At 44.2% G+C, this 72,089-nt stretch overlaps 2 protein-coding genes across 2 annotated transcripts in view; both read right to left on the bottom strand.

The window, feature by feature from the left end:
- The window catches only part of LOC109764340 (uncharacterized), a 1,823-nt gene extending 1,492 nt beyond the window's left edge, over nt 1-331 (bottom strand). Inside the window, exon 1 of the mRNA XM_020323178.4 lies at nt 1-331. This exon is cut by the window's left edge and continues 156 nt beyond it. Coding sequence (XP_020178767.2) covers nt 1-291 — 291 coding nt within the window. The 5' untranslated portion in view covers nt 292-331.
- A 59,654-nt stretch (nt 332-59,985) lies between these two features.
- On the bottom strand, nt 59,986-63,658 carry LOC109764341 (UDP-glycosyltransferase 82A1). The gene is made up of 2 exons (XM_020323179.4): nt 63,085-63,658; nt 59,986-61,131 (listed from the first exon to the last, which is right to left on the bottom strand). The coding sequence occupies exons 1-2, from the start codon at nt 63,557-63,559 to the stop codon at nt 60,089-60,091; spliced, it is 1,518 nt and encodes a 505-aa protein (XP_020178768.1). The 5' UTR covers nt 63,560-63,658; the 3' UTR covers nt 59,986-60,088.
- Nucleotides 63,659-72,089: the final 8,431 nt, after the last annotated feature.

The following is a 72,089-nucleotide window of genomic DNA, read 5'->3' as shown; positions in this document are numbered from 1 at the left end:
GCTGCACTTGCAGGCTCTCGCCATTGCTGTCGAGCTGAGAGCAGAGCTTCGGCCGGCTGTGCTAGCTGCATGCGTACCGTAGGAAATGGAGTCACGGGGACACGATTGCCTTATCCTCTTGCAACTCCCTGGCGTCCGTGATGTGTGGTGCTGGTGCATGGTGGGTTTACGTACGTGACCGGTGCTGACTGAGCCACGCCCCGCTCTCCGGACCAATAAGCGCCACGCCTGGCCGTGGATGAGCTTGACCCAGCTCGACGACAGGTTTGGGAAGAGGTTCAAAGCCCCCATGATTGCATGATGATATGGTCAATCTGGCGCGCGCGCGCGCTCTCTCTCTCTCTCTCTCTGCATCCACCAGGACATGTCTTTTTTTTGGGGGCCCGTCTCTGCTCCGGCTCCTGACCATTCACTTTTTTTCATGGGTAGGCAAAATGCGTACCTTAACTTTATAGACGAAAAAGAGTTATGTACAAGAAAACTTTATAGACGAAAAAGAGTTATGTACAAGAAATACAGACGACGGAATGCACTACCACACACGGCACGGCATGCACGTCCACCCCTCCACTCCACACGCTAGGCTACTACTCTATACCATGTTGAACTCTTCTCCCTCTCGCCGATGCCCATGGCCTAAGTTCCTGGTGGATGATATCGGCCGTTCCCCACTCGTTGGCGATGTTGCTGTTGCGAAAAACTCTGCCGTTTCTCTGCTTCCATAGGTTCCAGCAGACTGAAATGCAGATTGTGTCGAATCCTCTCCGATGTCTCTTGTCAATGCGCTTTCTAGCGGATACCCACCAATCACCTAGTGTATCCTCTGTGGTTGGAATCAAAGCTTCATCCACGCCCAGCTCTCGGAAGCACAGAAACCACACTTGTCTCGCATATACACACTGTAGTAGTATGTGATCCACTTTGTCCTCTTCTTGGTCACATAGGAAGCATGCCGAGCTATGATCTTGCAGACCATGCCTCTGTCTGCGGTCCGAAGTCCACACTCTGTACTGGAGTGCAAGCCAAATGAAGAGCTTACAGGTCATCATGGCCCAACTGCGCCAGACAGCCGAGGCGCATTGAAATCTGACCCCTCCCTCACACATCATCTTGTACGCCGATTTTGCCGAGTACTTGCCAGTTACATCCCATTGCCAGATCGGGGTGTCCTCCGAACCAGGCGTGAGCTCAATGTCTACCAGCACCTCCCATAACCTGACGAACTGCGAAAGCTCCTCGGTATTCATCTCTCCCACGATATCTTGCGTCCACGCATGGAGATACAAGGCGTCCTTCACTTTCCTCCTATTCACCACCCGCTGCTGCACTTTGCCAACAAGTAGCGGAGCGATCTCCTTCACACAGGATCCACTGATCCAGCGATCTCTCTAGAACAAAGCCGTCGAACCTTCCCCTACTTCCCACTTGACCAGGCTGTCGAATGCCAACCTGACATGTTTGTCGGAACAGTAGTTGAGCCCCTGCCAAGGTCGCGAGCTGTCAGTGCGTTTCAACCACTCCCACCTAAATCTTAGGGCGATTCCATGTTTATATAGATCCACCACCCCTAGACCTCCCATCTGTTTAGGCCGGCAGACCCGGCGCCACGCCACTGCACATTGGCCTCCCTGAATTTCCTCCGAGCCTGCCCAGAAGAAGGCACGGCATTCCTTATCCACTCTGTCCAATGCCCACTTCGGGGCATCCGCCACGGCTCCTGGCCATTCACGAACAAATGCCGTCGAGACAGGAGGGAGGTCCCTAGCGGGATATACGATCCGGATCCCAGCTTCCATGCCTGCAAACACATGGGAAACGCACGCAGCTTCATCGCCGTCGTCGTGGTGTCAGTTGAGTGGGCATCGTCTGCTCGCATCACCATTCCAAAGCTCCGCACTACCAGCCGACTCTGCTTTTGGTATCTTCGAATCGTTGACGCCCTCTCACTCTCGATCGGATTCCATTTCTTCCTTTCTACTTTTCGGCCTTCAGACATGCTGCTAGATCATCACTTTTCTGGTGTGTGCGGCAGACTGCCCGTATCGTGGAAATCCACTAATCTGAAGGACAGGCATTTCCACATGAGAGCGATCTATAAGGGATGGGCTACAGGTCGATCGGCTAAAATGAATTTTGGGTCAGCTGATTGACCCCAAAATCGTTTCAGTCAAGCACATATAAATTGAGATAGAAACTCGTTTCAGAAAAAAAATCATAAAATAAAAAATTTGACTGGAAAGTGGGGAAAGCGGGACCTGCCGTCAGCCTCGCACGCACCACCACGATGAGGGTTAATTCAAACTAATTCAAACTATAGAAACTCACACGTCAAACTGGTTTCATGAGCGCAGCTCTCGCGAAACCACGCCTCTCGCTCGCCATTGCCAGCGCCTTCGCAGATCTCACCGCTCCAGCCTCATGCCATGCCTCCTCGACGGCGAGGACCGCGGGCGTCGACCGCGGCCGCACCCCCTTCCCCCCCTCGGTTGCCCCCTCACGTCTACGAAACCTTCCCCGAGATGGTGAGACTCATCTCACCAGTTCCGCAGGGGGTGCTCATGGCGACCGGGGCTCGAGGTTGGGTGGAGCGGGCGACCAGGATCCGCGACGCCACCACGGCGTGGATCGGGCGCGTGCGGGAGTGGAAGGCGGCGGATCAGGCGGTGGCGGCGGCGACAGACCGGAGCGCGAGATCCGCGGCGGTGAAGTATGCAGAGACATGTCAGAGGAGGGCGGATTTGGAGCAGAGGATTTTGGCGAGGGAGATCTACGACGAGGCCACGACAGAGGAAAGGGCAAGGATGCCCGCCATCCCCCACTCCCCGCGGGCCACGTTCGTGCTGTGGGCGAGGGCGGAGGCGAAATCAGAGGATCCCCAGAGGGCGTTGTGGTGGGAGTGCATCCTGGGGGTGATGCCGTCGGGAGCACCATTGCAACTCTCGTCCTCGACGCCAGCGACCAACTTCAGACGAGATTGAGCACGTCTCCCCCTGTGGAGACGAGGACTCTGGCGGAGGAGGTGCAGATTACTACTGCTGATACTATCCACAATCCCATTTCGGTTCCGAGAGTTGGCGGAGATCAGAGATGGAGGAGATCGGCCTCGCCGCCGCCGATGCCTTCCGGTTCTCCGGCGAGAAGAGCGGTGGTTCGCAGAAGTGTGACTGCCAGGAGGGCCCTCCTGGTCAGCGACTCCCCTGTGCGTGCGAGGCTGACGACAGGTCCCGCTTGCCCCGTCATCGAGCCACCCGTGGGGAAAGTGGTTGCGCCTCTTCAAAAGGCTCCTCCTGTTCGCAATTTGGATCCACAACTTGGGGGGACTGGCCGTGGCGAACCTAGGGTTCGTCCAAACCCTACCAAAATCAATAGATCCAATTTGGTGTAGACAAGGAAAGACAAATTTGCCTCCGGAGACTTTGCTGAAGCTAATTGCTACCCAGTTGGAAAATCTGATCGCCTGCCTACTCCAAAATTCTTCAGCTTCTCCCGCGACTACTGGGCAAGGAAATCGGGTAAGATCCCCTTTGCTTCCATCGTCAAAATGGCTGGTGGAGGGAGATATGCCAGCAGCTGTGGGGGAGGTACGGCTCTGGAAGGGGGCGCAATGGCCGTCCACCTACTCCCACTCCGACGGGGCAGGAGGCTCCTGTGCCGCCGCCACTGGTTCCACAACCTGCTCAAGCCCCACACCCACACATGTCGATTTTTGCAAAGCCGCCGCTGTTCCCTCTTGGTTCTGCCCCAGCTATGTTGCATACAGGTGGACAGATGTATGCTGGCAGTCAGGGGGGTGGAATCCGCGGATGCATCAATGGACGAACCAGACACAATCCCCTTTCCAGTATTTGCCTCCTGCTCAGGTTTTCCTTCAGTCTTTTAATCCTCAGATGCAACAAGCACAATATGGAGGGAGTGGATCATCTACTGGGGGGAGTATCTAGAGCAGTCAGCCGGACTACAGCAAGAACAAGAAAAAAAAGAAATCAAAGAAACAAACATGTTGTTGCCCATACTACTTCTCCAAGCGATGACTCCTCCTCCTTCAATGTTCATCCCAAGTTCATTGGTGCGAGTTGCTATAATTGTGGGCTTCCTGGACATTTTGTGGGTATGTGCCCCACCCCAAAAGTCTGTTTCATCTGCAAGACTCCTGGTCACCACATGGATACTTGCCCTACCTGGTACAAGTCCTATCCTGCTACCATGTATTGGGGAAGTGCCAGTAATGGCCTTGGATTTTTTTTCACATTGAAATTGGTGGCAAGGAAGACTGTGAGTGGCTGAACTTTGGGAATGTTGGTTTAGTTTTAGTTGAAAAGGGAGGGATTTCTGAGAAAGAGCTGGGGCAATGCTTCTCTAATATGTGGAAAACCAATTGGCCCTGGCAGATCAGGAGATATGATGAGAAAAATTCATTGTCAGGTTCCCCCCAAACAAGAAGATCAAGGATTTGGTAGAGTACCCCTCCATCAATTTGAAAAAAGAAGGAGTGACCATCTCCTTTAGTGATTGGAATGGAGAAATGCCAGCCTATGACTCCCTAGAAGAAACCTGGATTGTGATTGAGGGACTGCCTCCCAAGTGGATATATATTTTGGTACATTATCACACAAGTGGCAACTATGTTTGGTGTCCTGGTTAATGTTGACTGGCACACCATCTTTAGAAGCTTCTATGAGAAGGTGAGGATCCAGGTGGCTGTGAGAGACTCAACTAAAATCCCCAAAGACAGGGTGGTGGATATCCACCATGAACTTTACTTGCTGAAGTTTTCTGTGGAGACTGAGTTAGCAAGTGAACATGATTCTGATATTCCTCCAGGCCCTGATGACAACAACCACTCTCAGAAAAAGCATACTGAAGATGAGTTTGATACAAGTGAAGATGACCTGCTGGGAGAGGATATGGACACTGGAAATAGTAACACCAATATCAAGGACAAGCCTCCAGTTGCTAGGTCAACTAGAGCCAAGTCTATCCAGAAGTGCTCCACTCCTGCTCCTAGATTCAATATGGAAGTTTCTGTTTTCTCCAAGATTCTGGGTGCCCCTATGACCAAAAGTTACCTTGAGATAGTGAAGAAGAAGCCCAATGAAAACATAGGTGGCCCCCTCCTGGAACAATTTGATGCTGCTGCTGATATGAGCAAACCTATTTCTCAGAAGAGCCTTAGCACTAAACAGAAATGGGGGCCTGTGGTGGCCTCCAGGGTTAGCACCAGGAACAAGAGAGATGGAAAACCTGCACTTCAAAAAGCTCAGGAACTGAAACATGTTAAAAGTCTGGAAGTGCCTATTATAAGAAAAGGTACTCAAAACTCTTTTGCTTGCCTGGATGATTCTCTCCTTATTAAAACTGTAGATTGCTCAGGTATTAACATGGGTCTTAGTAGTGATAGTATCAGAGATAATATATCCATTATTAAGCAAATTGAGCTAGATAGACTTGATAAATTTAATTCTGAAAATCCTGTTGTCTTCTTGTCTCCTAGTATAGATATTACTGGTGAGGAATTTAATAGTTCGGTTCCCAAGCCTTGGGCTAATACAGAGTCTGAGGAGGTGACACATATGAATGTGGATCCTGAACCAGACTCACCATGGATTGAGGTTAGAAATTCTAAATCATGTAGAGGTAGAAGGAAAATTTATTTTGCTATTAAATGATAGGTATTTTTTGGAATATTAGAGGTCTGAATGGCCCTATTAAAAATGACAAATTGAAAGAGCTCATTAGAGCCGATAGTCCTGATTTTATTTGTATTTCTGAGACCAAGAAAGAAGACTTTACTGTTTTACAACTTGAAGTCTTTGATCCCAGCTCTCATTTCCAATGGAAATGGCTCCCTGCAAATAACACTGCAGGAGGCATTTTGGTTGTGGTTAATGTGGATCTCTTTGACTTTGTTCAATGTGATCTCCACAATTATAGTATTTCTTGCTTGCTCAAGAATAAACAGGACCACTCCATGTGGAGATTAGTTTTTGTTTATGGTTCTGCCTATGAGCAGTTTAAATTGGATTTCATTACTGAACTTCACAACCTGTTGACAGGTTGGAATGGCCCCACCCTAGTTGGTGGTGATTTCAATCTTATTAGAGAGGCTAGTGATAAGAGCACTGGTGCTATTAATGAACACTGGGCTGATCTCTTTAATGATTGGATTAATAAATTTGGCTTGTTAGAGCTTAATATTAATGGGAGGAAATACACTTGGGGCAACAATCAGGACAATATAGTGATGGCTACTATAGATAGAGTCTTCATGTCCACTTATTGGGCCTCTCTTTTCCTAGGTGTCCACCTTAGAGCTCTCCCTAGGCTAGGGAGTGATCACACTCCTTTGGTGGTTAACACCTGTGCTTTCTCCATCCCCAAGGAACAAAATTCAGATTTGAAAAATGGTGCCTTGAGGTTGAAGGGTTTAGAGAGGTTGTTCACAAAGCTTGGACTGCCAAATGCCCTTTCAAAAAGGTTATAGACATTTGGCATTTTAAGATTAGGAATTCCAGAAAAGCCATTAAAGGGTGGATGGCCAACTATGAGGCAGAGCAGAACAGACATAAACAAGCTCTGGTGGCTGAGTATAACTGCCTGGATATTATTTCTGAATCTAACCATCCATCTCCTAACACTAACAGAAGAATCAAAAAATTGCAGGTGAACTGGAGGATATCTGGAAAAAGGAAGAAATCAAGGCCAGGCAGAGATCCAGAGAGAGAGACATATTGGAAGGAGACCTAAATGCTGGCTACTTCAAAGCTATAGCTAACCAGAAGAGGAGGAAAAACAGATCATGGTGCTGGAAGGAGATGAAGATAATGTCTCTGATCCTTAAGGTATTATGAGAATTGCTGTTAGCTATTACAAAAATCTTTTTGGCTTCCAAGATAAAATAAATATCAACCTGAAAGATGACTTTTGGGAAGATGGTGATAGGGTCACTGATGCTCATAATAGTATCTTAGATGCCCCCTTACTGAGCAGGAAATCAAGGAGGCTGTCTTTGGCTCTTATGCTGAAGGAGCTCCTGGGCCAGATGGCTTTCCTTTTTTATTTTACCAGCAATTTTGGGACCTTATTAAAGGTGACATGTTTGCCTTATTTAATGATTGGGAGAAGGGTGATATGGACTTATTTAGATTGAACTCCTTATTAACTTTAGTCCCTAAAGAGGCTGATGCCATTAGAATGGAGAATTTAGACCTCTTGCAATGATTAATTACAGTTTTAAAATATTTGCTAAATGTGCCACTAATAAGTTTGGCCCAATTTGCAATGTTTTAATTTCCTTGAATCAGACAGCCTTCATAAAATGCAGATATATTGCTGAGACTATTATCACAGCACATGAGATTATACACTCGGTGCACTCCAGCAAATAGTCTGGTTTTGTGTTTAAATTGGACTATGAAAAAGCTTATGACATGATCAACTGAGAATTCCTGTTGGACATGATGCATAAGAGGGGTTTCAGTAGTAAATGGATGAAGAAAGTACAATCTCTCTTGCTTAAAGGCTCTGTTGGAGTTAGAATTAACAACAACAGCAGTGATTTCTTTATTGCTGGCAAGGGGGTCAGACAAGGGGACCCTTATTCCCCTCTGCTCTTCAACCTAGTAGCAGATGTCTTTACTAGAATTCTTGTTAAAGCCTCCAGAAATAATATACTGGAAGGTCTGTTTCCTAGTGCTAATCCAGTTGTCATCATTAGTATGCAGTATGTTGATGACACGCTTCTTTTCCTGAGCAACAACTTATCACATGCTAGAAATCTTAAATGGATACTTTCCTGTTTTGAGCAGTTATCTGGGATGAGGATTAATTTTCAGAAATGTGACCTGGTTCCCATTAATATCAATGGCGATGATGCTAATATATTTGCTCAAATTCTTGGTTGCAAATTAGGGGACTTCCCCATTAAATACTTAGGGGCTCCTCTCCATCATAGAAAACTCAAGAAGAGTGAGTTGCAGCCTACTGTTGATAAATCATCAAAAAAGGGGCTGGATGGATAGGTAGATTGCTCTCTTCTGGCAAGAGGCTCACTCTTGTTAAAACTTGTTTAGCTAGTATTCCTGGTTACCTTATGGGAATTATTAAATTCCCCAAATGGGCTATAAAGTTGATTAATTCTCAGCTAGCCCACTGTTTCTGGGATGACTATGAGGGGCATCATAAATATCACCTTGTTGCATGGGGTAGTGTGACCCTAAAAACAGCATGGTGGCCTTAGCATACCTAATATAGCTGACATGAATCTTTGCCTGTTAGCTTCCTGGATTAAGAGATATTTCTTGGATGAGGGTAAGATTTGGAAGCAAATTATTGATGCCAAATATAGAACTTGTAGTCCCAATATTTTTGCATGCCCTGATAATGGTGCTTCCCCTTTTTGGAAGGGGGTACTGCGGGCTGCTAAAGCTGCCAGGATTGGATATTCCTGGAATATTGGTAATGGAAAGAGTGTTAGATTCTGGGAAGACCAGTGGATTGGTTCTTCCACTCTTGCTACCCAGTATTGGGACTTATATACTATTGCCAATGACCACAACATTTCCATTAGTGAAGTGTGGGATGGTACTAATCTCAAAATTAACTTTAGGAGATGCTTTACTCAAGATATGCTAGCTTATTGGAATGAGTTATTTAGTATTATCAAAAAGGTGGTGTTGGATGACAGGGAAGATACTGTTCGCTGGAATTATGATCCCAAGGGTATCTACACTGTGAAATCCTTTTATAATTTCATCAATTTCAGGAGTGTGCTGCCAGGCAACCTTCCAGTTGTCTGGAATATTAATGTCCCCCTGAGCAGATTTTTCTCTGGCTATTGGTTAAGAACAAATTATTGACTAGAGATAACTTACAAAAAAGACAACATGTGGAAGATCCCACCTGTCTTTTCTGTAGTGAATTTGAATCTGTAGATCATTTATTTTTTGGTTGTGTCGTTCGATAGAGCTCTGGAGAGTGGTTTTTGACATATCCAATAAGCGTGCTGGGTTTTCCCTCGATGACATGCTAGATTGGTGGTTCAAAAACAAAAACAACCCAGCAGATTGTATACTTCATTCTGCTGTTTTATGGACTCTGTGGAGATATCGTAACGACATTTGTTTCAATCATGTTCCCTGGCGCGGTATGCCGATTCTATGGAGGAAGACTGCTGCCATGGTGGCCAGCTGGGTGGTGCGATGCTCTGGCCCTGGCAAAGAAAGAATGTTGCAGATGGTGATGAAGCTGGAACAGGTAACGCGGGCTCCCCCCCCCCCCCCGTTGCTCTGGCCGGACCCTGGCTAGGACTGCTCTAAGGCGCCGAACAACCGTGCTACAGAGCGAGATCAACTGATTCCTTGAGTCTTCGGGCTCTATTTCGGATCTGATATGTCCGTTTGTTCTTCTATTTGGAGAACTTTTCAGGCTTAGACTGTTCCTCATAGTTGTTGTAGCATCGTTCGTTGGTGCAGTTTTTTGCTTTTTGCTAGGGCAGCGTGTTGGCTGTTGCCCCCCCCCCCGCGTGCTTGTAACAGGATTGAATACTATGTATGCTCGCTTCGTTTGATCAATGCAAATGGAGCCAGGGCTTTGAGCCCTTTTCCTCTAAAAAAAATTAACACATATTTTACATAGAAATTGTGCTTTTTTATAGTATACACAAAAATAAACATATAATAGTGAAAAATTGCACACAGTTTGCACCTAAATTGCGCTTTTTCATAGTATGCACAAATAAAGATATAATAGTGCAATTTTCACAAAATGAAGTTTTCTAAAAAGGAATGAATTAGTGGCATTGGTACTACCATTTCAAAAATAAAAAAATGAAGTTTTCTAAAAAAGAATGAATTGGTAGTTTTGTATTACCATTTAAGAAGAAATAAAAAAATAAAAATGAAGTTTCAAAAAAGAATGATTTAATATCATTAGTATTACCATTAAAAAATAAAATGAAAAATAATAAAACATATAATGACAAAATATGCACACAATTTACACAGAACTTGCCTTCTTATCATATGCAAGAACAAGCAGATAATAGTGGAATTTTCACAAATAAGAAGTTTTCGAACAAGGAATGGACTAGTGACATTGCAATTACCATTTAAAAAGAAAGGAAATGAAATAAAAACTAAAACAAAATCAAAATAATGAAATTTTCTAAGAAAGAAAGAATTAGTGGCTTTGGTATTACCCTTTAAGAAGAAAGGAAAATTAAGAAACCTAAAAAAATTCTAAAGAAGAATGAATTAGTGGCATTGGTATTGCCCTAGAAGAAAACAACAGCTGAAAAAAGATCTAATGCAAAATGACAAAATTTGCACACAATACACAAAAATTTTGCTTTTAAAAATATGCAAGAATAAGCATACAATAGTGAAATTTCCACAAAAATTAAGTTTCAAAGAAGTAAATAACTAGTGGCATTGGTATTACCATTAAAGAAGAAAGAAAATAAAACAATAACTAAAACAAAATCGAAATAATGATATTTACTAAGAAAGTATGAATTAATAGCATTGATCATATTGTTTAAGAAAAAAAACACAAATAATGACAAAATTTACATAATTTATATAGAAAATATTCTTTTTTGTAATATTCAAATACACATATAATAGTAAATTTTTGTAGAAAGAAGTTTCCTAAGAAGAAATGAATTAGTAGCATTGATACTGCCCCTAAAGGAAGAAGAAAATGAAATATAAACTGAAACAAAATCAAAATGATAAAGTTTTAATGAAGAATGAATTAGTGGTATTGGTATTACCCTTGAAGAAAAATGATAATAAAAATAAACCAAATAATGACAAAATTTACATAGAAATTGCACCCTTTTTATCAAGAAAGTGCAAGCATATAATAGTGGAATTTTCACAGAAAGAAGTTTCATAAGAAGGAATGAATTAGTGGCATTGGCATTACTCTTTAAGTAAAAAAGAAAAAGAAATAATAAATTAAAACTAAAATCAAAATGATGAAGCTTTTAAGGAAAAATGAATTAATGGTATTGGTATTACCCTTTAAGAAAAAATAAAATAAGGAGAAAATATAGATATAATTTACATAGAAATTGTGTTTTTTATAATATGCAAGAATAAACATATAATATAATACTGAAATTTCGCAAAAGGAAGTTTACTAAGAATGAATGAATTAGTGGCATTGGTATTACCTTCAAAAAGAAGGAAAATTAAATGAAATCTAAAATAAAATAAATGGTGAAGTTTTCTAAGAATGGATGAACTAGTGTCATTGGTATTACCCTTTAAGAACAAATGCAATTAAAATAAATACTTAATAAACTTGCACACAACTTTGCATTACAAGTACACTTTTTAAATATGCAAAGGATAAGCGTATAATAGTGTAATTTTCACACTCTAGTGTAAGTTACACACATATTATATAGTACTCAAGCCACGTGTGTACATTTTTACTCATCCAACATGCCAAAAATGGCCATGCATATAAAAGAGAAAGCAACTAAAAAATGAAAAGCAAAAAACAAAAAGACATACAAAAAATTTTAGGCAATGTGTAACGGGCTTCAAGACCAATAGGAAATGCGACTTACCCCAGCTTCCATGCCTACAAACACATGGGAAACACACGCAGCTTCATCGCCGTCGTCGTCGTGGTATCAGTTCAGTGGGCATCGTCTGCTCACATCACCATTCCAAAGCTCCGCACTACCAGCCAACTCGGCTTTTGGTATCTTCGAATCGTTGACGCTCGCTTACTCTCGATCGGATTCCATTTCTTCCTTTCTACTTTTCGGCCTTCAGACATACTGCTAGATCACCACTTTTCTAGCGTGTGTGGCGGACTACCCGTATCGTGGAAATCCACTAATCTGAAGGGCAGCCATTTCCACATGAGAGCAATCTATAAGGGATGGGCTACAGGTCGATTGGCTAAAAATGAATTTTGGGTCAGTTGATTGACCCCAATATCGTTTCAGTCAAGCACATAGAAATTGCGATAGAAACTCGTTTTAGAAAAAAATCATACAATAAAAAGGGAAAAAGTCCATTTTAAACCTTGATTTCGTAGGTGTCCAGTGAATCAAACCCTGAAGTCGAAATCCCTATCGTTCGGACCCCAAACTAACTAATCCCGGTCCAAATAAAACCTTAGTGTCATTTCCCAAACGGGGATTGCCGACGTGGCAATGGGATGGCCGGGATGGGTCGTTCAGTGCGCGCCTAAGTCGATATTAGTGGGTCGGCCCAGTTTGGTCCGTCATTTCGCTCCGTTCTCTCCGTGTCCCCCTGCATTCCTCCTTGTCTAGCGACGGCAGTGGCGACCGACGGTTGATCGCCACCTCTATGACGATCGTGACAACGCGACGACGCGTCGAAGAAGAAGGTGATGTCCTGGATGACCTCCTCCCTTGTTATTCATAGTTTAGAGTAGTTGCAGCATTAGGGTTAGGGTTTAAGCAGCAAATTTTGGGACGATTTGGGTGACGCAAAAAGCTTGATTTTTTGTGAAGGGAATAGGTTGCTATGCTTTATTTTGATCACGGTGTATGTTTTTTCAATGAAATCATGGACCCAAGTGAGATTTTGAACGTTCAGTTTCATATTGGAGGGAAGTTCATCCGCATTGGTCCAAATTTGGACTATGTTGGGGGAGAACAAGCAATGTCAGAGATTGAGAGGGATAAATTGTCTCTGCAGGAATTCAGAGGTTATTGAAAAGATCATAGTCAGTTGATGGAATTGATGAAGTTGTATTTTCTGCTTCCTAGAAAAGAGCTTATCAATGGCTTGGTTTTCCTTAATGATGACAGTTGGTGTGTGAAGTTGGCTGACTACATTTGTGTTGGAGGAGTTGCTGATGTGTATGTGGAGTATCATGGAGAGTAAGATAGCAATGACAACAGCAGTGGGAGTGACTTTGAGGATGAAATCATGGAACAGAGTGATGATGAACTAGATGCAGTTATAACTGCTGATGAACCTAATGCAGTTATAACTGTTGATGCTGAAGATGCAGTTATAACTGCTGTTGAAGCTGCAGAGTCTGACACTGATGTGCTCATTCCTAATGAAACTGGCATGATCACACAAAGAATTTGCAGCCCCTTGAAGCAGAGAAGAAGCAATACAAGAGAAGTAGATGTTGATAATGATGTGGATGAAATGGCAGGCATGGAAGGAGTTTTTTCTCAGGTTTTGGATCCAAGTCAACCTGCAGCAGCCTGTGCTTCTGAACCTCAGGCTTCAGGGCATGTCAATAACCAAATGGTGATAGCTGCAAATGTTGATAGTGGCAATCAAATTTCAGACTCAGACAATGTCACTGAATACATTGGACATCCTGATGAAAGTGGGGAGGATCCAGAAGTTGTGGAGCTCAGGAGACATGCTAGGAAGTTTAAGAAAAGGATGAGGGACTCCAAGAGTTGGATAGGAAGGGATGCTACAGGGCCAGTGCCAATTGATTCGATTGCCAACATGGAGGAGCAAATTGAAAGAGAAGAAATGGATTGGAATTATGATTCATCTGATGAGGACTACAACTATGATGAAGATTCAGATGCTCATATAAGGAAGAGGAAGAGTACATTCCCAAGATACAACACTGAAAGTGAAGTACCACATTTTGCTTTGACCATGGTTTTTAGAAGCAAGATTTAGTTGTGCAAAGCTTTGAGAAGATATGGACTAGTAAGAAAGAGGAGCATCAAGTTCATGAAATCTGAGAGTGATAGAGTAAGGGCAAAGTGTGGATGGCCTGGCTGCCCATGGCTTATATATGCAGGCAAGAGATCAAGAACTTGAAGATTCCAAGTCATAACATATAATGATGATCACCAATGTGCACAGAACAGATGCAACAAGTTGGTTACTGCAAAGGTGATTGCACAGAGGTATGAGCACTTCATATTGGCAAACCCTATGTGGAAAATTGAGAGCATGAAAGCAACTGTTTTGCAAGATATGTTTGCTGATGTCTCCACTTCAAAGTGCAATCATGCAAAAAGAATTGTCATGGATAAATTATTGCGTGGAATGAACAATGAATACACTAGAGTGTTTGACTACCAACTTGAGCTACTAAGGAGCAACCCTGGAAGCATAGTTGTTGTTTGCATGGATCCAAACAACATGGAGGAAAGTGCATTCCAGATCTTCTATGTGTGCTTTAATGCAGTGAAGCAAGGATTCAAGGCTGGTTGCAGAAAATTAATAGGCCTTCATGGTTGTTTCTTTAAAGGTGCAGTGAAGGGTGAGCTATTGTGTGCCATGGGTAGAGATGCAAATAATCAGATGTATCCACTAGCCTGGGCTGTAGTTGAGAATGAAACTAATATAACATGGAAGTGGTTTGTTGGGCTGCTCATTAAGGACTTCGAAATAAACAATAATGGATCTGGTTGGGTTATTATTTCTGATCAGCAGAAGGGCTTGACAAATGCAGTGAATGATTACCTGTCTGCTGTAGAGTATAGGATGTGTGCTAGGCACATTTATGCTAATTGGAGGAAGAAACATAGAGATCATGAGTGGCAAAAGAAATTATGGGCAGTTGCTAAGGCTTCCAATAGGCAAGATTTCAACTATTACAAGGCCAAGCTTGCATAGGTCACTCCTGAAGGGGCTAAAGACATCATGAGAACTGAGCCAGTGCACTGGGCAAGGGCTTTTTCCCAGTTGGTTCAAATTGTGAGTCAGTTGACAACAACCTTTGTGAGTCATTCAACCATGCTATAGTTGATGCTAGGTTTTATCCTATTATTTCTATGAATGAAAAAATTAGGAAGAAAATACTAGTGAGAATTCAGGAACAAAGAGAGAAAGGTGCCAACTTTAGAGGAAAACTATGCCCTGCTGTTTTTAAGAAGCTCAAGAAAAGTATTGCTAGAACACAATATCTTGAGGTGCTCTGGAATGGAGAAAATGGATTTGAAGTGAAGCAAGTGAATGGAGGAGGAAGGCAGTACACTGTGGACCTGGATAAATGGACATGGTCTTGTGGGTACTTCCAGCTGGTAGGGCTTCCTTGCCACCATGCAATTAGTGCCATCTACAAGTGCAACAAAAATATTGAAGATTTTATTGCTCCTTGCTACTTTGTTGAAGTGTTCAATAAAATCTATGAGCATTGCTTGCAGCCAGTGGAGGGTGAAGAGATGTGGACAGTGTCACCCGATCCTAGTCCAGTGCCTCCTGAATATGTTAGGTTGCCAGGAAAAGAAAAGAAAAAAGGAAGGCCTAAAAACAATGATAGGAGAAGAGAAGAAACTGAGCAACCTAAGGGAAAGAAAATGAGCAAGCATGGCACAATTATCAAATGCTCATTATGTGGTAACCCTGGACACAACAAATCAGGATGTAAACAGAACCCAGAGAGAGGCAAGAAAAAGAATGCACATCTTGCTAGAACTAGCAAGAAAAAGAACCCAACTCAGGTATTTGTTGTTGTCATGTACTTATTGCATGTTGCATATTTATCCTGCTTATTAGTCTTTTGTTGGAACTTATTGCATATTTGTCCTGAATTTGCAGCAAGCCAAAGGAAGTGCATCTGCCTCTGCATCTGCTCCACCAACAGCAGCAAGTTCAGTACCACCAGGGCCATCAACTGGTACAAGTTCCAACAGGTTTAAGCCTCCAAGAAAAAGAACTGCAACTACTGAAGTTGGATCATCTGCTGCCCCTGGAGCATCTACTTCCACAAGGACGGGATCTGGAGCTAAGAGAGGAAGAAGGCCTGCATCATTAATGCCAAGCTTCAAATATTTCACTTGTAGTGGAAACTACTAGGATCTGGAGCTAAGAGGGGAAGAAGGGCTGCATCTAGTTCTTTTGTTCAAGTTGCAATGTTCCAAAACATTTCTGATGTAATGTTGCGAACTTATCTTTTGTTCATGGCTCAAACTAGTGGTCATGTATGTGTGGGATTATGACTTGTTTCAAACCCAGTTTATGTGAATTTAACTTAGTCTGGATGACCTTCCTATTATCAATTGCATTTCCTTGTTATTTAATTGCTAGCAGTGTTACTAAATGCCATCCTGAATATTGACAATGCTATCTAGTGCTTTGTCTTACAATCTGCATTGGAATTATCTTATAACTTGCATCATCTTCCACTTTAGTGGTATTAAATTGCCAGCAAGCAAAGATTTTAGTGCTACAGTTTTGTTGTATTAAATTGCCAGTAAAGATTGCAAACATATATGCATTATCTTACAATCTTCATCATCTTCCATTTCAGAGGTACAAAATGATGGCAGAACACAACTTGCACTTCCACTTTTATTGATTCCAAATAGTGCATGCATACAACTTCCACTTTAAACAAAGCATACAACTTGCATCTTCAGTGCCCAAAAGATCACTCCATTCTAAATCCTAAACCAGTACTACATTGCATACAACTAACACTTGCAAATCTTAATGCAGTAGCATCTTCCCTGCAACTAAACCTACCACAAAGACAACAAAAAGCATGACAACATTCTGATATTTCCCCTTCAGTGCATCTATCTCTGCATTTTTCTGCTTCAACTGATCTTGCAGAGACATAGACATGCCCATTCCTCCTGTTTCAGCTTTAGGCAGAGCCACAACTGCAGTGGGATCTTCAAACACAGCAACACTTCCTTGACCTCTCAGCCTATGCACTTCATCTCACAAATCTCCAATCAAATCACTCCAAAACTTTGGCAGAGGATCATCATGCCATTGCACAAATTCACAACCACCATGCTGTTCAATTGTAACAACAGAAATCAATGAGAGGGGAGAAGAACAAATGAACATAAAATAAACCCCAACATGAAGCTCACCATGGCATCCACGCAGGCGTAGTACCTCCTGCCTGGGTTCTGAAGGCTCCACGAGATCCACCTTGGCACCTTCCGATGCGGGCTGCACCAGCAGAGCTTCTCTGGCTCATACGCCATCGGGTTCTCCTGGTACGGCACCGGGGACCTTGATTCCTCCCCTCTCCTTCCGGCGGCTTGACGGAAGCTGGGAGCACTCGAACCACCCGAAGACCACAACATTGCCCTCGACGCAGCCGCTGCCCCCTGCGAAATCTCCTCCGCTGCCGCCCCGCTCAGGAATCGCCGCCGACGCGACCTAACCCTAGTTTCTCCCCCTAATTCCCCAATCTATTTGCTATTCACCCCCCGCGCGTTCCAGTTATAACATGGCCCACCTACCTAGCAATCCTAGCCACGCAGTGTTTTTTGGGCTAAAACGACACTTAGGTTTGATTTGGACCGGGATTAATTAGTTTGGGGCCCGAACGACGGTGATTTCGACTTCGGGGTTTGATTCGTCGGATGTCTACGAATTCAAGGTTTAAAATGGACTTTTTCCTAATAAAAAATTAGCACATATTCTATACAGAAATTGTGCCTTTTTATAATATATACAAAAATAAGCGTATAATAGTGAAACAATTGCACACTGTTTGCACCTAAATTGCGTTTTCTCATAGTATGCACAAATAAACATATAATAGTGGAGTTTTTGCAAAATAAAGTTTTGTAAAAAGGAATGAATTAGTGGCATTGGTACCACCATTTAAAAAATTAAAATAATGAAGTTTTCTAGAAAAAATGAATTAGTGGTTTTTGTATTACCATTTAAGAAGAAAGAAAAAAACTAAAAATGAAGTTTATGAAAAAGAATGAATTAATATCATTAGTATTACCATTAAAGAAAAAAACTGGAAAATAATAAAACAAATAATGACAAAATATGCACACAATTTACACAGAACTTGCCTTCTTATCATATGCAAGAACAAGCATATAATAGTGAAATTTTCACAAATAAGGAGTTTTCAAAGAAGTAATGGACTAGTGACATTGCAATTACCATTAAAGAAGAAAGGAACTGAAATAAAAACTAAAACAATCAAAATAATGAAATTTTCGAAGAAAGAAAGAATTAGTGGTTTTATTATTACCCTTTAAGAAGGAAGGAAAATTTTAAAACCTAAAGATTTTTGAAGGAAGAATGAATTAGTGGCATTGGTATTTCCCTAGAAGAAAAAAGCAGCTGGAAAAAAATCTAAAATGGAAATTTAAAATTTTTCACACAATACACAAAAATTGTGCTTTTTAAAAATATGCAAGAATCAACGTCTAATAGGGAAAAAATTTCAAAAAATAAGTTTCGAAGAAGTAAATAACTAGTGGCATTGGCATTATCCTTAAAGAAGAAAGAAAATAAAACAACAACTAAAACAAAATCAAAATAATGATATTACCTAAGGAAGAATGTATTAATAGGATTGGTATTACCATTTAAGAAGAAAAATAAAATAAATAATGATGAAATTTGCATAATTTATACATATTTTTTTGTAATATTCAAATACACATATAATAGTAAATTTTCGCAGAACGAAGTTTCCTAAGAATAAATGAATTAGTGACATTGGCATTGCCCCTAAAGGAAGAAAGGAAATGAAATATAAAATAAAATAAAATCAGAATAGATAAAGTTTTTAATGAAGAATGAATTAGTGGCATTGGTATTTCCCTTTAAGTAAAATGATAATAAAAATAAAACAAATAATGACAAAATTAACACATAATTTACATAGAAACTGCACCCTTTTTATCATAGGAACGTGCAAGCATATTATAGTGTAATTTTCACACAAAGAACTTTCATAAGAAGGAATGAATTAGTGGCATTGTCATTACTCTTTAAGTAAAAAATAAATAAAAACACATAAAAATTAAAACAAAAATCAAAATGATGAAGTTTTTAAGGCAGAATGAATTAATGGCATTGTTATTACCCTTTAAGAAAAAAGAAAATAAAAAATAGAATAATGAGAAAATTTGCATATAATTTACATAGAAATTGTGTTTTTATAGTATGCAAGAATAAACATATAATATAATACTGGAATTTCACAAAAGAAAGTTTATTAAGAATGAATGAATTAGTGACATTGGTATTACCTTGAAGAAGAAGGAACATGAAATAAAATCTAAAATAAAATAAAATAGTGATGTTTTCTAAGAATGGATGAACTAGTGGCATTGGTACCCTTTAAGAAGAAGTGAAATTAAAATAAATACTTAAGAAACTTGCACACAACTTTGCATTAAAATTACACTTCTAAATATGCAAAGAATAAGCATAGAATAGTGTAATTTTCACACTCTAATATAATTTACACAAATATTGTATAGTACTCACGTCGTGTGTGTACATTTTTACTCATCCAACATGCCAAAAATAACCATGTATATAAAAGAGAAAGCAACTAAAAAGAAAAAAGAAAAAACGGAAAGACATACAAACAAAAAATTAGGCAATGTGTAACGGGCTTCAAGACCAGAAGGAAAATCAACTTACCCCAAACAGGGGCATGTCAAAAATTGATCCTAAGAAAAAAAATGGACTTATCGCAGACAGGCGCAATTTAAAGACCAGCCTAAGAAGACATGAAACAACACAAGAAAAAGACCAACACAGATCTTGAAAGAATGAACAGTTAGAAAATTGACTTACCCATATAGCTAAAGTATAGATATAATCCCCTTCAAGATTGGCTCGCGGGCGTTGCCACAAAAACCATGTTAAAAGATGCATAAATAGATGCTTGAAAACCACTAAAACTAATGAAATAACAAATGTATGAGTGTTCCCACTTTATATTTGAAAACACTAAAATCTGGGAAGCACGCGAAATTTTTTATTATAAAAAGAGAATAATTTTTAATTAAACTTTATGCAATGCCATCTTTCAACAAAAATGTGAAGCATGAACAATATTGGTTTTCTCTCTAAGCGACCAACACATATACCACCGTGACCGCACAAAAAAGGGGAAAAGAGTGCATGACTTGATGGATGACATGGTTTGCATGGATGAATTAATGCAAAAGAGTGACTTATGAGAACATGCACGAGTTATTGCTGTCACACAATTTCGTTCGAATGATTTTTAATAATTGAGGTGATGTTCGAAGCATGCACGTACAAAGAAATCCAGTAGTGGGGTCTAACTATTTAGATATACTCACTCTGTATCAAATATAAAACGTTTTTAGGCTCACTCTAAGCTAAAAAAAGTGGGAAATACACTTTGATTCCTGGTTGTATCTACACCCCATATGGGAAAAGGTTAATAATTACAAAAAATGTAGAAGTTTTTTAGAATAAACTTGAATTTCTTTTGCACTAGTATATAATTTTTCACGAATAAAAAACCAACGTTCACTTTAGGGCAAAAAGAACAAAATATATTTGCTATTTTAGGTCACTATTCACATTATTTTGGTCGAAAATTTGTTTTTTAAAGAAGTCAAAGAGTTTTATTTCTTTTTGTGGAATCTGTTGCACAAGTACAATGGAATGTCAAGTTTATTTCAAAAATATTTTCCGAATTTTTTGATTTTTATTTAATTACTATTTTTTCGTATTGTGTGTAGATACACCCAGGAACCAAACGCCCATGTCCTCGAAAATGTCTTATATTTTGATATAGAGGGAGTATAGTAGAAGATAACTGGGCTACATGCTTCCAACTTCAATTGCCTAAGAGCAAGTCTAGCAAACCCCGCATCCCGCCTCGGCCCGCAAAATAACCGCCAAAGTGAGGGTCGGGGCGGGAAAACCTGCCCAATCAGACCCCGCATCCCGCAAAGATTTTTGCGGGGCGCGCCAAATCTTCTCCCCCAACCTCTAGTTTCATGGGTTGGGAGGCCGACCCGAGCTCAACCCCTATCCGCAGCGAGATTTGGCGGACGGGACATTTCCGCGCGCCCTTTCCCGCTCCCCCACCCTCCGCCACCATTGCCCCACCTCCGCACGCTCCGGTGCTTCCTCCCCGGCCGTCCCTCGCCGCCATGGACGACCCCCTGCTGCCCCCATCACCTCGAGGTCGCGCACGCTCCTTCCCCTCGGGCGGAGCTCGTCGCCCGCCATGCTGGCCCCGCCGCCGTCGCCCAAGAAAATGTTGTGCCTGCCCGCAAGTGGCAGGGCAACATGGTTGTGCAGGGCGGGAATCCGGTTGCCCCCGCCGCGAAGGCCCGCGCTCCGGGCGCCAACGCTGCTGCGCGATCTCGGACGGCGGCGGAGAAGGTCACCAAGGCCGGCGGCGGCAAGAGGAAGAGGATTCCGGCTACAAAGAATCCGCCTCCTTCATCCGCTCAAGCCATCCCAGAAAGAGGTGCTCCGGCGATGCCGTTCAACGGTGCCGCTCCCCCCGCAAGCGAGGTGCTCGACGAAATGGCCGGAAGGTATGCGTCTTCGGGCATGGCAATTTCCTCTCATTTTCGCCATTATTCTCGATAGCTCGCGACTTGTTATCGTTCACTATAACGGTGGTTCAAACAATGCAACTACCGAGTTCGTGAACTTGTTGGACACGAACGCGGTTGACATTGATCAAGCCCCGTTCGCCTCATTCGACTACAATGAAACGGAGGGCGGCGTGGATGATCATGGTTGTGAGGATGAATTGGAGGAGATCGAAGCGGAAGCGTATGAGCAATCGCAAACAAAACTGGGAAAAGCATAAGATCGAAGAATTACACGATCTTGGAAGATCAAGCTTTGATCAAAGCATGGAGTGCGGTCTCTCTTGATGTATGCACGGGTACTTCTCAAACCGCCAAGAGATATTGGCAAAGGATCGAAGATCAATACTTCCGCATTATGGCAAAGCATCCCAATAGACTCCACGCACATTTCGGTCGCTTCAAGGGCGTTGGGAGAATATCAAGCCAATGTGCAGTCGTTGGGCAGCTTGCTTGGAGCAAGTACGCAATGCACCTCCAAGTGGCACCGTGGAGTCCAACTATGTGAGTTTGTTTTGCCTTTGTTCAAGTTGTGCATCATCATATTTGCATCATGGGAAATGATTGCGTCACTTTGTTCACATTTTGTAGGACAAGATTGCTCAACATAGATATAAGGACATGGAAGCTTCGGAAGGCAAATTCTTCAAACTAGAGCATTGTTGGGAGTTGCTCCAAAAGTGCGAGAAGTGGAAGTTGATCGACACAGAATCCCCACCAAAGAGAGTCTCACTTACAAACATGGATGAAGATGAGGATGATGATGGCCCAAGAAATTTGCACAAGCCCGATGGCGACAAGAAGACTAAGGAGAAGATGAAGAGAGAGCAAGAAGCATCAAGCTTGAGGGAGAAGATTGATGCCATGGTGCAATCAAATGAGTCGATGTTGTTGAAGTTGTTGGAGATCAAGAAAGAGTTGGCCGAGAAGAAGGCAAAGGAGAAGCAAGAAAAGTGGCAATTGCTCAAGGAAGAGGGGCTGCGCAAAGCTGCCATTGAGGAGAGAAGAGCACGCGCTGCAGAAAACAAAGCCATGTCCAAGCTGCATGCCGAAGAGAACAAGATCATGTCAATGAACCGCAATGACATGGACGATCTCACCAAAACATGGCATGATATGGCAAGGAGAGAAATCTTGAAGAGGAGAATGGTTGCGTCGGTCGGTGCGTGCTACAGTTTAGGAGATGTTTTATCTGCTCCATATGGTGGCAATGTTGATGATTTCAGTGCGGGAGTTGGTACAAACGCCGGAGGTGGATTCGGTGGTGGCGATGAACTTCAAGATGGACTCGATGGCGTGGAGTAAAGATCGACCAAGATGGTGCCGGACATGGGTGCAAAATTTTGCACGGCCTCTTTTGTGTTTTCCGTACTGAACTTGGCTTTTATTTGCGCGTAAAACTGTGTTATGTTGTTTGAATTTGAACTTGTTTGTGAAACCCTATGTCAAATTCAAGAATTGCGGTTTTTCTGTTTGCGGGTCATCGCGGTGGTGCCCGAGCAGAACCCGCAGAAGCCGACCCGTAAAAAAGCATATTCTGCGAATATACTTTTATGCGGGTCCGTTTGAGGGGTCTGCATCTATGGCCGTCCGTGCCGGCCCGCAAAAGCGGTTTTGCATGAACTGCAAACGCGTTTTGCGGGCCGGTGGGATGCGGGGTCTGCTAGAGTTGCTCTAACTCTTGACATATTCAAAGTCCACCTATATCTATATGCACACTTTACTTTGGCGAGAAGCTATATGCACAATTAAACACAATTCCAATAAAAGTCACAATAAGATTTTTGGGGGAAAAACTTTGAATCTATTCATCAATAGTCAAGATAGCACAAAGAACGACAGAAATAAAAATTACATCCAGGTTCGTAGATCACCTAGCGACGACTACAAGCACTGGAGCGAGTCAAAGGCGCACCGCCATGGGTGAATGGAAAGTTCCGGTCAAATACATTTTAATCAAAATATAACTGAATGAAGCAAACAGGAAGTTCGGCCAGTGTTCAAGTCGCTACTTAACATTGTTGCAGAGTGGTGAATGAAACTGAACAAAATACCGTACCACCTTCCGTCATGTTTTGTTTTCTTCATGCCTTTGCGGCAAAATTTCGTGCTTTGATCCTTTTTGCTAACAAATTCAGGATCTGACCCCCGCTTGAACGGTATCTGACCCTTTTGCCTACAACCAGGGGGTGGTGGTAGGTATGCATGTCCTACCGCCATTGGTTCTAGCGGTAGGCCCCTTGACGGCGACTGACGGCCATCGGCGCATGCTGACGTGGAAAAGGGCCTACCGGCATGGGCTCTGGCGGTAGGGTACTAAAGCCTACCGCCAGCTCCTCTGGCGGTAGGGTCCTGGGTGGTGGATAAGGTGGGGAGGGGCTGGATATTTCCTCCCCCCCTCCTCAACCACTCATTCAGGCCACACACTACTCACATCTCCACCAAGCTCAAGTCTCCCCCTCTCTCTTTGAAGCACAAGAGCCTCCCAAATCTCTCTGATTTGTTTGAGATTTCTCCGGTGGATTCTTACCATTTTCATCACCCAAGGTAGCTCTCTCATTTCCCCTCATTTTGATTGGTTGATATCTTTGTTTAGTTTGCATTTGCTCATTTGGTTGCAAACCCTAGCTCATGTGGTCAAATCAATTCATATGATCCATTTAGGGTTATGTTTGTGATTTCTTTATGTATGATGTGCTTAGAATTGCTTATAGAATAGTTTGTGTACATAGATCTAGTGCTAGTATTAGTGTAGATAATTGGGGTTGGGTTAGGCTTAAGAAAGCAATTAAACCTAAGTTTACTTTAATAGCAACTTCTGGAAATGCAGGGTGGCACGTTCGTTTCTTTGAAGCTTCTGCTGAGGCAGCGGCAAACCATGAACGCGAATTGATTGAGGAAAATATGAACTTGTGGATGGAAGCCATTGATGCATTGAATGCGGAGTGTAGGGCCTTTTCACATTGTTATTTCAATAATGATCGTTCCGAAAATTTTATCAAAAAAAGCAGAGGCAGATGACAAAGCTCAAGACGGCGGAAAAAAATTGTAGGCGTGATCTTGCAATGCAAATTGCATTGTGTGCGACAAGGGGATAATGTGCTGAGATAGACATGGGAAATCATGGCCAGGTCATTGATTGGTTAGTTCGCCAACCTTTCTCGTCGGAAGAGAAGCGGGCTTCTCGTTGGGCATGGGTCAAAGAAAGAAATGATGTTATTTGTTGCAACCCGGGACCGTACGCCACATAGAATTGCATGAGGCTATGTAATCTTTGTCATTTGGACTGTAATGACATGTACCCTTTGCTTGGTCGTCATTTGAACTACTATGACGTGTACCCTTAACATTTGAACTCATTAAGAACTTGGTGTTGTATGTCATATCAAGTAACCAAGTGTTATACTCTACTGAATTTATTTTGTGTTTTGGTCTATGTCATCTTAAACCCGTATATTCATGTAGGATGGACATTCGATCCATGACTATGAGCATAGCGTGTGAGAAGGTCATGTCAGAGCGACACCGTTGCTTGAAGAGGGAATGTGAAGCATGGTTGAAGAGTTGTGATGAGGCAAATGCGGCCATGAAGGATTTCAGCAAGTATCACATTATCGAGGAACCTTCTAATGCTAAGGAGAAAAAAGCTTTCTGAAAGCTTGTGAACGAGAAAGAGAGGATGCTTGATGAGCTGCAAGATCGGGAATATGCTTGCAGACACGCTTTGGCAATTGAGATTCCGTTCACTGCAAGCAAAGAAGAATTCCGTGAGATGGACTTGAGGAAACCCGGCCAGGTCATAGGATGGGCAATCAAACAAGGCGTGTCAGAGAATCTGGCCCGCCGTGCTGCATGGGCCTGGTTCCGTGAAACGAATGGTGTGTTGGGTCATTGGGCAGGATCCACCGCCTTTCAACTGAAGCGTAATCAAGCGTGTAACGATCAAATTGAACGTCTAATAAGTATGAGAAATATGTTACCTGTTTAGAAAATGTGTCGTTGAGCTTGAGCTATTAGTTTCAACCGATGTCATCCGAACCGGGTCATGATTTAATTAGTTTGAACATGTGTTATTTGTGGATGTAATGAACTATGTTGAGTTGAGTTATGTATGTGCTTGCGAGATGATCATTCTAATATTTGATAGAAGTGGATAGAAGTGGTATATCATTCTAACATTCGACAGAAGGGGCAGAACAAATGGCAAATTCATTCACGACAAGTCCACGACACATGGCTTCTTGCCTTAGTACTACATAGTTCATGATAAATTTGGCATGGCTTCATCCGGTTACATGACGAGTCCACCGAAGCGAAGGCTTTACTGAGTCATACGGGGCCATTTCCCCTTCTTGTCACGTGCCTCATCCTCCTCTTGTGCCTTGCGAGCTTTTGCAAGCTTTCTTGCCCTCTGATACGTCTCCATCGTATCTACTTTTCCAAACACTTTTGCCCTTGTTTTGGACTCTAACTTGCATGATTCGAATGGAACTAACCCGGCTTGACGCTGTTTTCAGCAGAATTGCCAAGGTGTTATTTTTGTGCAGAAATAAAAGTTCTCGGAATGACCTGAAACTTCACGGAGAATATTTTTGGAATATATAAAAAATACTGGCGAAAGAATCAACACCAGGGGGTCCACAACCTGTCCACGAGGGTGGAGGGCGCGCCCACCCCCCTGGGGCGTGCCCCCTGTCTCGTGGGGCCCCTGAGGCTCCACCGACGTCAACTCTAACTCTATATATTCACGTTCGGGGAGAAAAAAAATCAGAGAGAAGGATTCATCGCGTTTTACGATACGGAGCCGCCGCCAAGCCCTAATCTCTCTCGGGAGGGCTGATCTGGAGTCCGTTCGGGGCTCCGGAGAGGGGAATCCGTCGCCGTCGTCATCATCAACCATCCTCCATCACCAATTTCATGATGCTCACTGCCGTGCGTGAGTAATTCCATCGTAGGCTTGCTGGACGGTGATGGGTTGGATGAGATTTATCATGTAATCGAGTTAGTTTTGTTAGGATTTGATCCCTAGTATCCATTATGTTCTGAGATTGATGTTGCTATGACTTTGCTATGCTTAAAGCTTGTCACTAGGGCCCGAGTGCCATGAATTCAGATCTAAACCTATTATGTTTTCATGAATATATGTGAGTTCTTGATCCTATCTTGCAAGTCAATAGTCACCTACTATGTGTTATGATCCGGTAACCCCGAAGTGACAATAATCGGGACCACTCCCGATGATGACCGTAGTTTGAGGAGTTCATGTATTCACTAAGTGTTAATGCTTTGGTCCGGTACTCTATCAAAAGGAGGCCTTAATATCCCTTAGTTTCCAATAGGACCCCGCTTCCACGGGAGGGTAGGACAAAAGATGTCATGCAAGTTCTTTTCCATAAGCACGTATGACTATATTCGGAATACATGCCTACATTACATTGATGAATTGGAGCTAGTTCTGTGTCACCCTATGTTATAATTGTTGCATGAAGAATCGCATCCGACATAATTATCCAGCACTGATCCATTGCCTACGAGCTTTTCACATGTTGATCTCTGCTTAGTTACTTTTCCGTTGCCACTGTTACAATTACTACAAAACTGCTACTGTTACCTTTGCCATCGTTACCGTTACTTCCATACTACTATGCTACTAAATACTTTGCCGCAGATATTATGTTTTCCAGGTGTGGTTGAATTGACAACTCAACTGCTAATACTTGGGAATATTCTTTGGCTCCCCTTGTGTCGAATCAATAAATTTGGGTTGAATACTCTACCCTCGAAAACTGTTGCGATCCCCTATACTTGTGGGTTATCAAGACTATTTTCTGGCGCCATTGTCGGGGAGCATAGCTCTATTCTTTGAGTCACTTGGGATTTATATCTGCTGATCACTATGAGGAACTTGAAAGATGAAAAAACCAAGATTTATCCCTCAACTACGAGGGGAGGTAAGAATCTGCCATCTAGCTCTGCACTTGATTCACCTTCTGTTTTGAGTACACTTGCGACACCTACTCCTGCTATTGATTCTGCTATGTCGCATGTTATTGATGATGCCACTTCTGCTTTGCATGGTACTTATGATGAAACTACTTCTATGCTTGATAATATTGTGCCATTAGGTGAATTTCTTGATGAACAACTTGCTAGGATTAGAGAGAATGAAATTATTGAAACTGATAATATTGATGAAAGTGATGATGAAGATTCTCCCCCTGGATATGAATTGCCTGGTACCTGAGGGTTATGTTATGGATGAAGAAACTGCTAGACACTTTCTTGCTTTTAATGATAGATATGATCTTAAGAAACTGTTAGTTAAGCTGAAAGAAAAGTCTTTGAATGCTAGAATGAAATATGACCCTGCTTTTGCTACTTCACCTATCTGTATTTCTGATAAGGATTATGATTTCTCTGTCGATCCTGAGTTAATTACTTTGGTTGAATCTGATCCTTTTTATGGCTATGAATCTGAAACTGTTGTGGCACATCTTACTAAATTAAATGATATAGCCACCCTATTCACTCATGAGGAAAAAATTTGTTACTACTATATCCTTAAGTTATTTTCGTTCTCATTAAAGGGTGATGCTAAGACATGGTTTAATTCTCTTACTCCTGGTTGTGTGCGTAGTCCCCAGGATATGATTTATTACTTCTCTGCTAAATATTTCCCTGCTCATAAGAAACAAGCTGGTTTAAGGGAAATATATAATTTTGTGCGAATTGAAGAAGAGAGTCTCCCACAAGCTTGGGGGAGGCTTCTCCAATTACTTAATGCTTTGCCTGATCATCCTCTCAAGAAAAATGAAATACTTGATATCTTTTATAATGGACTAACCGATGCTTCCAGAGACCACCTGGATAGTTGTGCTGGTTGTGTTTTCAGGGAAAGAACTGTTGATCAAGCTGAATTGCTATTGAATAATATGTTGAGTAATAAAAATAATTGGACACTTCCTGAACCAATTCCTATGCCAACTCCGAAGAAAAGGGGTATTCTATTTCTCAGTCCTGAAGATATGCAAGAGGCAAAGAAACCTATGAAAGAAAGGTATTAAAGCTGAAGATGTTAAGAATTTACCACATATTGAAGAAATACATGGTCTTGATAACCCGACACAGGTAGTAAAGGTAAATTCTCTCTATAGATTTGATAAGGGTGAAATCCCATCTACTAAGTTTGCTAGCCAATGCTTGGATGAGTTTGATAATTTTATTGTTAAAAAAGAAAACTTCAATGCTTATGTTGGTAGACAATTGAAACGTAATGCTTATATGATTGAACACTTGAGTGATTGTATGTCTAGAGTTAAAGGAGAACTTAAACTTATTAGTAAACACGCTTCTATGGTCATACCTCAAGTAGAAAAAGTGCTTAAAGCTCAGAATGATTTGCTTAATGAATTAAATGACAAGAAGAATGATAATGCTGTTAGAGTTATGACTAGAGGGGGTAAAATGACTCAGGAACCTTTGTATCCTGAGGTCCACCCTAAGAGAATTGAGCAAGATTCTCAGAGAACTAATGTAGATGCACCTAGTCCTTCTAAGAGGAAGAGAAAGAAAAATGATAGGATTTTGCATGATTCTAGTGAACCTATTGTTGACACACCTGAGAATCCCAATGATATTTCTACTTCTGATGCTGAAACACAATCTGGTGATGAACATGAACTTAGTGAATAATGTTAATGATGATGTTCATATTGATGCTCAACCTAGCAATGACAATGATGTAGAGATTGAACCTGTTGTTGATCTTGATAACCCACAATCAAAGAATCAACGTTATGATAAGAGAGACTTTGTTGCTAGGAAGCACGGTAAAGAAAGAGAACCATGGGTTCAGACACCCATGACTTTTCCTCCTAAACCATGCAAGAAAAAGGATGATGAAGATTTTGAGCGCTTTGCTGAAATGATTAGACCTATCTTTTTGCGTATGCGTTTGACTGATATGCTTAAAATGAATCCTTATGCTAAGTATACGAAAGATATTGTTACAAATAAAAGAAAGATACCGGAAGCTGAAATTTCCACCATGCTTGCTAATTATACTTTTAAAGGTGGAATACCAAAGAAACTAGGGGATCCAGGAGTACCAACTATACCATGCTCCATTAAAAGAAACTATGTTAAAACTGCTTTATGTGATCTTGGAGTCGGTGTTAGTGTTATGCCTCTCTCTTTATATCGTGGACTTGATTTGAATAAGTTGACACCTACTGAAATATCTTTGCAAATGGCCGATAAATCAACTGCTATACCAGTCGGTATTTGTGAGGATGTGCCTGTTGTGGTTGCAAACGTTACTATTTTAACGGACTTTGTTATTCTTGATATTCCCAAGGATGATAGTATGTCGATTATCCTTGGTAGACCCTTTTTGAATACTGCAGGGGCTGTTATTGATTGCAACAAAGGCAATGTCACTTTTCATGTTAATGGTAATGAGCATACGGTACACTTTCCGAGGAAACAACCTCAAGTCCACAGTATCAATTCTATTGGAAAAATTCCAACGATTACTATTGGAGGTTTTGAATTTCCTCTTACTACTGTCAAGAAGAAATATGATATTCTTATTATTGGGGACGTGCATATCACCGTTGAGGTAACCTAGTGTTATTCAAAAATTCTCCAGTTGCATGTTATTCGGAAAGAGTTTGTTAACAAGACTTGATCAACCTTGTTAGTGGATTCCTTTTGATGAGCATGAGATGCATGAAGTTAGAAAGCACAACTCTCTGTACCCTCCTTTTACTTTCTGTTATTTAGATTAAATAAAGCAAAAATTTTATTTTCTATCTGTTTTCTGAATTATCCTTGCAATAAAAAAATACCCCAAAAATAAAAGTTCTCCAAATGTCCTGAAATTGAAATATGATTTTTTGTAGAATATTTAAGAATATCTAGCATTGAGAACACACCAGGGGGAGCCACCACCTGGCCACGAGGGTCCAGGGCGCTCCCACCGCCCTAGGGCGCGCCCCTGCCTCATGGGCCCCATGTGGCCCCCCTCCACTTATTCCTGCACCCACACACTTCGTCTTCCTCTAGAAAAAATCCTCACACAGCTCAAACCCGTGTTCTAGCTCATCTTGCTGCCATTTTCGATCTCCTTGCTCAAAGCTCCACTCACAAAACTGCTTTGGGGGATTGTTCTTCGGTATGTGACTCCTCTAATGGTCCAATTAGTTTTTGTTCTAGTGCTTTATTTATTGCAAATTTTTGCTGCTAAGGTGACCCTGTTCTTGAGCTTGCATGTCAAATTTATATGGTCCAAAGTAGTTTTAATGCATGATATAGCCTCTAGGCACTTGTGGGAGTAGTTGCTATCAATCTTGTTGAGTTTTGTTCACTTTTATTTTGAGTCACTAAAAATTTCAAAAAATTTCAGAGGGAGAAAATGTTGAAGAGATTGTTGAGAGGCTCTTCGAGCCGAAGCTCAAAGGATAAGCAAAGTGAAGAGAATAAGAAGCCCAAATATAATCTTCCTTGCACTGCGGAGGTTCAGCCGTGCGAATGGCCTTGTGATGCATTCTTGAAGGCCGCTGGAATTTATGATGATTTTTATTACTTGGCTGGGAATGCAGGCCTCACCGACTTCCTCCACGACCAGCGCGAACAGTATGTCTTACTCACTAATATTTCCGTGCAAAATTTTTATTTTCATGCTAAAAAATCACCACCTTCAGTGGAGTTTCATTTATATGATGAGGTTAAGGAGATGTCACTCCGTGATTTTTGTCGGGTCTGCAAGATACCCTTTGTGGGAAGCATCGAGGAACCACATCGTAGTGATGTGGAGGGATTTATTGATGAAATTGTTGTAGGGGAAACGAGGAAAGCTTCCGATGCAAGAATTACTAGCATACATTTTCCTGTTCTACGTTACTTTGCAATATTTGCTAGTAGATGTTTAATTGGTCGCGGGAACAGTGGAAATCTTAGTGCTCCTGATATTGTTATTTTACGCCATGCTTTGTTTCGTGATACAACTTTCAGTTTAGGCGCTATTATTGCTAAACGATTAAGTCCGAACCGTACAAAGGGCCCCATCTTTGGTGGCATCTTTGCTTCGCGCCTTGCTGCACACTTTGAGATACCTATTAGGCATCATGAGAAAGAAGAAATGTTGCTGCCTCCTGTTTTTCTAGACTATAAGAGTATGGTAGCACATGACTTTATTGTTAAAAATAAGAAGCAATTGCTTAAGTATAATTTAATTTTTGGAAAAGCTCACTATGAGGTTATTACCTTGCCTACACCCTCTTTGTTTAACATATTTTCAGGCACATACCTCATCTTGCCGGAGGCCGTTTATGCATACTGGAAGCTGACACCAGTTGCAGAGCCTGAGCCGGAGCCACCCCTGGACCCTTACCGACAGTCTGTTTATCAGTGGGGTCCGGAGGATGTCGCCAACCAGTGGCACTCAGAGGACACTCCCCCATACACTGGAGAGAGTAGCTTTGATCCGTGGCCCTAGACCAACTTATGCCAAAAGCCTAAGCTTGGGGGAGTACGTATTTCTCACCGACATTGCATTCATGTTCACACACTCATTCTAGCTGTCGGTGCTCATACTTTTTCATTGTACTATCCATGCTAGTTATTTTCTTAAGCCTTTTTCTTGTGTGTTTGAATAACCTTAAGAAAAAACAAAAAAAATAGTTGTAGCTTTTAGCTAGTTTACTTTCCATGCTTGTAGTAGTAATAATTAAAAGAAAATCCAAAAATATTTCTCGTTCTTCTTTTGCTTGTTGGGAGCTTTCCCGTGTAAATAGTTCTATTTCTTTTCTTTTCTTTGGGGGTCGAGAGGAGAAGACCATGATGAAAATGTTGAGCGGCTCTCATATGCATTATTGTTGATTTAACCAAGAGCCCATATTACCTTGTCTTCTCCTTTGTATTAAAGGCTTGCAGATTCCAGCTTAGTCCAATGCACGAGCACTATTATTATTATCCACACCGTTTGGTCGTGCAAGTGAAAGGCAATAATGACAATATATGATGGACTGGTTGAGATGAGAAAAGCTGGTATGAACTCGACCTATCTTGTTTTTGTAAATATGATTAGTTCATCGTTCCCGATTCAGCCTATTATGAATGGAACATGTTTGCAATGACAATTAGAGATTATAGTTGCTCATGCCATGCTTAATTTGCTAGGAGTTTATAATGGTTTACCTTGCGAGCCAACATGCTATTAAAATAGTTGTGATGTGGTATGATAGGGTGGTATCCTCCTTTGAACAATTCGAGTGGCTTGACTTGGCACATGTTCACGCATGTAGTTGAAACAAAATCAACATAGGCTCCACGATATTCATGTTCATGGTGAATTATATCCTACTCATGCTTGCACTTAGTGTTGATTAATTTTAATGCATGTTCATGACTGTTGTCGCTCTCTAGTTGGTCGCTTCCCACTCTCTTTCTAGCCTTCACTTGTACTAAGCGGGAATACTACTTATGCATCCACTTCAAATCCCAAAGTTTCCATATGAGTCCACCATACCTTCCTATATGCGGTATCTACCTGCCATTCCAAGTAAGTTTCTATGTGCCAAACTCTAAACCTTCAAATGAAATTATGTTCTGTATGCTCGAATAGCTCATGTATCAACTAGGGATGTCTGTATCTTCCATGCTAGGTGGGTTATTCTCAAGAGGAGTGGACTCCGCACCTCATTCACGAGAAAATGGCTGGTAACCGGGATGCCCAGTCCCATGCTCAAACCAAATCAAAATAATTGCAAACAAAACTCCCCCAGGACTGTTGTTAGTTGGAGGCACCCGTTGTTTCGGGCAAGCCATGGATTGATGCTTGTTGGTGGTGGGGGAGTATAAACTTTACCATTCTATTTGGGAACTGCCTATAATGTGTGTAGCATGGAAGATATCGAGATCTCTCGGTTGTTATGTTGACAATGAAAGTATGCCGCTCAAAATATTATTTATCTCTGTTTCAAAAATCGAGCTCTGGCACCTCTGCAAAGCCCTGCTTCCCTCTGTGAAGGGCCTATCTATTTACTTTTATGTTGAGTCATCATCCTCTTATTAAAAATCACCAGTTGGAGAGCACCGCTGTCATTTGCATCCATTACTATTAATTTATATTGAGTTTGACTATGATTGGATCTCTTTTACCTTGAATTACAATGTCTAGTCAGTCCTTGATCTTCAGAGGTGCTCTGCATTTATGTTTTGCGGTCTCGGAAAGGGCTAGCGAGATACCATCTTTTTATATCATATTATGATTGTTTTGAGAAAGTGTTGTCATCCGAGATTTATTATTATTGCTCGCTAGTGGATTATGCCATTGACATGAGTAAACATGAGACCTATGTGTTATTGTGAATATGGTTGGTTCATAATCTTTGCTGAAAACTTGAATGCTGGCTTTACATATTTATAACAACAAGATCAAACAGAGTTTGTAAAAGTTTTTCTTTATCACTTTTAGTTTGTCAACTGAATTGCTTGAGGACAAGCAACGGTTTAAGCTTGGGGGAGTTGATACGTCTCCATCGTATCTACTTTTCCAAACACTTTTGCCCTTGTTTTGGACTCTAACTTGCATGATTTGAATGGAACTAACCCGGACTGACGTTGTTTTCAGCAGAATTGCCATGGTGTTATTTTTGTGCAGAAATAGAAGTTCTCGGAATGACCTGAAACTTCACGGAGAATATTTTTGGAATATATAAAAAATACTAGCGAAAGAATCAATACCAGGGGGTCCACACCCTGTCCACGAGGGTGGAGGGAGTGCCCCCCTGGGACGCGCCCCCGTGTCTCGTGGGCCCCCTGAGGCTCCACCGACGTCAACTCCAACTCTATATATTCATGTTCGGTGAGAAAAAATTCAGAGAGAAGGATTCATCGCGTTTTACGATACGAAGCCGCCGCCAAGCCCTAATCTCTCTCGGGAGGGCTGATTTGGAGTCCGTTGGGGGATCCGGAGAGGGGAATCCGTCGCCGTCGTCATCATCAACCATCCTCCATCACCAATTTCATGATGCTCACCGCCGTGCGTGAGTAATTCCATCGTAGGCTTGCTGGACGGTGATGGGTTGGATGAGATTTATCATGTAATCGAGTTAGTTTTGTTAGGGTTTGATCCCTAGTATCCATTATGTTCTGAGATTGATGTTGCTATGACTTTGCTATGCTTAAAGCTTGTCAGTAGGGCCCGAGTGCCATGAATTCAGATCTGAACATATTATGTTTTCATGAATATATGTGAGTTCTTGATCCTATCTTGCAAGTCAATAGTCACCTACTATGTGTTATGATCTGGTAACCCCGAAGTGACAATAATCGGGACCACTCCCGGTGATGACCATAGTTTGAGGAGTTCATGTATTCACTAAGTGTTAATGCTTTGGTCTAGTACTCTATTTAAAGGAGGCCTTAATATCCCTTAGTTTCCAATAGGATCCTGCTGCCAGGGGAGGGTAGGACAAAAGTTGTCATGCAAGTTCTTTTCCATAAGCACGTATGACTATATTCGGAATACATGCCTACATTACATTGATGAATTGGAGCTAGTTCTGTGTCACCCTATGTTATAACTGTTGCATGAAGAATCGCATCTGACATAATTATCCATCACCGATCCATTGCCTACGAGCTTTTCACATATTGATCTCTGCTTAGTTACTTTTCTGTTGCCACTGTTACAATTACTACAAAACTGCTACTGTTACCTTTGCCACCGTTACCATTACTTCCATACTACTTTGCTACTAAATACTTTGCTGCAGATATTAAGTTTTCTAGGTGTGGTTGAATTGACAACTCAACTGCTAATACTTGAGAATATTCTTTGGCTCCCCTTGTGTCGAATCAATAAATTTGGGTTGAATACTCTACCCTCGAAAACTGTTGCGATCCCCTATACTTGTGGGTTATCATCCTCTCCTCCTCACGAGCAAGCTTCGTTTGGCGTGCCCTCTCCTCCTCGCGTTGCTTCCGTTCCATCCTCTCTTTCTGATGACACTCTTCCTCCAAGCCTCTTTGAAACCTTTCTTCGAACAGCCGCTGGCGCCTAAGACAATCTTCATATTGGTCCTTTTGGACATCTTTTGGCACTTCATGATCTATCCAGGTGAAGTACTTGCATAGAGGAGGCGGTGACTGCATATAGAATGGATGTTAGTGTTGACACACATTTTGGAGTAACATGTTACTTGTCTAGCATACCGGTGGAAGGTCATAGGCGTTAGTTGGAAGCGCACGATCATAAGCATAGTTGGGGCAAACAAAATATCTCCTTCCTTCCGTCCATGACTTCTTTCGGTCGGTGGACTCCTTCACCTTGCAAACATCTCCACACCAACATGGCGGAATCTTCACATCTTTCTCCTTCACCTTGTCCAAAGATGCGTCCTTCCACTTGTGCGGCATGTCTTCTTGGTTAGCACACAGTGGCCTCGTCATGGAACCGGATGAAGCCATGCCTACAACAATTAAAGATGTTAAGTCAAAATATGAACACATTGACATGTAAAGAGGCAAATATATCAACACGTTAACATATTAAAAGTAGTACCATTCACATTATTTCAACCATTCGGATTGAGCAACACATCGATAGGCCTTCCCCTATCAACCCGACGTGTCCTAGAACCACCGGATCCATGGCCACGGCCCACTCCAAGGCTAGTCCTTCCTCCACGGCCATGGCCCCCTCCAAGGCTAGTCCTTCCTCCACAGTCAGGGCCTCCTCCAAGGCTAGTCCTCCGTCCACGTGTTTGACTAGTGCCCGTGTTGGTTCTAGGTTTCTTGCATGTCCTAATGTTGTGTCATGTGTTGTTGCATTCTCCACAATTGTTGTTGTCCGGTGCCTCCATGAAATGACCACTACCAAATTGCTTCATTCCGGTGTATCCAACTAGATCATCCATGTCACTCCTGAATCTCTTCTTTCTTCTTCTTCCCCTCATAGGCACCATGAGTGCGGGATCTGGCACAATGTCTGGCCCGTCATACTCAGGCCACTGTGAGGCATCAAGGAAAGGATTAAACCGAGGCGCCCACGTCAACCTTGTTCGTTCCAATGTGAACTCGTGCAACCGCACCGTTGTGCCATCGGATACGGGCAAGTTTCTCGCCCGTGTTGCGGTCATCAAATGCGAGCAAGGCCAATGATACTTGTGTGGCCTCTCACCTTGGCACCAACGGTTTTGTAGGTGCACCTCATAAGCAACTCCACCATAAGACCTACCGTCCCTTGTTGTCCCACCGGGCTCATCGATTTGATAGATCATTTCTTTTTCATTATATTTGATCACTTGTTGTTTGGAAGACTTGTGCGCTTGATGCAATAGCCAATCCTGAACCTTGAATGGATAGTCCATCTTTTCGCCAATCCACTTGGCCGTGCTTTCAGAATGCTTTAGGAAGTACTCGTTGAGCTTGATGAAAGTGTACTTGAGTATTGCGGTCACCGGCAAGGAACGGCCACCCTTTAACACATTGTTGAAGCATTCCACCATGTTGCTTGTCATGTCCCCATATCGCATACCTCCTTCATCGTAGGCGTGTGACCACTTTTCTTTATCCGGCTCATGCCTAAGCAAGAATTCTTTCCCCCCTTTGTTCTTCTCCAAAGCCTTGAGGAGTTTATCATATCGGCTTTTGAATGTGTCGGTGTTGAATGCAACGCAAACAAGGGTAAGGTCTTTGCAAAACTCCTTGCTCTTGCATGCCCGGTAAAAGTTTGCAACAAAGTGTCTCATGCACCAACGGTGTTGAAGCTTTGGAAGACCGAGAATATCAACGTCTATTGCTTTGAGAATCCCATGATGGCGATCCGATATAATGCATACCTCTCACATGCCCCATGAACCACTCCCAATTATCATCGTGCTCTGAAGGCACCAAGGCAAATGCCACCGGCAACACATTATCATTTGAAGAGTGGGCCATCGCCACCATCAATGTGCCCTTGTATTTGCCGGTCAAGAACGTACCATCTATAGACAAGACCGGGCGACAATACGTGAATGCCTCAATGCATTGTCCAAAGCTCCAGAAGGCACGACGAAACGCTCCGTCAATTGACTCCACCCGATGGCGCATGCCGGGGTTTCGATGAGCAATGGCTACCAACATCTTGGGCAGAATGTTATATGCGGCCTCATAATCACCATGCAACATCCTAATAGAATTTGCCTTCGCCATCCATGCCTTCCCATACTTGACCGGGTATTCGAATAGTTCCTCAATCGAAGTCATGAGAAACTTGACCTTCACGGTTGGATCATGTGCTATTTGATTCAACAATTTGTATCCTAGATACTCAGACGTGATTGACGGTGTCCTTTGCTTCGGTCGGCCTTGTCCGGGGGTACGCACGTGTGAGTGCCAACATGACTCTTCAACACCCATTGCCCGGTTTCTTTGATTTTTCTACCGCGGACCATCCATTTGCAACCTTCTTGGTCACATTTGACTATGTACCGAACTTTTTGATTTGAATGACCAACAACAAACGGCCTATGGTTCCTAATGGCATAGTCACACAACCATATCTTGAACTGTACCAAAGAACCAAACTTGATGCTTTTCTTCAAATGAGCATTTTCATCCTCATTTTCTGGCCGAGGATCACTGAATTTGGGGCACGGTGTTGGCTCGAACAACCCGAATCTCAGCCCACTGTCAACAACGGATTGTCCGCAAGACTCACATACCTAAACAACGGCGGCCCTCTCTCCTTGCCGGTCACCTTCTTGTAGATTTCATTTTCTTGTGCAGTCATCCCATCCTCATCCAATTCTTCCTTCGGAACCTCGTCATCCGAGTTATACCGACACATACGGTTATAAGGGAGGGTACGGTCCATATCTTGTTTCCGCACAATGACATCCAAGTTACCAATTAGATTGTAATGAATCTCTTCATTCTCCGCGTAAGCATCCTCTTGAGCAACAATACCATCATCATCAACATGACCACTAGCATCTTCTTCAACATGAGGAATAGCATCATGCCGGAGTACTATGGCGCTAGCATTGGTATGATCTTCATTGGGTTGGCTCCTTGGTGGTTGGCTAGAACAATTGGGGATATACACCTCAGCACTATCGTCATGTATTGGGGAGGATGCATTGCGGTTGAGATCAATTTGCAAGGGAGGAGGGGGATCAACCTTTGTGGCAAAGATCTCAAGAGACTTGTCTTGTGATGCGTCTACTTTGTCCTTGTACACATTCCAATGCAATTGGGAGGTGATGGGCATACTCTTTAATCGGGACTTTACTCCCAATCCAATGTCATACCTCCCAATAAGTTTAACCTCGGCATTTGGGTCATTCCAATGTAAGACGCTTCTCACTTTAACTACAAAATCATCAAAGCTTGGACTTGTGTCAAAAACCATAGCCTCTTCCCCTTCATCATCATTTCCAAGCGTAAATGTCGTCTTGTCCAAATAATGAACATTTATGAGCTTATGCATCTAAGAAATTGGAAACAATAAAATCAATCCATGTATGTCATCCAACCAACTCAAATGGACAAATAAACTAAATTTTGCACAAATTGGACAAATAACTACTATTGATAGTCAAGTTAACCTAACCATTAACCCTAACCCTAACCATAACCCCCAACACAACCACTATAACCCTAACCCTAACCCCCAACATAACCACTATAACCCTAATCCTAACCCTAACACTAACCCCTAACATAACCCTAACCCTAGCCATAAATGCATCATAAATGTGTCATAAATGCACAACAAGATAAACACCTAGGGTTTGCAATAAATTGACCAAATCAACACAAAACAAAGATCTCAACCAATCAAAAGGAGGGGAAATGGGGGGGTACCTTGGGTGATGAAAATGCTCCGGATCCACCGGTGAAATCTCAAGCAAATGGAGGGGATCTAGGGGGGTTTGTGAGAGGGAGAGAGGGGGAGAGGGACTGAGCACGGGGAAGAAGGTGAGTGGGGAAGAAGAGTGATGGTGGGGCCCACAAATCAGCCCCTCCCCACCTTATCCACCACACAGGACCCTACCGCCAGAGGAGCTGCCGGTAGGCTTCAGTGCCCTACTGCCAGAGCCCATGGCGGTAGGTCCTTTTCCACGTCAGCACGCGCCGACGGCCGTTAGTCGCCATCAAGGGGCCTACCGCCAGAGCCAATGGCGGTAGGACGTGCATACCTACCGCCACCCCCCTGGCGATAGGCAAAAGAGTCAGATCCCGAAATATTTTCAAACGGGAGTCAGATCCTGAATTTGTTAGCAAAAAGGGTCAAAACATGAAATTTTGCCGCCTTTGCTAGCATATGGCCAAACGTGCCACTTTATATTTTCCATATCCTTTGCCTAGTAGTGCGTACACTACATCTATTACGCACGTGCCGCGCGCAGCTATCTCAAAATCAATAGGCACTAGTAGTATGACATACTGACATTGACTTAGGTGCCTCCAAAATGTGACGTTACATTACGAAGATATTTGGGCACTGCTTTGGCACACCGCAATGGAAAAGAGTTCTGAATGCTAAAGCAAAATAGTTTGAGTTATCATAAAAAAATTCCTTTTGTGAAACAATGAGTACAATGTAAATATGTGTGAGCGTGTGCGTGCACACACACTAAGTCACCACAAATGTACTGATGAGGTAACAAAACATTCTGATCATTGAATTAATGGTCGCTCTTTTATATACAGTAGATTTTGGTGGGAGAAGTCACTGATAGATCAAAGAGATACAAATACTATAAATTATATAATAAGTTTTATTTTTGTAGGGGTGGGGTTATATATTTGCTTGTATGGAATTTGGCCATTGACCATTCAGATAGTTTATGCATTACATTCTTGTTGCATCGCAAGAAATGCATTTCAAACCCTGTTTAAGAGTAACCAACTGAAAAACTTTTAAGAATGCACACAACCATAATATTTTTGTTGATCCTTAGTTGTCTACTTTTCCAGTAAATCTAACTATGGCAAACATGTTGTAATGTTACCGTTCTTATTTATGGATTTCTTTTGGTATGGGGATGGTATTTTTTTTCATTAACTAACGATACCCTGTGCATTCCTGCATGGATTGGTTGATGAAAAATCTAAGTTTATAACATGAAAACCAAAATTAAACACACATATGAATTATTACTAGGAAAAGAGCCAGTGCGTTGCAACAGGATAGAAAACATAACACATGCTCTTAACCCAGCAACCATCCCTCAAGACCACAATAGTTCCATCTCCTTTATTTTTGACAGGCATCATATTTGTGTTGCCGCTTATCCTCCTTCTCACCCTCGTTGGCGATGTCCTCGGTATTCACACAAAACAAAAAAACGTGTTTGAATATGGTTAATCCTAAGGCGTCTCTCTCCCTCTCTCCTCCCTCCTCTCTCTCCCTCTCTCTCTCTCTCTCTCGTTTTCTCCCACTCTCGCGATGAGAAATTTGTTATTTTCCCCTGCGAAATTTTTCAGAGGTATGCATGTGTAATTATTGATCTTTTGTTTTCCCTATATGGTTATAGTGGGGTGTTTATTTGCAATCCGGATTGCCGCTGGTACGAAAGAAAAACGGATCTTGCACTATAAATTATAAGTTTGCTTACAAAACAATATTTAAAAAAATTAACATCATATTTAGATTCCTCACATTTTTCTAATAAAATTTCATATATAATATGTTCAAATCGAAGTTACGGCTTAAAAGATACGAATAATTTAGAAAATCATTTGTTTGACTTAAATATATTCCAAAATAATATTTAAAAATACTTAACAGGTAAAAATGATCTCATATTCATATTCTACATATTTTTCTAATCAAATTTTATATATAACATGTTCAAATTGGAGTTAGGGTTTAAAAGATATGGATGATTAAAAAAGAATTTGTTTGACTTAAATATAATCCGCGGATGAATTACCTAAAACATCAGGGGGATTTCGAAAAATGTAAAATAACGGTTCGGGTGCGACTTAAATCCGGACTGCGGGTTGATTTCAAAAAAATACAGGGACTTTCTGTAAAATAAGAAAAAACGATTCGTTATTAACTTAAAACAGGACTACGGGTTGAATTCTCTGAAATAGAGGGACTTTTCTGAAAAATGCCATGACGGACAACCAGAAACCCAATTTGCTTTATTATTAGGTAAAGATATTTGGTTATGTATAGTTGTAAATATTTATTGAATACAAGTACAATAATTGAATGGAAAATATCTTCCCATGCATGGTGAATCTTGTGGTGGGTATTTTATGCGGACGAGACTTGCCTGCTCCCTTCCCATGCTCCCATCCGTGCTCCCGCGTATGTGGCTTGATTTAATTGGAAGAAAATAAGGCCCGAACCCACCCCCTGAAAATCAGGGGGGAGATGATTAGATTAGAAAAGAAAAAGGGAAAAGGACAGCCGTAGGATGAAGTGGGAGCACGGATGGGAGCATGGAGAGGGAGCAGGCACGCCGGATACATTTTATGCATGATTGCATGTTGAGGTGGGCCTTTTATCATTCATAATTGTATGGTGAGATGACATAGTTGCATGTTTAGATAATTAAGTTAGTGGGAATAACTCTTAGGTATATATAGGATTAATGAGTTTCTTACGAGCATGTAAAATGGCTACAATAGGAAAACAAAAGCCTAATAACCCAGAATAATGACACCAAATGTTTATCTCTCGCTAAAAACCATGAGGTGTGATATTTTATCTTTTGCAGAGCACTTGGTAAACCGGGAAGAAGACTAGGAAAACATCTCATGTTTCTTTCCGAATTCTCCAAATAGCAAGCACGACGATATACTTGAGTGCCTTTATTTGCAACCTTGTATCTTGAGCTATGAGAGTCCATCAGTTGACAGTCAATTATAAGATATAAGCTAGCCAAACCACGATCTTGGTCCAAACCTTGATTGTGAAGTGACATCAGAAAAGGAGGACTTCAGTTCTGTCTTGAAAAGGGGCTAGAGACCATACTTTATCCAATCCTCACGGGCAAGACGGTGGGTGGGCATTCGATTATCTATTTGAAGGCAGTAGATACAAATAATTTTCATGTATGAAGGGCCCAAGATTTTAAAAAGGAGGTGTGGCCATGTAGATGTGTGTCGCGGTGGAACCCTTGAATTGTGGTTTGTATGCTCAACCGATAATGTACATATACGGGGCATGTCCAAACTCCAATGTACCTTCTCTAGACTAACACAAACACAACCTAATTCTAGGGCATGTCCCTCCTACTCCCCTCTTGATGCTAGTGGCAGTGATCTTCCATTTTTTGATGGTCGTCTCATGCGCATGTTCTTCCTAGTAAATATGGCACGTCACACACATCCTATATGTCTAGCGGAGGTTGGTGGGTTGGTTCATAGATGGAGAGATTTCATTGACAAACGACATGGGCAGTGGATACAGAATAGTGCAAGAGCAGTCTCAATGACACTCCAAGCCATTGAGGTTGAAGATGTGGTTGGAAGTACCCCCTCCTTTTCATCATGTCATCTCGGTGGCTCTTGCATCAGCGCGAACCATATTTGAATTTGATCGCCTATCACCTCTATCTCTTTATCGTTCAACATTAGTTAGAACCTGCAAGAAGAAGATCCTTGCTTGTTTCTGATATATCGATGACCTCGGAGGGTTGTGGCCGACCATTTTTGGTGTATCACATTTTGAATGTCATGTCAGCACCTTCCTTGTTCACTCTTTGTCTCTGCTTTTATACTGAGCTTCTATAGGGCAGCCTAGGGGGTAGCTCGAAAGTGCCATAAAAGTTCCCTAGAACCTTTCTTTGGCATTGTCGTTGCAATGGGGTTGGAAGATAGCTTCGGGGTGAAAGCCTACTCGAGTCGTCCGGACGATGACGCCCTTTAGCGTCATTCACCTCCTTTTGAGGCATCGTTGTGGAGTCTTTGTTCCCTTTCCTCATCTTTATCTTGGATCTCTCAATGAAAATATAAATCCTCTTGAGTCGAGCGATGGTGGCCCTCGGGTGTCGTCACCTCCTTGTAGGCGTTACCCAAGAGCCCTTGACTTGTATTGGTTCATTTGGTTATGCATCACCATAGTGGTTACCATACTTGGTGCTGGTGTTCTCCGAGAGATGGTTTGACATGGATTTCAGTGATGGTAAGGACCTGATCCAGCGATCCCTTTGACTAGCAACTAATGGAGAACGAAGATCTAAAGCTTCACACAACCTTTTATTTTGATCATGTGTAGCTTGCGGTAGTTTCTGTATTCGATGTTTGTGTGTTGTTCTTCTTTGTTATGTATGCTGGTATCCCCATCATCATCTCTTTTTGTGAAAATGATCTAGATATGTTATAAAGATTCATCAGAAGTACAAATCATCTAAACATAATAAAAATTACATCGAGCTTCATGGACCATCGAACAACCACTACCACTGTCTGAATGAACCGCCGATGCGCCACTATCATCGCTCCATATCAAAGTTGGTAAGACCTTGTCGAGGACAACCAGAAGCCTTCATGCATCAGCCCCTAAGGACCATGTTCTCGAAATTGCAGTCATCTCCATTGAACCCTTGAATGATGTGTGAAATATGACATCAAATCTCGTTGTCATGTACGCATTGTGAGAAACTTTAACCTCGCAACCCGAGGAACTGGCAGGAATATACACTGAAGCTCCATCCAATCTATACTAATCGATGAACTTGAGGAGGATAGGATCCTGGAAGACTGGCTCGAAAAATAAGCTCTGCCATTCGTCCGAGTGATGCCCCTATGAGGACTCAAAATCCTACCTATCTACTTGCAGGAGCCGAGGCAGCATAATTCTCCTACCCGCCACCGGTCGCCGAAGTGGCGGCCAAATGGGAGACGAATTTACGGGCTTGTGACAGAGATTGAGGGGAGGAAGGCTTTTGTAGTCACGCTGCAAGTGGGGAAAAATCACTTATAAGAGCATCTCCAACTGTAGACCAGAAAACGCAACTGATTGGTAAAAATTGCATTTTTTGTTTTTAGGGCCAAAAAAGGCTCCAACGGCAGAACCAAACCTGCATGGCGACCAAATTTTTGTAGGCTATAGCCTAAGTTTTGCTATAGGATTGAGCAATATGGGACTCCACCAGTTGGAGACCAAAAACTCCAAAAATGGCGCCAAACCCAACCATTGTTTGGTGAAATTTCGTCGGCACCTCACCCGCCTCCGTGCTGGCCGATTCTGGTAATAGTTGTTGGTCCTGCGGTTGCCCCGTGCCCACTGCTACCACGCTGCTTAATCCCATCATCCAGGGGCCACTGCCGTGACCCTCACGACCGCCACCGCTTGGATCCGCCAAATTTGATCACTCCACACCATCAATCCGGCCTCGCCGCCCGCCCTAAGCTCCTTGTCATTGTCTAGAGCTCCCCTCCACCGGCCCTGAACTTCTCCGCCGCCATATATCGCCATCACGATCTCCATCCATGCCAGACGGGTCGTCATGTTTTATGTGGTTATGAAAATATGGGTTATAAGTTTTGGGCCTGTTGTAAAAGGAGACAATTTTTTGGCTACCTAAAACCTTGTGTTTCTAGAACAAAAACTAATTTTAGGTATCCAACTATTGGTCTATTGTAGAAGATGCTCTAAGTCTAAAAGCATCTCTAGCCGATTCCTCAAAATTTAAGAACTCATAATCCCCTTGTACCTTAACTCCTTATATTCGAGGAGTTAAGAAAAAGCCATTTCTAGTCAAACCCCTAAACCCTAACTCCTCAAAAAAAATGTAGGGAACCAATAGGGTTGCTCATGAACTAGGTTGGTGAGAGTTTTCGAGACAAATGAGTGGATTGAGGAGCCTATGAGCGATATCGTATCTTTTCTTATAGACAATGTAACCGTTATTTCCAATTAATAAAGTGATTCATTTAAAAAATAACTCCTGAATTTTTTAGCACAAATTCATTTATTTTTAGGCCATCAAAGTTAAGCCTTACTACTCAGTTACTTCATTAAACGACATCTTGGGCATATACTTCACCAGTTCCTCACTAGGAGAACTCATCCAAAGAAAATGACAAGGAAACTTACACACTTCAATTGAAACACAAGTTCCTTGACTGCTCCTACAAATCAAATCAATACTTTGTCCATCTTTGTATGTTCGTTGCAAATATTTTTGCTCTTCTCTGATGACTTCTCTAGCTTGTACACTTGTTTCTTCTTTGCCTCCTCAAATTTGGACATGGTGTCTTCTGTAATCTCATCTCTCTAGCAACTAATGCACCAACATTCAATAGACTTCTCTCGATCAATAGATCAATGTATCCATCCTCCCCAAACGAAATGATGCAACCTTTCTACATAAAATAAGCAAATAGTGAACACAAATTGCTTTAAACTGGAGAACAACCACACAAGATTGCACTTAGGGCGTGTTCTGAAACTTCCTAGCTTCTTCAAAACTTCCAAATTTTGGCTTCACGAGTGGATTCTTGCTTCACGTGGTGACTAGAAAATCATCCGGATATGTTCGGCATGGCAGCTTCTCGATTTGGTCGTTGTACCAGGCCTCCTGCCCATTTCAGCGCATGTGGCGTAGTCTGATTTGGGGAAAAGAGACTAGGCTTTGAACCCGTTATGTGCCAGCGTCATCTCCCCGTGCATGTGTCACTAGTAGAAAAAGGGCCATTTGTCCCGGTTCATAAGGCCCATCTGTCCCGGTTGGGGAACCGGGACTAAAGGGTCGTTACTAATGCCCTAGGCCTTTAGTCCCGGTTCTTATACTAACCGGGACAGATGGGCCTCCACGTGGCCGCTCCGGCGAGCCCAGGCAGGAGGGCCTTTGGTCCCGGTTGGTAGCACCAACCAGGACCAATAAGCTTCCACGCGTCAGCATTTCAGGGGCTGGTTTTTTTTGAAAGGAGGTGGTTTAGGGGTTTTGTGGGTTAATTTAGGTTGTTATAGGTAGCTAATAGAGAGATGTGTCCTCTCTTATCTCCATGCTACTGCTACTGCTATGCCTAAACATGACTTAGATTGAAGTGAGGCAACATATGGTGCATGTCGAAAGTAATACTAATCCTAACTTGATCAAGTTTGGATTGTACTACTTTCGACATGCACCACATGCATGTTGCCTTCACTTCAATCCAATCCATGTTCATTTCACCCACAGATATATAATAACTCTTCATGCTCGCATCATGCATCTCATAATAACAAGTCCTACTAATCATCATCATAGAACGTCTACTCGTTATTAATAACAAGTCATACGATCATCGTCCTGATAGTCATCGAACCAACCCTACTTAATTGTTCTTAGCACATGATCATCAGTATTAGGCAGGACCTAAATACCCTATTTAAGGTAAAATAGCATAAAACAATATAGACCCTGACTCTCCATTATGGAGAATGGAGATCATCCTGTCTCCAATTCTTGCGCGACGCTTCCTTTTGCTTCCAAGAACCTCCTTACGACTGTCCATACATTTTTTCCATTCTCTGATTAGCATGTCTCCACTTCTTTTAGAAATCCGGTATGGACAGTTGAGATTCGTAGGATGACCTGGTTGTATGTTCAAAACATGAAGGCTACCATACTCATACATCAAATGAGGCACACAATCCGTCGGGATTCTCTGCTGAAAAACATAGTAATAACTTCATAGTTAGCAATGATGTACTAGTTTTAGAAGTATGCAAAAGATGCACGAATGTCGTAATAGTAAAAAATCTTACCAGGGTATCTCCATGGTAGTTATCGTAGTTCAACACGTGCACTAGTGGCACATATTGACCATAATGTTGAGGAGTTTGATTGTAGATATTATAATTCTTAAGATCAGTACAAAATCCGACCAGATGATTTTTCTCCTTATAAGTTAACTCAGAGCCATCGGTGTAGTAGGTTCTGTCTACCATCTTCCGCACATTCTTTGAACAATCAAAATAAGCTGTCAATGGAAAAAAACTGTCAACTATTTTGAAATGAACAATATAAATTAGTTAATAATTAACTATGTTTGAGAAACTCACATAGCGGTAGAACTGGAGGTGTATCAACAAGGACCCAAATGTCCATATTGTATTGGTCGATGTCAGGATCACCAAGATCCATGGTGATAAGCATACCCTCATGAAAACCATACATCTTGCAAAGTGCTCTCCAATTTTTGCAACCAAAATGGGTTACGCTCTCAGAATTATACAGATTTACTTCAAAATCCACATCATGACGAGTCCTTAGGTGAATTTTCTTTGTTTCATAATTTTCATGGTCTTCAAAATCCATCCTCTCCAAGACATAGCGTCTTGCATGGCATGGGATAAGCTACTCGAATTATAAAAGATGAAAATTACATGTTGAAATAGTTGAAGTCATGCTTAATTATGAAAAAAAACACTTGTCGTCGTTGCGTACCGTTTCAACTTTGAAGGTCTCCTTGAGCTTAATGCTGAAGCGCCGATCATCGTCCAGGTGAGGCCTGTCGCACAGACCTCGATCGTCGTGGCACCAGCTGCACTCCCCCGGGAGACTTTCGTCGTCCGATGACGACATTTCCTACGTTCATAATTCAAAGATTAAACTTGTACAATTAAATATATGTACTACAAAAACTAAATTAGATCATTATTATTCATCACGGGTTGACTATCGGTCTGTAGAGTCTTTTCTTGAAAACTCTCAGCTCATGTGGTGTATACATTTGACCGTTGGTGCTGGTCGCTCGTCCATTCGTCCCCGAGTGCATTACACCAAAATGTCTAGCACACGGGAATGAAGGAGAAGTGACCCCCACCACAACAGTCGGGATTCTTTGTCCTCTCATATATATGTGGTGGAACTCTCCCTCACTGATTCCTCTCTGACATTTGTGACCATCGGTGATGGTAGCTCCTCCTTTCGTTCCTGAGTGCATTACACCAAATTGTCTAGCACAATGGAACGAAGGAGAAGCTACCCCACGACAACAGTCGGGATTCTTTGTCCTCTCATATATGGTGGAGACTCGACAGACTTAAAGTCAACCCGAAATATCGTTTAATTATCTTTCTAAAAAAAAGGATTTGGCTGGTCTCACCTCGAGGTCGGAGGGGGTCGGTGACAGGGACGACGGCGGGGATGATGGAGGGGGGCTCCTAGATTTCTGCGACAACAAAAACCCTATAAGCTATCAACTAATCATATGCATACGCCTTGCATAGTGCTCTCCAGTTTTAGCATTCAAAGTAGGAGTAGTTTTCCAATTTGAGCATTCAATAAGCAAAACCAAATCATAAAATAAAGTAGTATTCAAATTAGCATGCATTTAATTATAAGCAAAACTACATCATCTCTTCCGTCCGTACATTGTCAAATATTATCACTAATACACCTCGAATACTATCATACATATAGCATCACTAGTACAGCTAGAACCGTAGCGCCCGACGGGTATCGGCGCGGGCGGTGGACACCCAAAGGGAAGGAACCATCACAGGATCATAGCTCCAGTGAGATCCCTGAAGAACCTGCCAGGTATTGTCGAACCTGCCCTCCAACGCAACCATGTAGCGACGGACGTGCTCGTCCTCCTCGCTGACACGGTGACGTACCACCTCCGCGGTGTCCGAAAGCCTAGGCACCGTCACTGGCCCACGCGACCGCCACCAAATAAGGATCGGGTCAATGACGGGCTAGCTCCTCACCAACCTACGCCTCCCAGAAGGTAGCACCTCCCAATACCAACCCGGCGGAGCCCAGTCCCGGACATGGCCCCTCTGATCAAGCCGGCCTCCTCCGCCGAGTCGACGACGAGGATGCGGGATAGGCATCGTCGACGTCGATGCGGGAATAATTGCTTGAACTAAAAAAATAAACTAGTTCTATTAATTTTCTTGCTAAAAATAAAGTACTTCTATAGTAAAATAAAGTAGTTTTATTAAATCAACTAGTTCAACTACTAAGCACTTACTATAAATAAAGTAAAGTAGTACTTACTAAAAATAAACTACTTCTATAGTAAAATAAAGTAGTTTTATTAAATCAACTAGTTCAACTACTAAGCACTTACTATAAATAAAATAAAGTAGTACTTACTAAAAATAAACTACTTCTATATATTGTAAAATAAAGTAGTTTTATTAAATCAACTAGTTCAACTACTAAGCACTTACTATAAATAAAATAAAGTAGTACTTACTAAAAATAAACTACTTCTATAGTAAAATAAATTAGTTTTATTAAATCAACTAGTTCAACTACTAAGCACTTACTATAAATAAAATAAAGTAGTACTTACTAAAAATAAACTAGTTTAACTAGTTCTATTATTTATCGCCCCCCCCCCCCCCCCTCATGTCGAAGTTATCGGGGAGGGGGTATATCGACAATGACATACCCGATAAAAAATAAGAAGAGGAAGAAGAAGAAAAAAAGAGGAGAAGAAGAAAGGAATAGAGGAGAAGATCGAAGAAAAAAAGAGGAGAAGAAGAAAGGAATATCTATTCCTTTCTTCTTCTCCTCTTTTTTTTCTTCTTTTTTCCTCTTCTTATTTATTTCTCCACTTCTTCCTCTCCTCTTCTTCTCCTTCTTCTTCTCCTTCTTCCTCTTCTTATTTTCCTTTTTCCTCTCCTTCTTTTTCTTCTTCTTCCTTCTTCCTTCTTCCTCTTTTCTTCCTTTTCATTATTTTACTTTTTCTTCTCCGATCCACTAACCTAGAATCTACTATCCTAAAATGCACTAACAGTAGAACTAATAACCAAAAATACACTAAATCAACTAACCTTAAATGTAACTTTTGCAACACAATTTTTTTCTAAATATGCACATATATATATGAACATATATATACATAAATTGACAAAAAATCTATGAACAAAAAAAAATCATACATCAATGCATACACATCCATGGATCATACAGACATCTGCATATATATACATATACATACAACATCCATATATACATATACATCAATGAACAAAAAAGTGTATGAAAAAAACCAGTAGGACGGGGTGGCGGCGGCGGCGCGCGGCAAAGCAGAGCAGGCCGGGGCGGCGGCGCGCGGCAAGCAGAGCAGGCAGGGGCGGCGGCACGGGGGAAGGGAGGGGGCTCACTGGGCGGCGACGACGAGGCGCGGCAGAGGGTGGCGACGACGAGGTCGAGGCAGAGGGCGGCCACGTCGGGGCAGGGGTGGCGCGGGGCGGCGACGGCGTCGGAGGGGCGCGGGATGGCGCGCGGCGACGACGGCGACGGCGAGGCAGAGGGGCGGGATCGAAGAACTGAACGGAAATTTTCACAAGTGTTGATTATATAGACAGAGCATTGGTCCCGGTTCGTGCCACCAACCGGGACCAATGCCCTCTTTAGTCCCGGTTGGTGCCACCAACCGGGACCAAATGTCTCTCTTCAGCAGCCTAAAGGGCGGGAAGCAGAGGCCTTTAGTCCCGGTTGGTGGCACCAACCGGGACTAAAGGCCTTGTGCTGCCCGCGTCGCGGCGCGAAAGTTTAGTCCCACCTCGCTAGTTGAGGGAGCTCAGGAGTGGTTTATAAGCCCCACTCCCGCTGCCCTCTCGAGCTCCTCTCAAATGCAGGCTTGCGGGCCTAAACACACTGTATCTGCCTGTGGGCCTACTGGGCCTTCTACGGGCCTGAATCCTGGCCCATGGGTGGGTTTCTAGTCGTATTCACGCCGTGGTGGCCCAGTAGTTGGCATTTTTTTATTTTTTTTCCCAGTTTATTTCTTTTCTTTTTTGCTTTATTTATTTTATTTTGTTTCTACTTACAACAAAATACTTATTTATTTTATTTTATTTTGTTTCTAATTACTTATTTATTTTATTTTATGATAATTCTTTTTGCTATTAAAGTTTCTAAGAAAAAAAGTTCTTTATGAAAATTCTTTTTGCTTTTAATGGTTTTGAACAGAAAAAACTTTGATAATTTTAGTTGCATCAATTTTATATAATTTTAGTTTCAATAATACTAGAGGTTGCTTATAATGTTTTGAACAGAAAATACGTTGATAATTTTAGTTTCATAAATTTTATTTATGTTATTAAAGTTTATTTTATTTTATTTTATTTTGTTGCTACTTATATAGTTTACTAAAGTTTATTTTATTCTGTTTCTAATTACTTATTTATTTTAATTTATGATATTTGTTATTTTCCATGCATTTACTGATTATTTTGAGCTATAAGACCCTGAAATTGAAAAGCACTACAAATGAACTCTGAAAAGGTTGAAAGTTGGCATGGTATCATAATTTCACCCACATAGCATGTGCAAGAAAGTAGAGAGGGTTACGGCAAAAACTGGATGCACTTCGTGTACAAAACGGACAATCTCTTTCGGAGTATGAGGGTTTCATACAGAAACTCGTCTGTTACAAAGGGATTTCATTTTTTGAACTTATTTGAACTCCATAGTTTTTCTGTGTTCAAAATGCACCATTCAAAGCCACATCATCAATTTTCAACCCTTTCTGACTTCATTTGTTATTTTCCATGCATTTACTGATTATTTTGAGCTATAAGACCATGAAATTGAAAAGCACTACAAATGAACTCTTAAAAGGTTGAAAGTTGGCATGGTATCATCATTTCACCCACATAGCATGTGCAAGAAAGTAGAGAGGGTTACGGTAAAAACTGGATGCACTTCGTGTACAAAACAGACAATCTCTTTCGAAGTATCAAGGTTTCATACGGAAACTCGTCTGTTACAAAGGGATTTCATTTTTTAGAACTTATTTGAACTCCATAGCTTTTCTGTGTTCAAAATGCACCATTCAAAGCCACATCATCAATTTTCAACCCTTTCTGACTTCATTTGTTATTTTCCATGCATTTTACTGATTATTTTGAGCTATAAGACCATGAAATTGAAAAGCACTACAAATGAACTCTGAAAAGGTTGAAAGTTGGCATGGTATCATCATTTCACCCACATAGCATGTGCAAGAAAGTAGAGAGGGTTACGGCAAAAACTGGATGCACTTCGTGTACAAAACATACAATCTGTTTCGAAGTATCAAGATTTCATACGGAAACTCGTCTGTTACAACAGGCATTTCAAATGAACTACGAAAAGGTTGAAAGTTCGCATGGTATCATCATAATAGTTGTGGAGAGAAAGTCTTCACTTTTTTTTGCTTGTGTGCTTTGCTTATTGCGCCGTAACCATGGATAATCTTCATCGTTTATCACGATGCTTGGGTCAGCCTCGACTTTGAAGGGAGGAATTTCATGAAACTTTTCATAATCTTCAGACATGTCTGTCTTGCCCTCCACTCCCACGATGTCCCTTTTTCCTGAAAGAACTATGTGGCGCTTTGGCTCATCGTATGATGTATTCGCTTCCTTATCTCTTCTTTTTCTCGGTGTTGTAGACATGACCTTCACATAGATAACCTGTGCCACATCATTGGCTAGGACGAACGGTTCGTCAGTGTACCCAAGATTGTTCAGATCCACTGTTGTCATTCCGTACTGTGGGTCTACCTGTACCCCGCCTCCTAACAGATTGACCCATTTGCACTTAAACAAAGGGACCTTAAAATCATGTCCGCAGTCAAGTTCCCATATGTCCACTATGTAACCATAATATGTGTCCTTTCCCCTCTCGGTTGCTGCATCAAAGCGGACACCGCTGTTTTGGTTGGTGCTCTTTTGATCTTGGGCGATCGTGTAAAATGTATTCCCATTTATCTCATATCCTTTGTAAGTCAATACAGTCGAAGATGGTCCCCTGGACAACGAGTACAGCTCATCACAAATAGTGTTGTCACCTCTGAGACATGTTTCCAACCAACTGCTGAAAGTCCTGATGTGTTCACATGTAATCCAGTCGTCACACTGCTCCGGGTGTTTGGAGCGTAGACTGTTCTTGTGTTCATCGACATACGGGGTCACCAGGGTAGAGTTCTGTAGAACTGTGTAGTGTGCTTGAGACCAAGAATGCCCGTCCCTGCATATTATTGAGTCCGCTCCTAGCGTGCCTTTTCCAGTCAGTCTCCCGTCATACCGCGATTTAGGGAGACCTATCTTCTTAAGGCCAGGAATGAAGTCAACACAAAACCCAATGACATCCTCTGTTTGATGGCCCATGGAGATGCTTCCTTCTGTCCTAGCACGGTTACGGACATATTTCTTTAGGACTCCCATGAACCTCTCAAAGGGAAACATATTGTGTAGAAATACGGGGCCCAGAATGACAATCTCGTCGACTAGATGAACTAGGACGTGTGTCATGATATTGAAGAAGGATGGTGGGAACACCAGCTCGAAACTGACAAGACATTGCACCACATCACTCCTTAGCCTTGGTATGATTTCTGGATCGATCACCTTCTGAGAGATTGCATTGAGGAATGCACATAGCTTCACAATGGCTAATCGGACGTTTTCCGGTAGAAGCCCCCTCAATGCAACCGGAAGCAGTTGCGTCATAATCACGTGGCAGTCATGAGACTTTAGGTTCTGGAACTTTTTCTCTGGAATATTTATTATTCCCTTTATATTCGACGAGAAGCCAGTCGGGACCTTCATACTGAGCAGGCATTCAAAAAATATTTCCTTCTCTTCTTTGGTAAGAGCATAGCTGGCAGGACCTTCATACTGCTTTGGAGGCATGCCATCTTTTTCGTGCAAACGTTGCAGGTCCTCCCGTGCCTCAGGTGTATCTTTTGTCTTCCCATACATGCCCAAGAAGCCTAACAGGTTCACGCAAAGGTTCTTCGTCACGTGCATCACGTCGATTGAAGAGCGTACCTCTAGCTCTTTCTAGTAGGGTAGGTCCCAAAATATAGATTTCTTCTTCCACATGGGTGCGCGTCCCTCAGCGTCATTCGGAACAGCTAGTCCGCCGGGACCCTTTCCAAATATTACCTGTAAATCAGAGACCATAGCAAGTACGTGATCACCGGTACGCATGGCGGGCTTCTTTCGGTGATCTGACTCACCTTTGAAATGCTTGCCTTTCTTTCGACATTGATGGTTGGTCGGGAGAAATCGACGATGGCCCAGGTACACATTCTTCCTGCATCTGTCCAGGTATATACTTTCGGTGTCAGCTAAAACAGTGCGTGCATGCGTGGTATCCCTTGTTTGTCTGTCCTGAAAGGTTACTGAGAGCGGGCCAATCGTTGATGCTTACAAACAGCAACGCATGCAGGTTAAATTCCTCCTGTTTGTGCTCATCCCACGCACGTACACCGTTTCCATTCCACGGCTGTAAAAGTTCTTCAACTAATGGCCTTAGGTACACATCAATGTCGTTGCCGGGTTGCTTAGGGCCTTGGATGAGAATTGGCATCATAATGAACTTCCGCTTCATGCACATCCAAGGAGGAAGGTTATACATACATAGAGTCACGGGCCAGGTGCTGTGATTGCTGCTCTGCTCCCCGAAAGGATTAATGCCATCCGCACTTAAAGCAAACCATACATTCCTTGGGTCACTTGCAAACTGAGCCCAGTACTTTCTCTCGATTTTTCTCCACTGCGACCTGTCAGCAGGTGCTCTCAACTTCCCGTCTTTCTTACGGTCCTCACTGTGCCATCGCTTCAACTTGGCATGCTCTTTGTTTCTGAACAGTCATTTCAACTGTGATATTATAGGAGCATACCACATCACCTTCGCAGGAACCCTCTTCCTACGGGGCTCGCCCTCAACATCACTAGGGTCATCTTGTCTGATCTTATACCGCAATGCACCACATACCGGGCATGCGTTCAAATCCTTGTATGCACCGCGGTAGAGGATGCAGTCATTAGGGCATGCATGTATCTTCTCCACCTCCAATCCTAGAGGGCATACGGCCTTCTTTGCTGCGTACGTACTGTCGGGCAATTCGTTATCCTTTGGAAGCTTCTTCTTCAATATTTTCAGTAGCTTCTCAAATCCTTTGTCAGGCACAGCATTCTCTGCCTTCCACTGCAGCAATTCCAGTACGGTACCGAGCTTTGTGTTGCCATCTTTGCAATTGGGGTACAACCCTTTTTTGTGATCCTCTAACATGCGATCGAACTTCAGCGTCTCCTTTTCACTTTCGCACTTTTCCCTTGCATCAACAATGACCCGGCGGAGATCATCATCGGGCACATCGTCTGGTTCCTCTTGATCTTCAGCTTCCTCTTGATCTTCAGCTTCCCCCCTTGCAGCATCACCGTATTCAGGGGGCACATAGTTGTCATCGTCCTCTTCTTCTTCGTTGTCTTCCATATAACCCCTATTTCTCCGTGCTTCGTCCAAACATTATAGTGTGGCATGAAACCCTTATAAAGCAGGTGGGTGTGAAGGATTTTCTTGTCAGAGTAAGACCTCGTATTCCCACAATTAGGGCATGGACAACACATAAAACCATTCTGCTTGTTTGCCTCAGCCACTTCGAGAAAATTATGCACGCCCTTAATGTACTCGGAGGTGTGTCTGTCACCGTACATCCATTGCCGGTTCATCTGCGTGCATTATATATAATTATGTGTGTCAAAAGTAAGAAAATTAGACAAGTATCTATCTAAAGTAAGATTTTTTTTCCTTTCAGAAAGAAGATAAGAACAAAAGGCTCACCACGGTGCGTGACGGACCGCTAAACCTAGACAAATCTCCGAAAAAATGGAGGTCGAGCTTCGAGAGGAGAAAGCTTAACTAGTGTGCCTCGGGCATTTCATCGAACACCTCACATGCATAAGAGGTGAGCTAGAGCACCCAAATGCCCTTCCTCGCCAGCCAGCAAAAAATAGAGCACTGTGGAGTGCTCTGCTCGCCGGCGATGGGGTATGTATAGGCAACTCATTTGTCCCGGTTCGTGGGTGAAACCGGGACTAAAGGCCACCCTTCTGTCCCGGTTCCTACCACGAACCGGGACCAATGGTTGTGGGCCAGGAGCGAGGCCCATTTGTCCTGGTTCGTGCCAAGAACCGGGACAAATGGGCCCAGACGAACCGGGACCAATGCCCACGAGGCCCCGGCCGGCCCCCTGGGCTCACGAACCGGGACAAATGCCTCCATTGCTCCCGGTTCGTGGCAGAACCGGGACTAATGGGCTGGCCAGGCCCGAACGAAAGCCCCTTTTTCTACTAGTGTGTGGAACATTTGGTCACGCAGGAGAGAAAAATATTGGAGAGAGAAAAAGAATGAGCGAACCGGTACGCTATAGACTCACTCACTTAGTGGTGGAATCTGGTTGTAAACTTGTAATATGTCTCAACTCTTGCTTCTTCAATTTTCAGCTGGGAAAGGCCAGCTTCTCACTCCTCCGTTTTTGCACTACGTGGACAACTGGCTTCTCAATTTCAAACTCCGCGAAGTCAGAGCGTTTGGCTCAGCTCCAATCATGGAGTTGGAGAAGCTGGCTTCCAGAGCGTTACCAAACAGGCCCTTAGTTTGTCCTTTTCACACTTGTAGAAAACCTATCATGTTCTACTATCTTTGAGACACGACGCAGCAACAGTCGCCACCAGTGATCACGCTTGATGATTGATATTAGGCTTGCCGGCAATTTGCTGGGCGAGGGCTGAGCCTGGCCGACCGGTGGACGGACGACAAGCGAGATGCGAGCGTCAAGAAAAGGAAGACATACCACGAGGTGGCACGGAGCCCGGTGGCTGCGCCATTTGGTTTTCGATAAATCTTGACGATACACAATAGTGTCAGGGGCTAGGTGCATCGAATCCAGCACCATCGTCGAGCGGCAATCGAATCAAAGTGGGGCGGAGGAGCAGGAGGCACTACGAGGTGTTTGCAGTGGTGTGTGGTGGCTGGCGGAGGTAAGGACGGCCGCACTAGAGTGGATGCGATCGAGCGGGGGAGAACGACGACCATGGGGAAGGGGGAATTATCGTGAGAGGTGGCGTCGGTCGAGCAAATATAAGCGGTGGCCAACGCGAGGAGAAAAATTTGAGGATTTGAGGATAAGCGACGTGCTAGATCTGGCTTAACTCCTTAAAAAACTCTTAGGGAGTTAAATCAATTTTAAGGGATCCGCTAGAGATACTCTAAGTCTTCCATCACCACCATCTCTTAATTGTACCATTGACCATTTAGGGCTTTATTAAGTCATATTACAGCATCTACAGTCGGGTACCCTAAACTCGCCTCAAACGCTCAGGCGGGCTGTCTGGTCACTAACTGGTCACGAAATTTTGACCCAGACGGGCGCCTGCAACGGGCCTCAGACGCCCGGGCTGACCGGTACCCCTCATATATATCCAGCCCAAGTATGAGGCGGATATGGGGGCGCCCGGGCGCGTCCGCCATGTCGGACTGACGTCGGGGTCACACGAGGAATCGCCCGGAAACCCGGCGGTCTGAAGCTCGTCTCCTCCATCGGACCGATGTTGCCGCGTGGCGCCACTCCGGTGGTCCGCGTAGTGCCTAGCCCATCTATTTAAGCCGACCGTTGGCACTGAAACCCTACCCCTCCATATTTTCGGCCGCATGTCCGTCGTCGCTGCCACTTTCCACTCCCCGTCTGCCACCACTAGTAGCCATGCCCCCACGCTGCCAGATAAGGGGCTACCCATTTCCAACGCTGGAGAGCCGACTGCAGCTTCTTGAGCAGATCCGGGCAAGGCACGAAGCCCGGATCGCCGTGGGGCTGTTGGGGAACGTTGCATGAAAAAAAATCTACGCACACGCAAGATCTATCCATGGAGATGCATAGCTACGAGAGGGAGAGAGTATCTACATACCCTTGTAGATCTCTAAGCGGAAGTGTTTATCAACGTGGTTGATATAGTCGTACACCTTCACGATCCGTTCCGATCAAGCACCCAAGGTACGGCACCTCCGCATTCAGCACACGTTCAGCTCGATGACGTCCTCGCCTTCTTGATCCAGCAAGAGGGGCAAAGTAGTAGATGAGTTCCGGCAGCACGACGGTGTGATGACGGTCGTGGTGAAGCTATTTCCGCAGGGCTTCGCCAAGCACAGCGGTTTTTGGACGGAGGATGAACTAGAGGGAGAGGGGGCTTCGGCACAATGCTTGGGGTTTCGTGGTGTATGGCGCCCCTCCCCTCCTCACATATATATAGGTGGAGGGGGAGGGGAGGCAGCCCTAGGCGCGCCCCCATGGGGGCCGGCAGCCGCCCTAGGGGCCTGCCTAGGCGCGCCCCCTCCTTTCCTTCCCGAGGGGGTGGGGGGAGAAGGTAGGAGGGGGGCCGGCGGCTGCCTTGCCTTAGGCACCCCCTTTCCTTCCCAAGGGCCGGCGGCTATGAGGTGGGGCGCACCAGTCCCTTGTGGGCTGGTGTGCTCCCCTCGTTGCCCGTTTGGCCCAATAACTCCCCGTAGGTCTTCCGGAACCCCTTCCGGTGATCCGATAAATATCCGGTGCATTATGAAACTCTTCCGGAGACCAAATACTATCATCCTATATATCAATCTTTATCTTCGGACCATTCCGGGGCTCCTCGTCATGTTTGTATTCTCATCCGGGACTCCGAACAACATTCGGTCACCAACATACATAACTTATATAGTACTATATCATCAACGAACGTTAAGCGTGCGGACCTTATGGGTCCGAGAATGATGTAGACATGACCGAGACGCTTCTCCGGTCAATAACCAATAGCGGGACCTGGATGCCCATTTTGGTTCCTACATATTCTACGAAGATCTTTATCGGTCGAACCTTTATGACAACCTACGTAGTTCCCTTTGTCCGTCCGTATGTTACTTGCCCGAGATTCGATCGTCGGTATCTCCATACCTAGTTCAATCTCGTTACCGGCAAGTCTCTTTACTCATTTCATAATACATCATCTTGTAACTAACTCCTTAGTCACTTTGCTTGCAAGTTTCTTGTGATGCTGTATTACCGAGAGGGCCCAGAGATACCTCTCCTTCATACGGAGTGACAAATCCCAATCTCGATTCATGCCAACTCAACAGACACCTTCGGAGATACCTGTAGAGCACCTTTATGATCACCCAGTTACGAAGTGACGTTTGATAGCAGACAAGGTATTTCTTCGGTATCCGGGAGTTGCATGATCTCATGGTCGAAGGAATATGTATTTTGACATTAAGAAAGCAGCAGCAAAAACTGAACGATCATATGCTATGCTAACGGATGGGTCTTGTCCATCACATCATTCTACTAATGATGTGATCCCGTTATCAAATGACAACTCATGTCTATGATTAGGAAACCTTAACCATCTTTGATCAACGAGCTAGTCTAGTAGAGGTTCACTAGGGACACGGTATTTGTTTATGTATCCACACATGTATTTAAGTTTTTGGTCAATACAATTCTAGCATAAATAAAAAACATTTATCATGATTGTGGAAATATAATAATAACCATTTTATTATTGGCTCTAGGGCATATTTCCAACAGGGGCTACCTCCGGATGAAGTGGAGCCGGAGGAGGAGGAGCCGAAGGAGGATGTGGGGGGTGATGGGGACGTGGATCTGCAGGGGAGCAGCGGGCCATTCTCGATTCCCTCCGCTCGGAGTCGGATGCGGAGGCCAGACGCCATTGCCGGCGAGAGATTGAGGCGCGGCACGCCGCGGATGAGGAGGAGATGCTCGCCTACATGGATGAGGTCGAGCAGGAGGAGGATGAGCTGGAGCCGTCCTATGCACCCGTCCACCCGGCGCCAACGTCGTGGACATCGCTGACAACGAAGCTTAGTTAGGGTAGTACGTAGGATTTTTTGTGCATGCTTGGTATGGATTTAGGGGTTGAAATATGAGAGACTCGGATGCAGAGTAGCTGTTGGATTTGTCGTCCAGCTGTAGATGCTCTTAAAGCCGGGCTCATCTAAGCATTCTGTCTAAAACGATAATGCACTAGATAGACATAACAGTGTTCGACCTCTACAATGTGCTGTACATCTGCATCGACAAAGGATAATCCCTCCTAATTTCGTTCACGAAGGACTTGACGTTCCGTTGCACTATACTCCTTGCGTCGGCCGTCACGACTCTCTCCCTCAGCGAGTCCATCTTCTCCTGCAGACGCCTCCCTTCCTTGCCGTCCATGACCCTCTCGATGCAGTCCTTCACCTCGTCTCTGCTCATGCCGCCGCCGAGCCTGATCCCGATCCCCCACACACGAGTGATGTAGGCGCAGTTGATGAACTGGTCCCCGGAGACGGGGCAGCACAGGAGGCGCACCCCGTGCCGTATGGCCTCGACGGTGGAGTTCCAGCCGCAGTGCGTGAGGTAGCAGCCGACGGCGCCGTGCTTCAGCACGTCCTCCTGCGGCGCCCAGCCCACCACCTTGCCGCGGCCGGCGGCGGCCACCCCCTCGGCGTACCCGTCGGGGAGCCCAGCGCGCCACGACGGGTCCTTCCTGAGCGCCCACAGGAAGGGCCGGCCGGTGGCCTCCAGCCCCAACGCGAGCTCGCGGACCTTCTCGGGCCCGATCGGCCCCACCCAGCTGCCGAAGGAGACGTACACCACTGACGCCGCACGTTGCCTGTCCAGCCAGCCCATGCACGTCGAGTCTGCCTGCCACATGCTGCTGGGCTGCTGCTGCTTGCACGGTGCCACCGGGGGCCCGTCGCCTTTCGTTCGCTGCTCCATGCTGCTGTCGCCCCCGCCGAGCGCCAGCAGCGGCCCCACCGGGAAGACCCGCGGGCCCTGCCGCGCCGGGTGGCCGTCGTCTGCCGCGGCGGCGACACCGCCCGCCTCGCTGGGGAAGGAGTTGACGAGGACGGAGCGGAAGCTCCGCGCGCGGTGCAGAGCCCGGAGCCAGAACGCGAACCTCGATTTCTGGGTAGCCGAGTCGCCTACGAGCCATGGGAGCTCTTCGTTCTTGAGCTCTACCTGTGCCGGCAAGATGTCGAGGGCTCGAAGCATCTTGCCCTGGCTGAGCCCGTCGTCGTCAGACAGATTCGGCGATGATTGAGGGGTGCCTGCATGTTGGTAAAATCGACGGGTCAATAAGCTAGTGAGATGCAAAACTCATCGATTCTACTGCATGCGTGCATGCATGCAGTGCACTCGTGCCGACATATGCTGTGCACTAGCTAGATCGAAGTAACACGGACGCACGCGTATCCACAAGTTGTGAATTCCAGTCCGGCCACCGTCCCACGTGGGCTGATTGGTGGCGTTCAATCATGCACCCGAAGCTCGTCCGATCTAGTCGCAGCACCAACGGACCGAGTTGGCAACTGCCGTCACATCGCTTGATGTACATGTACTGCTCGTACGTCAGTACTTGATTGCTCTTCTGGATCGACCGGTCAGGCCAAGTCGATCGTGTTGTCGTCTTCCGCATCATCTGGTTGCCACACCAAAACCATGATCGGAAGAGAAAGACTATTCCCCGTTGCGGAAAAGGTTACACTGTACTGCATGCACGAGCCAGCAGCCACAGGGGCCAGGGGTGTTCGTCCAATAGCTTGTGTCTACGTCTAAAGAAAAACCCGTGCATGGATCCCACAAATTGCTAGTACAGACGTAAGAGGGGCAAAAGTGAAGATCAATCGCCCAAATGATTCGACAAGATCCGTTAATCGGCCGAGACGACCCAACCATTAATTATTCGTTAATTAGTATCCCCTCTACATGTGCGAGCGTACTGCATGCATGGTGCATGCATATCTCGCCGTGATATTATACCCTCCTTTGGTGAGTAAGAACCGATCATGTGTCGACTGCCGATTTGCCGACGGAGAGGGGTCAACTTGGTGGGTTACCATCTGGGCCAAGTATGATCAGCTACAGAAAGGCCACCTCAGAAATAGTACTCTCTCCTTCTCAAAATATAAGGCACGGTTTGATTTTTCTAATCTTTGTTGCACAACTTTAACTATGATTTGCATGTATTGTATGTCTATAAAATTAGCATACATACATATGAAATAAAATTGTTTTGCAAGACAAATACGATGATGCCATTTATACATGTTCAATCCATATACTTTGATACATGTTAGTGGTCAAAGTCATGCATCAAAGATCGTAAAAAGTCAATCATACCTTATATTTTAAGAAGGAGGGAGTAATAAGGAATGTGTTGCTGGCCCTGGCCGGCCCCAAGACAAGATGGATCAGATCCACAGAGCACTCGGCTGTAGAGGGACCAAACCGAAAGAAAGACGGGTCCCCGACTTATATTTTCACATGCCAAACCCAATCATGTTTGGCCATTATCATCAATTCCCCAAGCAGCTGTAGCAAATACTCCATCCGTAAATAAATATAAGAGTCTTTGGATCACTAAAGTAATGATCTAAACGCTCTTATGTTTCTTTACAAAGGGAGTACTCCAACGGAGGAGTTGTACGTAACGGTTCCAAGATCCAACGACTGAACGCCGCATGCCACTTATCCTCCTGGTATGTTCACTGTGGTTACTAACATATGCATGCGTAGATCATGAATAGCTTCTGTGATTTTCATGGTTTCCCGGTCGTACATCACCAACTTTCCTTTCCTCACATGGTGAATATGTTATGAAGCTAGCTAGCTCTTCTCATGATCTCATCCAATTAAGCTGTGGTGTGTGGAGATGGACAGATCTCGGAGACACATATTTCTATCTGGTGGGAGCATCGTACGTAGTGCTTCGAGCCTTAGATTTAGGATCATGCCTGACGTACCACTAACACTTTTGTTACACCTTGCGACCGTACGTACAAAAGCATGTGGGGGCGTGTGGCATGCATGCCGCACCAAGCATGCAAGATCAAGGATCTTAAAAAGTTCTTAACCTTGTATATACTTTATTTTAGAATTAAAATATCTTAAGCTTTAGTTTTCCCGGTCAACTCTAACCATGTTACGCACGCGTGCGAGCTCCGGTGCGCCGTGTGCCTACGTTCGGAAAGAAAGGAAGGAAGCCCAACTGCATGGCGTACCGGATTCTGAGATGAGCCCCTCCTCCATGAGCTCCGGGATGGCGGCCACGACGCGGTAGCTCGCCAGCATCGCGGGCCAGAACCCGGCCGCTGGCACGCCGCAACGCTCGGCCACGGGGACGGCCCACGACGCCAGCACGTCCACCACGACGCAGGCCACGCGGCGGCGCGCCAGCAGGCGCTCCAGGTGCGCGGGCATGTGGTGCTCCATGGCGTGCCCGAACTCCGCGAACCCCGGCGGGTCGGCACCGCAGTCCGCGACGCCGCTGGCGATGGACGCCAGCGCCACGCCGTCGTCGTCGCTGCCGGCCGTCGTCCCCGCGATGCGGCGGTGGATGAAGTCCGGCACGGCGACGGTGACCGCGACGCCGTGCGCGGCGAGGGCGCGCGCCAGGCGCAGCATGGGCGTCACGTGGCCCTGCGCTGGGAACGGCACGAGCAGCACGGCCGGCGGGGTGGCTGCCTCGGCCCCCATGCCGCCGTCGACGTCTCGCGTTTACGGATCGGCTGTTGGATCGTCGATCTCCGTGGCCTCTGGGCTTAGTTAGTTTGGACACATGTGGCTGTGGCCAACGGATGCGTCGCGTGTGGAATTTATAGTGGCGGTCGCCCTGCTGAGCCAATTCCCTGCTGGCTGCCTCTGTCGCTTTCCGTTTCTTTAAGCTTCACGTTTTTTTCCCCTCACTCTCCCCGACAAAGCTTATTTGGCCACTCGGGGAATGAGTTAAATTTCTGGCTGCGCGTGTCTGTAAAAAAGGCAAGCACGATGACTCGCTGGCCGTCCGCTTTTAGTAGCGGATCGCAGCAAATGCGCGCGCGTGCGGTACGGGGCTGTGAATCGACTCGCAAATTGAACACGTGACAGTTTGGTTTGTTTTGGCAAATTGAACACCCCGAGCTTTGCATGCATGCATGCATGCGCGCCACTGGCAGGACCGCACCGCATTGCCCGATCGATCTGAGTGGCCGTTGGAGTTGTGTCGAATATAGTGTACAAGGTAGGTTACAGTTGGACCTGTAGTTGTATTGTATTTAGATAGTATATGGAGTCGTAGTCCAAGTAGGACACTTGTATCCTAGACCTCTCATATATAGTGGGGGTATACACACGATGTAACCTATGCCAACATAATAGCACAGGAACGCATGGGGAAGCCGGCGGCTTGCCGGTGTCCAGGGCGACCGGGTGCGGTATTGTAGCGGTGTCATGGGAGGAGCGCCCATAGTCAGGCCCCGGCTAGGCCATTCCTGCCTTGCGGTAGTACCGCAAGGGGGAGCGGTAGTACCGCGCCTGCGGAAGTACCGTTCTCAGCCTCTGTGCTTCAGGCTTGTTCTAGCTCCTGCCGTTGCAGCGGTAGTACCGCGGTCTCTCGCGGTAGTAGCGTTTGGCCGTGCGGTAGTACCGCTTGTCAGGGGCGGTAGTACCGCAAGTCGCGGGCTGGTTAGGTGGATAACGGTTGGATTTTGTTCTCAGCTATAAAAGGGGTGTCTTCTTCCTCTAGTAGACCACCTCTTCTAACTCTAAGCTCCATTGTTGCTCCAAACTCCATTTTCGCCCGATCTCACTCCCTAGCCAATCAAACTTGTTGATTTGCTCGGGAGTGGTTGAGAAGGCCCCGATCTACACTTCCACCAAGAGAAATTTGATTCCCCCCACTAATCCCTTGCGGATCTTGTTACTCTTGGGTGTTTGAGCACCCTAGACGGTTGAGGTCACCGCGAAGCCATAGTCCATTGTGGTGAAGCTTCGTGGTGTCGTTGGGAGCCTCCAATTAAGTTGTGGAGATTGCCCCAACCTTGTTTGTAAAGGTTCGGTTGCCGCCTCCAAGGGCACCAATAGTGGAATCGCGGCATCTCGCATTGTGTGAGGGCGTGAGGAGAATAAGGTGGCCCTAGTGGCTTCTTGGGGAGCATTGTGCCTCCACACTGCTCCAACGGAGACGTACTTCCTCTCAAAGGGAAGGAACTTCGGTAACACATCCTCGTCTTCACCGGCTCCACTCTTGGTTATCTCGTGCCTTTACTTGTGCAAGCCTATTTGTGCTATATCTCTTGCTTGCTTGTGTGCTTATTGTTGTTGCATCATATAGGTTGCTCACCTAGTTGCATATCTAGACAACCTACTTTGATGCAAAGTTTAAATTTGTAAAGAAAAGCTAAAAATTGTTAGTTGCCTATTCACCCCCCCCCCCTTTAGTCAACTATATCGATCCTTTCAATTGGTATCAGAGCCTCATCTCGGACTTTACCGTCCGAAGAGTATGGTTGACGTCATAGAAGGTGTGGAGGAGCACTCCGGTGCGAATCCGGTCTCTTCTACGGGAGATGGGGGAACCGCGGTCTCTTGTGAGGAATTCAATGTGGCATTGGACACATTGAAAACCTCCATGACGACCGAGGTCGAAAGCATGTTTAATAAATTCTTAGAAGGGCTTAAACTTTCCACCGCACCGTTGAAAGTGGGTGATCCCGCCAACAAGGTGACGGATGCTACCTCCGACAAGGGGGAAGCTACTAGTGAGAAAGCCCCTTCTTCTAGTGGTAAAAGTGGCACCGGCATCTTTGCCCATGTGGAACCTCCACTTGTCTATGGTGGACCGCTTCCTTCCACTCATTTGAATCATGCCGGCCCGGCCCCTAAGATTGAGAAGAATGTAGAATTTGATTCTTGGGTCTATCGTTTTAAGTGTCATTTAAATCATGTGAACACTAACCTTTGGAGAATCATTAAAGAAGGTTTCTATCCGCATGATCGAAGTAACTTCACTCCTAGAGAATCCGTGGACAATCAATTCAATGAGAATGCTCTCTTCATCATCCAAGAAGCAATCCCACCCGAAGATCTTCCTCATCTCCGGCCCTACTCCATGGCCAAAGATGCTTGGCACCAAGTGGTTTCCCTCTATCGGGGAAGCGCAAGCATTCAACGCTCCAACTATGAAGTGGTGCAAGATGAGGCCGATGAGTTTGCAATGAAAGAAGATGAAGAACCTCGTGAGCTTTATCGGAGGGTAACCAAACTCGCGGTCTCTCTCCGAGATCATGGAAGTAAGGATACGGATGACAATTGGATCAAGCGCAAATTCCTCAAAGCAATGATGCCCTACCACAAAGCCATGTCCTCCGTCATTCGTCAAAGGCCGGACTTCCACACCTTGTCCTCAAGTGAAGTGTTGGATGAGTTCGTTGCTATGAGCATCTTGGACAAGACCGCCGACAATGCGGTACTTCACTCTCAAAGAGTTAATAAGCCCAACCTTGCTCTAAAGGCCAAGGTTAGTATGGAGGAAGAGGATGAGGAGGAAGAAGAGGAGAGCAACCTCGAAGATACGAAGTATGCCTATCATGGACACATGGCGCTTGCTTCAAGGCAATTTTGGAGCAAGAAGAACTCAAGGCCCAACTTCAACAAGAACAATTTAAGTGGCGCAAAGGGCAAGCAACGAGTGAGGACTTGCTTCAATTGTGGTAATGTGAGCCACTTTGTTGCGGAGTGCCCTTATGAGAAGAGGGAAGACAATGGTGGCAAGCTCATCCGAAAGGACAAGGCCAAGTCGTTCCCCAACAAGAGCAACTTCACCAAGAAGACTCCTCCCAAGGCATTGGTGGTACAAGAAGAGTACAATGAGGATGATGACGATGATGAAGATGGTGAGTCGGTTGCCATGGCCTCCGTTACCATTGCGACGACTCCACGGGTGCCTCTCTTTGACTCACCCAATGAGAACATCACCGCCAAGTGCCTCATGGCTAAAGCCACCAACAAGGTAACCCCCAACATCAAAACTACCATCATTAATCATCCTTCTTCGGATAGCATTGATGAACATGAGGGGACAAATGTGGAGGAGAATGAGTTTGAGATCTTTATGGGTAAACTCAAGGGTAAATCCAAGAAGCACTTTGTTGCTCTCTTGGAACAACTTGGTGAAGCCAATGACATGATTGAGGCTCACGAAGATACCATCTCTAAGATGGAGGGGCATAGTTGTGACTATGCCGATGAGATTTCGGATCTTTCCAATGCTCTTGACGAAGAGCGTGGTCTTCGTTTGGCTCTTGAGGAGTCACACAACGATGGTCATGCTAAGTTAAAGAAAGAACTTGATCATGCTCTTGTTGTTTCTCGTGTGCTAAACAACGAGAAGGCAAAGCTTGGGGTTGATCTTGCTAGACTCAAAGAGGAGTTTGACATTCTCGACAAGGCTCACAAAGTCTTGAAGGGTGTTCATGCTAGCCTCAAGGAGTCTCATGATCAACTCCAAGTGAAGCTAACCAAGGAGAAAGCCACCTTTCCTCATATGGTGTTAATTGATAATGCAAATGCTACTAACCCGTGTTGTGAGCATGTGCATCTTGTTGAGGAGAATGCTAAGTTGAAGGAGCAACTTGAGAAAGGCCTTGTGTCATGCATACAAGGTGAGAAGAACCTCAACGATCTTTTGAGCAATCAAAAGGAAGTTGTGGCCAAGGAGGGGATTGGGTTCACACCCAAGCCCAAGAACAAGAAGAAGAATGACAAGACCAAACGACCTCCTCCTCTCAAGCAAACTTTTGTGAAGGAGGGAGAGGGTGCTTCCAAGGAGAAGAAGAACAATGCAAAGGGTGGCGATGTCAAGAAGGGCAATGCCACCCCTCCCAACAAAGCCGGCGACTTTAACCCTTCTTATGTGTTATGCCGTGCTAGTGATGGGCATGTTTATGCCAAATTTGTTGGTTCTCCTCATGAGTATATTGAATGGTCTATTTGGGTTCCTAAGACCCTTGTTACTAACATCAAAGGACCCATTACAAAATGGGTACCTAAAACCAAGCATTGATCTCTTGTAGGTGTTTGCTTCCGGTGAGGGATCATGGTTGCTCGATAGTGGAGCTACAAATCATATGACCGGAAGCAAGGACTTGGTGGTGGACGTGCACAAGATTCCATCTATGCCCACCAATGTCGAGTGGGGTGATGCCTCGTCTTCTAAGGTATTGGGACTCGGCAAAGTTGTCATTTCTCATGATCTCATGATCGAGAAGGTCATGCTTGTTGAGTCCCTTGCATACAATTTACTTTTCGTTCGTCAACTTGCAATCATGGGCTTTGCCACTTTCTTTGATATTGATACCGTGGCCCTCTTGTGGATCAAGACTCTTAAAGTAGCCTTTGTTGGGCATGTCGAGAACGGTCTCTATGTGATTAACTTTTCGGAGCGACCCACTAAGACCGCGACATGCCTAATGGCTAAAGTTGACGTGGGATGGCTTTGGCATCGCCGTTTAGCCCATATCAATATAAGATCTTTGCAAACTCTTCTCAAGGGGGACCATGTCCGTGGACTAACGAATGTTAGTTTTGCTAAAGATCGTGCTTGCAGTGCTTGTATCGAAGGAAAGCTACATGAGAAGGCTCACCCTCCCACGACTATCATTTACTCAAAGAGGCCTTTGGAGCTCCTTCATTTGGATCTCTTTGGGCCTCCATCCTTTGATAGTCTTGGGGGTAGAAAGTATTGCTTGGTGATTGTGGATGACTATTCAAGATACACTTGGGTGTATTTCTTCAAGAGGAAGAGCGAGACCCAACAAACCGTCATTGACTTTGCAAATGAAGCCCAACGTCAACACAATGCAAAGATCTTGACAATAAGAAGTGACAACGCCACCGAGTTCAAGAACTACACCTTGGATGAGTTTCTTAGTGATGAGGGGATCAAGCATCAATATTCCGCACCTTACACCCCTCAACAAAACGGTGTTGCGGAGAGGAAGAACCGGACGTTGATGGATGCGGCAAGGACCATGATGGTGGAGTTCAAGTCTCCATACAACTTTTGGGCCGAAGCCATCAACACCGCGTTCATGCATCCAATCGGCTCTACCTCCGCAAGGGCTTGAACAAGACTCCATATGAAATACTCACCGGTAACAAGCCCAACCTCAAGTACTTTCGGGTGTTCGGGTGTAAGTGTTTCATTCTCAAAAAAGGTGTTCGGTTGTCTAAATTTGAGGCTAGAGCTTATGAGGGCATATTTGTTGGTTATGCTACAAACTCTCATGCTTACAGTGTCCTCAATAAATCCACGAGACTTATTGAGGAGACATGAAACGTGGAGTTTGATGAGAATAACGGCTCCCAAGTGGAGCAAAGTGGCACTTGTGATGTAGGTGATGAAATTCCTCCCCAAGCCATAAGAAGAATGGGTGTTGGTTTTATCCTACCCATTGAGGAACCCCTTGTGGCCGAAGGAGAAGGACAATGCTCCACTCAAGTGGAGCCATCACCAACCCAAGGCCCACACGCTTCCGAAGAACAAAGTGAAGGCCCTCAACCTCATGAACAAGACCAAGGGCAAGATCATCCTCAAGACGGTGTTGATACACCAAGTGATGCCCAAGGTCAAGTTCTGTCCTCCGAGCAAGTTCAAGATCAAGAACAAGCTCAAGATGGCGCTCAAGATGATCAAGTGACCGCTCCTCAACTCACCACCGAGGAGGAATTGGATCGTCGTGCCGCCAAGATTGCTTCCAAGCTCTCCACCAAGGGTCATCTCATGAAGAATGTACTTGGAAGCATTCAAAAGGGGGTAAGCACTCATAGACAATTGGCAAACTATTGTGAACATCACGCGTTTGTCTCTTGTGTTGAACCCCAAAAGGTATATGAAGCACTCGAAGATCCGGATTGGCTTAATGCCATGCATGAAGAACTCAACAACTTTGAGTACAACAAGGTGTGGAGATTGGTGCCAAGGCCAACGAGGAACCACAATGTCATTGGAACCAAGTGGATATTCAAGAACAAGCAAGATGCTCATGGGACCATCATTCGCAACAAGGCAAGATTGGTGGCACAAGGCTACTCCCAAGTCGAGGGTATCGACTACGGTGAAACCTTTGCCCCCGTTGCTCGCGTTGAATCCATTTGTTTGTTGATTGCTTATGCTTCTCATCACAACTTTAAGTTGCAACAAATGGATGTGAAGAGTGCTTTTCTTAATGGTCCTATTAATGAGTTGGTCTATGTCAAGCAACCCCCCGGGTTCGAGGATCCCTACTTTCCCGATCATGTGTATCAACTCGATAAGGCACTCTATGGGCTTAAACAAGCCCCACGTGTGTGGTATGACCACCTTACCGAGTTGCTACAAGATCGTGGGTTTGAAGTTGGGCTAATCGACCCCACTCTTTTTACTAAGAAGGTCAAAGGGGAGTTGTTTGTATGCCAACTATATGTTGATGACATTATCTTTGGTTCCCCTAACAAAGCTTTCAATGAGGAATTCGCCGCTCTCATGACCTCAAAATTCAAGATGTCTTTCCATGGGAGAGTTGAAGTTCTTTCTAGGGTTCGAAGTGAAGCAAAGAAGAGAAGGAACCTTCATCAACCAAGCCAAATACACTCAAGACATGCTCAAGAGATTCAAGCTAAGTGATGTCAAGCCGGCTTCCACTCCAATGCGCACCAAGTGCCAACTTGACATCGATCCCAATGGTAAAGTGGTGGATCAAAAGGTATATCGCTCCATGATTGGATCCTTGCTTTACCTTTGTGCATCTAGACCGGATATCATGTTGAGTGTGGGAATTTGTGCACGGTTTCAAGCTGCACCTAAGGAAAGCCACTTTGTGGCGGTCAAGCGAATCTTTCGATATTTGGCTCATACCCCAAACTTTGGCTTATGGTACCCAAGAGGAGCAAACTTCAAGCTTGTAGGGTATTCGGACTCCTATTGGGCGGGAGACAAAGTGGATAGGAAGTCCACTTCCGGAGGGTGCCAATTCCTTGGTTGCTCTTTGGTAAGTTGGTCTTCCAAAAAGCAAAGTTGTGTGTCTCTCTCGTCCACCGAAGCAGAGTATGTGGCGGCCGGTAGTTGTTGTGCACAACTCTTATGGATGAGGCAAACTTTAAAGGATTACGGTGTCATTTGTGACAAGGTACCTCTTTGGTGTGACAATGAAAGTGCCATCAAGATTTCTCTCAACCCGGTGCAACACTTCAAGACGAAGCATATTGAGATTCGGTATCACTTCATCCGGGATCACATTAGGCGAGGGGAGATCGAGCTCAACTACGTCAACACTCATGATAACCTTGCAGATATTTTCATGAAGCCTTTGGATGAAGCAAGATTTCGCGAGTTAAGGCATGAGCTAAATATCATTGATTCGAGCAATGTTGCTTGAACCCTTGCACACCCCACCATACTCAACTTGTTGTCTTGTTTAGATGTAGGCATGGACATAGGGGGAGTGTTGTTCTCTCAATGAACTCTCTCTCCCCCCATTATGCATAAATTGATCAACTCTTTCACATTAGCCATTTTTTATGGTACTTGTGCTTCAAAGACAAGTTTTGGTCATGGGCCCAAGGATAATTCTTTGCGGTGCCATACCAAGTGACTCAAACATAGGTGGCTCCGGCCACCGCCCTCTCTTTAGAGAGATGGTGTCTCTAGGTTGAGTCTTGTTGTCTTTTGCCCCTCTCTCTTCGTGTTGAGCGTGTGCTTGTGGTGTCTCGTTTGTTTGAAGTTTCCATGCAAAGACCTCTCTTTCTTTGTGTTTGAAACGTGCTTTTTATTGAGATCACGGTTCTACCGTGGCCTGCCACGGTACTACCGCGTGTAGAGAGCACGGTACTACCGCACCCAGCGCGGCAGTAATTTTTTACTGCCGCCTGGGAGAGTGGCACTACCGCTTTGGTGCGGCTCTTCCGCCCGAGCGGTAGTACCGCGATGAAGCGCGGTACTACCGCGCTGACGAGAGCGCGTGGGGGGTTATGACTTGGGCAGGGGAGTTCCAACTCCCCATACCCATTCATTTGTCTCTCGTCCCCGCCGCCTCTCTCTCTCTCGCTCAAGAACGGCGCCGGAGACCCTCGCCGGATCTCCTTCTCCGACCACTCTCCTCGGATTCCGACCGGTGGGATCGTTCCCCACCACTTCCTCTTGCCATGGACCAAGGTGGTGGCTCCAGTGCCCCTGCTCGCCGTTCCAATCCCAGTCGTGACACAGGCTCCA

Source organism: Aegilops tauschii, chromosome 2, assembly GCF_002575655.3.
Source record: "Aegilops tauschii subsp. strangulata cultivar AL8/78 chromosome 2, Aet v6.0, whole genome shotgun sequence".
NCBI lineage: Eukaryota > Viridiplantae > Streptophyta > Magnoliopsida > Poales > Poaceae > Aegilops > Aegilops tauschii.
Note: the sequence above shows the minus strand (reverse complement) of the source record. Positions and strands in the feature narration are given on the sequence as shown.

What these genes read in the sequence shown, in the direction of transcription:
- LOC109764341 (XM_020323179.4), bottom strand. Translation starts at nt 63,559, where the DNA reads ATGGGGGCCGAGGCAGCCACCCCGCCGGCCGTGCTGCTCGTGCCGTTC. An exon ending in GGGGCTCATCTCAGAATCCG is followed by an intron (nt 61,132 to 63,084) that starts GTACGCCATGCA and finishes ACCAACATGCAG; the next exon opens with GCACCCCTCAATCATCGCCG.